This window comes from Cucurbita pepo, chromosome 9, assembly GCF_057944985.1.
Source record: "Cucurbita pepo subsp. pepo isolate OVF chromosome 9, ASM5794498v1, whole genome shotgun sequence".
In the NCBI taxonomy this organism is placed as follows: domain Eukaryota; kingdom Viridiplantae; phylum Streptophyta; class Magnoliopsida; order Cucurbitales; family Cucurbitaceae; genus Cucurbita; species Cucurbita pepo.
In genome coordinates this window covers 11,471,288-11,525,150 of record NC_141806.1, presented here as the reverse complement: position 1 = coordinate 11,525,150, position 53,863 = coordinate 11,471,288, and the positions used below count along the sequence as shown (strand labels likewise).

At 38.6% G+C, this 53,863-nt stretch overlaps 7 protein-coding genes, 1 non-coding gene and 1 pseudogene across 13 annotated transcripts; 7 read left to right on the top strand and 2 right to left on the bottom strand.

Moving 5' to 3' along the window:
• Positions 1–240: 240 nt before the first annotated feature.
• On the top strand, positions 241–3,420 carry LOC111801485 (cationic amino acid transporter 1). Its single transcript, XM_023685496.2, has 2 exons — positions 241–767; positions 1,887–3,420. Exons 1-2 carry the CDS (start codon positions 347–349, stop codon positions 3,218–3,220), a joined length of 1,755 nt encoding a protein of 584 aa, XP_023541264.2. The 5' UTR covers positions 241–346; the 3' UTR covers positions 3,221–3,420.
• A 3,194-nt stretch (positions 3,421–6,614) lies between these two features.
• On the top strand, positions 6,615–8,760 carry LOC147791316 (cationic amino acid transporter 1-like; annotated as a pseudogene).
• Positions 8,761–9,185: 425 nt separating this feature from the next.
• LOC147791315 (small nucleolar RNA R71) lies at positions 9,186–9,293 on the top strand. The gene has a single exon (XR_015422551.1). It is a non-coding gene; the product is annotated as a small nucleolar RNA R71 (small nucleolar RNA).
• A 1,880-nt stretch (positions 9,294–11,173) lies between these two features.
• On the top strand, positions 11,174–18,931 carry LOC111801957 (30-kDa cleavage and polyadenylation specificity factor 30). The gene is made up of 7 exons (XM_023686208.2): positions 11,174–11,823; positions 12,312–12,695; positions 13,505–13,667; positions 13,773–13,883; positions 14,427–14,495; positions 17,566–17,652; positions 17,821–18,931. The coding sequence occupies exons 1-7, from the start codon at positions 11,420–11,422 to the stop codon at positions 18,721–18,723; spliced, it is 2,121 nt and encodes a 706-aa protein (XP_023541976.2). The 5' UTR covers positions 11,174–11,419; the 3' UTR covers positions 18,724–18,931.
• Positions 18,932–21,216: 2,285 nt separating this feature from the next.
• Positions 21,217–27,269, top strand: LOC111802617 (U3 snoRNP-associated protein-like EMB2271). 3 transcript variants are annotated; one of them, XM_023687050.2, is made up of 8 exons: positions 21,217–21,402; positions 21,558–21,989; positions 22,701–23,043; positions 23,522–23,746; positions 23,907–24,135; positions 24,379–24,557; positions 25,329–25,394; positions 27,086–27,269. In XM_023687050.2, the coding sequence occupies exons 2-8, from the start codon at positions 21,565–21,567 to the stop codon at positions 27,161–27,163; spliced, it is 1,545 nt and encodes a 514-aa protein (XP_023542818.2). In that variant the 5' UTR covers positions 21,217–21,402; positions 21,558–21,564; the 3' UTR covers positions 27,164–27,269. The 3 variants fall into 3 exon arrangements, with proteins under 3 accessions (XP_023542818.2, XP_023542817.2, XP_023542819.2); XM_023687049.2 differs by having other exon boundaries at positions 21,217–21,426; XM_023687051.2 differs by having other exon boundaries at positions 21,217–21,452.
• Positions 27,270–28,785: 1,516 nt separating this feature from the next.
• Positions 28,786–30,066, bottom strand: LOC147791314 (uncharacterized). Its single transcript, XM_023685266.2, has 2 exons — positions 29,791–30,066; positions 28,786–29,380 (listed from the first exon to the last, which is right to left on the bottom strand). Exons 1-2 carry the CDS (start codon positions 30,037–30,039, stop codon positions 28,922–28,924), a joined length of 708 nt encoding a protein of 235 aa, XP_023541034.2. The 5' UTR covers positions 30,040–30,066; the 3' UTR covers positions 28,786–28,921.
• Positions 30,067–31,280: 1,214 nt separating this feature from the next.
• LOC111801318 (kxDL motif protein) lies at positions 31,281–34,182 on the bottom strand. Of its 2 annotated transcripts, XM_023685267.2 has the most exons (4): positions 34,030–34,182; positions 33,697–33,849; positions 31,606–31,747; positions 31,281–31,509 (listed from the first exon to the last, which is right to left on the bottom strand). In XM_023685267.2, the coding sequence occupies exons 1-3, from the start codon at positions 34,146–34,148 to the stop codon at positions 31,645–31,647; spliced, it is 375 nt and encodes a 124-aa protein (XP_023541035.1). In that variant the 5' UTR covers positions 34,149–34,182; the 3' UTR covers positions 31,281–31,509; positions 31,606–31,644. The 2 variants fall into 2 exon arrangements, with proteins under 2 accessions (XP_023541035.1, XP_086982814.1); XM_087126688.1 differs by having other exon boundaries at positions 31,281–31,747.
• Positions 34,183–34,719: 537 nt separating this feature from the next.
• LOC147791313 (uncharacterized) lies at positions 34,720–36,592 on the top strand. The gene is made up of 2 exons (XM_087126620.1): positions 34,720–35,538; positions 35,678–36,592. The coding sequence occupies exons 1-2, from the start codon at positions 34,720–34,722 to the stop codon at positions 36,590–36,592; spliced, it is 1,734 nt and encodes a 577-aa protein (XP_086982746.1).
• A 9,103-nt stretch (positions 36,593–45,695) lies between these two features.
• Positions 45,696–49,249, top strand: LOC111801404 (ADP-ribosylation factor GTPase-activating protein AGD12). 3 transcript variants are annotated; one of them, XM_087126725.1, is made up of 9 exons: positions 45,696–45,758; positions 46,132–46,219; positions 46,311–46,392; positions 46,566–46,641; positions 47,049–47,212; positions 47,531–47,642; positions 47,956–48,072; positions 48,285–48,380; positions 48,754–49,249. In XM_087126725.1, the coding sequence occupies exons 2-9, from the start codon at positions 46,180–46,182 to the stop codon at positions 49,033–49,035; spliced, it is 969 nt and encodes a 322-aa protein (XP_086982851.1). In that variant the 5' UTR covers positions 45,696–45,758; positions 46,132–46,179; the 3' UTR covers positions 49,036–49,249. The 3 variants fall into 3 exon arrangements, with proteins under 3 accessions (XP_086982851.1, XP_023541162.2, XP_023541161.2); XM_023685394.2 differs by having other exon boundaries at positions 47,950–48,072; XM_023685393.2 differs by lacking the exon at positions 45,696–45,758 and adding an exon at positions 45,777–46,014 and having other exon boundaries at positions 47,950–48,072.
• The last annotated feature ends 4,614 nt before the right edge of the window (positions 49,250–53,863 follow it).

Here is a 53,863-nt window from a genome sequence, read left to right as displayed (position 1 = left end):
GGATTCTAATTGAACGACATTAAATCTGCAAAACGATTTCAAAGGGGAAGGTGATTTGGAGTTCCGACTTGTCGTTTATGCCCTTTTAACCGTTGGGGTTAAAACCTAAATCTTAGCCCATTGTTCCTTAATGAGATTGACTAAATTTAGAAACCACAGCTTGATTCCATGAATGTGACCACCCAACTAACCTCCACATATCAGTTTCGTTTCATATTCCAGACTCTAAAACCACAATGTCTACTAGCTGTCACGGGTCGTCTCTACTTCCTTTATAAACCTCGTTTTCCTTTCTTATTCTCCCATCTTGTCTTAAGTACTCTCTCTTTCTCTCTGTGAAATCAAAATGGGTCAACCGAACAATGACGCCCGTAGTGGAGAAGGGGTCCGAAAAAGATCCTGTGGTTGTTCGAAGCAAGATTTTCTACCAGAGGAGTCGTTCAAGAGTTGGGGAAATTATGCTAAAGCGTTGAAGGCGACGCCGGCCCGGCTCTTGGATCGGCTCACGGCCAGGTCCGGGGATCACATCGAGCTCGTTGAGATGAAGGCTCGGAGCCAGCACGAGATGAAGAAGAGCCTCACGTGGTGGGACCTTATGTGGTTCGGTATCGGCGCTGTCATCGGCGCCGGAATATTCGTCCTCACCGGTCTTGAGACTAAGAAACACGCTGGTCCAGCCGTCGTCTTGTCTTATGTCGTCTCCGGTGTCTCCGCCATGCTTTCCGTCTTCTGTTACACTGAGTTCGCCGTCGAGATTCCGGCAGCCGGTAGGTGTCTTTTTCCAAATCTAATCTCCTCCATAATTTCATATTAACGTCAATTTCATTTAATTTTATTTATGGAAAAAATTACCGTTTTAAGTAATCGTCTGACTTTTTCTATTTTACGATAGCCTTCTTTTTCCGTCCATTTTTAAAATTTTTATTATATAAACTTAAATTAAAATTTTACTTTAATTTTTATTTTCCTATATTTTTAATTTTTTTTAATTTTTATTCTTGAATTTTTTTAGTTTAAATTTTATTCACTCAACCTTTCAAAATAATTATATATTTTATTATTGATTTTTTAGATTAATTTCTTTTTAAAATTTTATACATTTAATCTTGAATTTTCATTAATTTTCTGTTAATTATTTTATTCTTTTAAATTAATTAATCAAATTTTACTAATTCCTCATCATTATTAAAATTAATTAAAAAAATTCTAAATGTAAAACTTTGATAACATAGAGTAAAATATATATATATATATATATATATATATATATATATATATATATATATATATATATCATTTTGAAAATTTAAAATTTAAAATTTAGAAATCTAAATGATAATTTTATTATTATTTAAATGATTATTTAAATATTTTTGGCTGATTATTAATATTAATAATTTGATTATTATTATTTTAAGAATGAAAAATAATTCAATTAAATAATAAGTAATATTTATTTTCGTCTTTATTGTTATTTATTTTATTGTTGGAAAAGAAGATATTTCTGGCCACTTGTCGAGTCGTTGACTCGTAATTACCCTTTTATCATGTTTCTTTGACCGAACTTAGTTTCTAAGTCAACTTTTTCGGATCTTGTTCATATTTTCCTACAATTTAAAATAACAATGATGATAAGAAGAATAAGACTAAATTAATAAATAAATAAATAACCTTTGACTTTCGAATTTATTTTTAAAATATCATTAAATCTTCAAAAAAATTTATTATATTTTTCTGAAAATTAAAAGTCCCATGTGCCCTTGTGTTATTATTATTTTTTTCATTTAATGAGGTGGGTCTTGTTTTTTTTTGGTCGAAATAATGAGAGTGATATTATATTGAATTTTTTTATTATAAACGTCAACCAATTGTAATTATTTGTTCAGGTGGATCATTTGCCTACCTAAGGGTAGAACTAGGAGACTTCGTGGCATTCATCGCGGCGGGGAACATCCTCCTTGAATATGTAATTGGCGGCGCTGCTGTGGCCCGTTCATGGACATCATACTTTGCCACTTTGTGCAATCATCATCCGAACGATTTTCGCATCCATGTCTCGTCTTTCCCTGACGACTACAACCAGCTCGACCCCATTGCCATTGTCGTGATCATCGTCATTTGCACTTTAGCCATAGCCAGCACCAAAGGCTCCTCTCGCTTCAACTACATTGCTTCCATTTTCCACGTTGCCATCATTCTCTTCATTGTCATTGCTGGCCTAACCAAGGCCAACCCGAAAAACTTCACTCCCTTTGCCCCCTATGGCCCTCGTGGCATCTTTGTAGCCTCGGCCGTTTTGTTCTTTGCATATGTTGGTTTCGATGCCGTTTCGACAATGGCTGAGGAAACTAAGAACCCTGCTAAAGATATACCTATTGGTCTTGTTGGGTCTATGGTGATCACCACTTTAGCCTATTGCATTCTTGCAGTTACGTTGTGCTTGATGCAACCGTACCAACAAATTGATGAGGATGCGCCATTTTCAGTGGCTTTTGAGGCTGTTGGATGGGGTTGGGCTAAGTACATTGTCGCTGCTGGTGCTATTAAAGGCATGACCACAGTGTTGTTGGTTAGTGCTGTTGGACAGGCTCGCTATCTCACGCACATTGCCAGATCCCACATGATCTCACCATGGTTCGCCAAAGTGCATGAAAGGACTGGCACTCCAGTGAATGCAACAGCCACAATGCTCGCTGCAACAGCAATAATTGCCTTCTTTACAAGTTTGGGAATCCTCTCAAACCTCCTTTCTATCTCCACCCTCTTCATCTTCATGTTGGTAGCCCTCGGCCTAATCGTCCGACGCTACTATGTCAGTGGTGAAACAACACCATCCGACCGAAACAAGCTCATAATCTGCCTGGTTCTAATCCTGGGATCTTCAATAGCAACCGCCGTATACTGGGGCTCGAGCAACGGCTGGATCGGCTTGGTAGTGTCTAATTCCATATGGTTTCTCTCAACTCTAGCCCTATGGCTCGGCGTCCCACAAGCCAAAAAGCCTCGTGTGTGGGGTGTGCCGCTCGTCCCGTGGGTGCCTTCATTGTCAATCGCCATCAACCTTTTCCTTCTTGGGTCGATCGACAAAGCTTCATTTGAAAGGTTTGGAATCTGGACTGGGATTCTGTTGGTTTACTATTTCTTGATTGGATTACATGCTTCTTATGATTCGGTCATGGAGTCCAAGATGGTAGCAGGAGAAGTTAACAGCAGTGTGTGAACGGAGAAGAAGAAGCTCAACTTTGAGAAATGGATCTCATGTTGTTTGAATTTATAATGATTGGCTTAGTGCTTTCATCAGGGGACTTATTGTTTATGTTTGTTATTGTGTTAGCAAGGACGGTGGTTTGTTTGTATGCATTTTATTGTACTTGTAAAAATTATAGATAGCTCATGAAAAAACTATAGCATATTAGTTGAGCATGAGACGTTAGTAGCGACTCTGAGTAAAAAGAAATTAAGGGTCGTTACCGTTGTCCTATGCAACGCCCCTAATTTTCTTAACCTAATTAGTGATGTCACCCATGCATGTTTTAATCACGTATGCGAAAGTACATAATAAATACTTTTAAAATAAAGCCATATACGTACGTATTCAATTTAAAACAAGAAATTAAACAGAATATAGTTTTAAATATAAAATAATTGCATTAAAAACACTTATTGAAATTGAATGCGTCTCTATCATGCCCTATTCGAAGTTACATGGTCTTTCCAACGATCACCATCATCCGTGCATGAGAGTTTTACCTTTACCTAAAAAAATATAAGAGTAGCACGTGACTTGAGTATTTTATGATTTACTTAGTAAGTCACCCCACCATTGAGGTTAACAATGTAATCACACACATAACATGATTGGATCCTATCTTAAAACTATCACATGTCCTTGGACTTTTTCCAATTCCGAGTAAGGTTGGATGTGTAGTACTTTCCCACACACGAGACCCACGTACGCGCACATGGACTCACTAGGTGGGCTTGTATACGTACCCCTTAGGCCTGGTATGGTCAGGCTTAACGCGTTATACGTCGTCGGACGCCACACCAAATGAAAGACCAACATGATATCATGGCGAACTAACATAATATAACTAGAAAGTATCCCGATGCACATGACACACATATTGATGCCTCGTGTTCAACTTTTTCTGGGTGAAGAAATACATCAAACTCTTGTAGTCGGTAAAGATTTGAGTATTCTTTCCATACAGGTGGTGTCGCCAAATTTTTAATGTGAACACTACTGCCACCAACTCTAAATCATGTGTGTAATTGTTCTTCTCATATTCCTTTAACTGACGGGACACATATGCAACAATCTTACTGTGTTGCAACAACACTCATCCTAGTCCATTCTTGGAAGCATCACTATAAATCATATACCCTTCTGAACACTTGCTTCACACGCATCATTCCATATAAATGGTACACCCTTCCTTGTTAACGGTGTAAGTGGGGAGGTTATTCTAGTGAAGTCTTGCAAAAATATTTGGTAGTACCCCAACCCTTGAAAACTCCGTAGCTCTGAAACCGTAGTTGGATGTTCCCACTTAGTAACCGCTTCAATCTTGGTAGGGTCTACTAAGATTTCATCCTTTGACACCAAATGCCCCAAGAACGAGACTTGTTGTAGCCAACATTTGCATTTGGAGAACTTGACGTACAACTAATTTTCTATCAAGGTGGTTAATACCTTTCGGAGGTGCACTTGGTGCTCTTGGTCCATTTTCGAATATATTAGGATGTCGTCTATGAACGCGATAACAAATGTGCCTAGACACTCCTTGAACACTCGGTTCATTAACAATATGAACATAGCTAGGGCGTCGGTGAGGCCAAACGACATCACTATAAACTCGTAGTGATCTTACCTTGTCCTGAATGTTGTCTTCGGTACATCCCCTTCTTTAATCTTAATTTGATGGTATGCTAACCGAAGGTCTATCTTGGAAAATACGGTTGCTTCCTTGAGTTGGTCAAACAGATCTTCAATACGAGGGAGTGGGTACTTATTCTTCATCATCCTCTTATTCAGTTCTATGTAATCAATGCACAGATGCATCAATCCATCTTTCATCCTCACAAATAATACCGGCACACCCCAAGGAGTACGCTAGGACAGATGAAGCCTTTGTCTAGTAGATCTTGTAATTGCACATTGAGTTCTTTCAACTCTACCGACGCCATGCAGTAGGGAGCTTTGGAAATAGGCCAAGTTCCTGGCACGAGGGGGTATTCCTGGTAGGTCTTCCGAAAAGACATCTGAAAATTCATTTACTACCATGTCTAAGGTCTTCTCCTTTCCTCTTACGTCTATGACACGTGCTAATATAGCCCAACCTTCTTGTTGAACTAATCTCCTGGCTTACATCATCGAGACTTCCTTCGAGGTAGTCCTAGTGCATGTACCCTTAAACTTAAAATTGGGTCCGAACAACCGTGAGAATATTACCTTCTTTTTATGACAATCTATACGAGCATGATTTTCAGCTATCCAATCCATTCTTAGTATTACATCGAAGTTTGTCGGTCTACACTTAAGATTTGTTCAACTATTATTAAATAATGAACACTCAACCCAATCATAATTTTTTTGGTTGGCTTGGTTGGGTAATATCTATTTATATGGTTTTAAATATTAATTTAGATTTAGACTCATTTTCAATATATATTTTTGAAGAATTACCTTTCAAATATTAAAAAAAAAATATATATTTTAACTAGTTGTTAGAGAAAAATAATTATAAAGTTAAAATAAATATTTGTATATATAATTGTACTTTGATTAAAAATATATTTTTTTTAAAGTTAACAAAATACTCAAATCTATTTCATTTAACTAAATCTAGTTTTAGGAGAATAGTTTTAAGTTTCAGCTTTAGCAAAACGAGTTCAAAACCATCGAGTTCAAAACCATCGTGTCTGAAACCACCGTGAAACCACTGTGTCTACCGGTTGTCATCGGTCGTCTCTGCTTCCTTTATAAACCCATTTTTCCTTTCTTATTCTCTCGCCTTGTTTTCAGTACTCTCTTTTCCTTCCATTCTTCCATCAACAGGGTTCAATCGCCTCTCGTCACCTCCGTTCAGTTTCCGTCTCTCTCTCACTCTCTCTAAATCTGTGAAGTTACATTTGTAGTTGTTCTTGTTTCATGCTTGAAAATGTGGAGTTCTGTGAAATGGCAATCGTGGTTTTTTCACATAACAGAATTTGAAGAGTTTCTATGTCTCCCGTTAACATAGTTTCTTTGGTTTTTGTGGGCGAGGAACTGATTCATAATTTTGTGTTATTTTGTTCTTCTGTGTCATTTACAGGTTTAAATTTCATTTCGATTAAGTTTGAGTTTCACTTCGATTTCTGTAGTTTTGCTCATTTTGATTCAGTACAAGTGTGAATGAATCTCCAGATCTATTCTCTTCATTTCGATTAGGTTTGTTCATAATTTTGATCGTTTTTCAAACCTAAGTCACATAAACGAAATGAGATTTAAACTTAACAGAGTTATTTATTATAGGTTAATTCATTTTCTTTGAAATCAAGCACATGATAAGAGTCCGAACTCAATTTTGAACATTTCATTTTTTAGTTGACTGTTTCAGTGTAGAATCAGAATGGGTCCATCGAACGATGACGCCTGTGGTGGAGAAGGGATCAGAAGAAGATCTTGTAGTTGTCCAAAGGAAGATTTTCTGCCAGAGGAGTCGTTTAAGAGTTGGGGAAATTACACTAAAGCGCTGAAGGCGACACCAGCCCGATTCTTGGATCGGCTCACGTCCAGGTCTGGGGAGCACATCGAACTCGTCGAGATGAAGGCTCGGAGCCAACACGAGATGAAGAAGAGCCTCACGTGGTGGGACCTTATGTGGTTCGGTATTGGCGCCGTCATCGGCGCTGGAATATTCGTCCTCACTGGTCTCGAGACTAAGAAACATGTCGGCCCAGCTGTGGTCTTGTCTTATGTCGTCTCTAGTGTCTCTGCCATGCTTTCCGTCTTCTGTTACACTGAGTTTGCTGTCGAGATCCCAGCAGCGGGTACGTGCCTTTATCCAAATCTCATCTCCTCCATAGTTTCATATGTTCGATTAGTTTTATTTTTTATTTGGTTTCTGTTTTAAAATTTTATACATTTATTATTGAATTTTCCATATGATATATTAATTTTCTATTAATTATTTATTCTTTTAAATTAATTAATCAATGTTTACTAATTCTTTTCTCCGTCCCTTAAATAAAAATAAAAATAAAAATAAAAATAAATCTTAGATATTCATAAACTTTTTATTTTTTGAATTTAATATATAATGGGAGACCGTCTATCTATTTCTTATACTGGTACGATAATTCAAATTTAAAATTATTCTAGATTCTCTTTTGGTTTTTTCTAATTTACTAACTATACGAGTCAATTGTAATTATTTGTTCAGGTGGATCATTCGCCTACCTAAGGGTAGAACTAGGAGACTTCGTGGCATTCATCGCGGCGGGCAACATCCTCCTCGAATATGTAATTGGCGGCGCTGCTGTGGCCCGTTCATGGACTTCATACTTTGCCACTTTGTGCAATCACCATCCAAACGATTTTCGCATCCACGTCTCGTCTTTCCCCCAACGACTACAACCAGCTCGACCCCATTGCCATCGTTGTGATCATCGTCATTTGTACCTTGGCTGTAGCCAGCACCAAAGGCTCCTCCCGTTTCAACTACATTGCTTCCATTTTCCACGTTGCCATCATCCTCTTCATTGTCATTGCCAGCCTCACCAAGGCCAACCCGAAAAACTTCACTCCCTTCGCCCCCTATGGCCCTGGTGGCATCTTCGTAGCCTCGGCCGTTTTGTTCTTTGCATACGTTGGATTCGACGCCGTTTCGACAATGGCTGAGGAAACTAAGAACCCTGCTAAAGATATACCTATTGGTCTTGTTGGGTCCATGGTGATCACCCTTTAGCCTTTTGCATTCTTGCGGTTACGTTGTGCTTGATGCAGCGGTACCAACAAATTGATGAGGACGCGCTGTTTTCAATGGCTTTTGAGGCTGTTGGATGGGGTTGGGCTAAGTACATTGTTGCTGCTGGTGCTATTAAAGGCATGACCACAGTGTTGTTGGTTAGTGCTATTGGACAGACTCGTTATCTTACGCACATTGCCAGAACCCACATGATCTCACCATGGTTCGCCAAAGTGCATGAAAGGACTGGCACTCCAGTGAATGCAACAGCCACAATGCTCGCTGCAACAGCAATAATCGCCTTCTTTACAAGCTTGGGAATCCTCTCAAACCTCCTCTCTATCTCCACCCTCTTCATCTTCATGTTGGTAGCCGTCGGCCTGATCGTCCGACGCTACTATGTCAGCGGTGAAACAACACCATCCAATCGAAACAAGCTCATAATCTGCCTGGTTCTAATCCTGGGATCTTCAATAGCAACTGCCATATACTGGGGCTCGAGCGCGGCTGGATCGGCTTGGTAGTGTCCAATTCCATATGGTTTCTCTCAACTCTGGCCCTATGGCTCGGCGTCCCGCAGGCCAAAAAGACTCACGTGTGGGGCGTGCCGCTCGTCCCATGGCTGCCTTCACTATCGATCGCCATCAATCTTTTCCTTCTTGGGTCGATCGACAAAGCTTCATTTGAAAGGTTTGGAATATGGACGGGGATTCTGTTGGTTTACTATATCTTGATTGGATTACATGCTTCTTATGACTCGGTAATGGAGTCCAAGACTATTGTAGGAGAAGTTAATAGTAGTTTGTGAATGGAGGAGAAGAAGAATTTCGTATCCGCTCAGATTTGACATCTTATGTTTGTTATTGTACCATTCGTGCAAACAGAGTATATGTACATGTAAAATTATAGCACCAAAACTAATTGTAGTTTGGACTGGTGCTTTAGTCATTGAGCTTTATCCCAACGCTGAAGTTCGTAGAATATTAGTCACCAAAACTAATTGAGCGTTTGTTAGAGATCAAAGCATCAACCTCAAGTACTCCTCGGGTCTTCTATCCTAGATTGCTTCTCACATCAGCCCATTGATAATTGGTAAATGTTAATCTTTCTAAGATCTCATAAGTTTCATTGTACGTCTTTGACGAAATAGCTCTATTGGCGGAAGCATCTACCATTTTTTTAGTAGCAATATTTAGTCCATTATAGAAAATCTCGATTTGGATACAATGGGGTAGTCCATGATGCGAACACTTTCTAAGCATCTCCTTGAATCTCTCCCGAGCTTCACTTAGTGTTTTATTTTCAAACTTGTTGAAAATAAAAAATTTCATTTTTGAACTTTACATTTCCAGTGGTTAGGAAATACTTGATTAAAAATTTCTTTGCTAGACTATTCCATGAATCAATTGCTCCTGATGCTAAAGTATTCAACCATGATTTAGCACCGTCCCTCATAAAGTAAGGGAATAAGTTCAATCTAATCATGCTCTATCCACTCCAGTGAATTGGATTGAGTCACTAACTCCATAGATGTAGGTGGGGATTGAGTCCATTAAATTATCTAATGATTTGCAAGATTTGAAACATCACGGGTTTTAGCTCAAAAGTAGTTGCTTGCATTTCGGGTTTAATAATGCCCGAATTTACCTCTTCCACAACTCGGTATGCAAATGCTTTGATTGCTCTTTTTATATCATCTGCTAAATGGATAACATTTGCAGTGATTCTCTCTGGATTAACCACCACTACTGCATTTTTCAAACTTCTGATTCGGTTCGATTCCAAGGTTTTTTTATTGTATTTTCAAACTTCTGATTCGATTCGATTCCAAGGTCTAATCGTTTAGTCAATGACCCACGTAGCGTGCTGATTTGAATTATAATTTTTAAGTTATTCCCAAAAAATTTGCTTTCCAAATTGATTCACAATTTATATAGACATGTCATTGCTAGAAGGGTTGTTTCCAGATTTGCTAAAACATCGGGGGGGTTCAACATAAATGTTTTCTAATTAGAATAAATGGAGAGAGCATGAGTGCAAAATTAACTAGAAAAAGGCTGGGTATAACTCTACTTTTCGAGAGTTATTAGTAGCCTAGAGTCAGAAGTCTATGTTAAGCCACATAGCCACCTTAAGAATCCAATAGATCCCTTCATTTCTCGGATATGACTAAGGTTAGGGCGCTACAGCTAGCAACGCATGCATGCATGCGAGAACTCAGTTAAGGTTATGATGCTACAGCTAGTATGGTTTCTAAGTTGACCCAAGTCAGTACGTTTTCAGTAAACCTTGCACCTCAAGAATATGAACGATCAAAGGCTTAGACCCATGTACATCTAGAGATTTGTTTAGCTCGAAGAGCTAACCCCGAACCTCCTAAAACGAGAAATGAGAGTTAAACCGCCTAGACGCCCCTAAAACATAATAAACCTCCACGACATCTAGTAATGACAAAGGTAACCTCCTAGGCCGATAACAACCGATATAGTCTATGAGGATCTTCCACTTCCCTCTCTAAACTCATTGTATAATCTTATACAAACTTATTATATAGGATACCTCTACTCACATGTCTCTACACGAACTATTTGAATCATGTCATTTGTAACAATTACAAAGTGAGGCGTTACCATAATCAGACACCTAACTTTATCCATGTACTATGGACTTCTTAGGTTATTACTTAAATACGATACTCTTATATATCAATCATATATTGTTTACGATTACACCAATATAATCGAATTTTGTATACACTAGATAACGTTACATGACAATTAAAATAATCAAATTATTAATTAAATAATCAATTACAACACTTTAGGACATAAATCTCAATCAAGCAGAATTCTTAGCCGTAGATTTGAATCCTTTTGACTCAATAGATGCAAGAAGAGCAGTCCAGCTGAGCCAAAAATACCAAGATTTACGGGATGACGAGTCTTGAATATATCAACTTTGTCTCGTGTGATCATAGGATGAGAACCCAAAGAACAAAAGGTTAGCTTTGGCTCGTGTGCACATATTTGTAACCTAGCTCTAATACTATGAGAATATTTGTTGAAACCCCGCACCTAAATTACACATACTATGAAAGGAACAATAAAATGACATATATTTGTCTTTAATAAAAAAAGCAAATATGGACCGGAAATGAATACTATATAGGTGTATATATATATATATTTTTTTTAGTAGAGACTCGCGTTTAACATCACCAGAGGACCTCTGAAATTGATCTTAAAAAAACTCAAAAATTGATGAATTTAATTTTGATGATGAACAAGTTCAAAAGCAGTGTCAGTTTGAAAGCCCACCTCATATGGTCAGAAAATCCGACGGCGAATTTCTTCTTCACTCTCTGATGCAAAACCCATTTCTGCAACTCCCTTCATTGCTCTTCTGCTTCTTGTTTTGAGCTATGATCTGCTGCACAACCCTAACTCAGTAACGCTTTACCTTTCCTAATGGAGGATTCGGAGGGTGGTCTCAGCTTCGATTTCGAGGGCGGTCTTGATGCCGGTCCCACCAACCCCGCCGCCGCCTCCTTGCCCCTCATCCACTCTGACTCTTCTGCTCCTCCTGCCGCCTCCGCCGTCTCCAACTCTGGCGCCGGTGCCGGTGGTCCTCCTGTTACAGCTGACGCTTCTGGCGCCGCAACTGGCAACGTTGGCAGCCGGAGGAGCTTCCGGCAGACGGTTTGTCGGCATTGGCTCCGCAGCCTGTGTATGAAGGGCGACGCTTGTGGCTTCCTTCACCAGTATGATAAATCTCGGATGCCCATTTGCCGATTCTTCCGTCTCTATGGCGAGTGCCGTGAACAGGATTGCGTGTATAAACATACCAACGAAGATATCAAGGAGTGTAATATGTAAGTTTTGGAATTCGGAATTGAGTTTTAGTCTATTGTTTCTTGGCTGTTCGTTTGATTTATACTTTTTTGTTGTTTAATTTCGTTATACGCTTGTTTTTATGGAAGGCGATCATGTCTGCTCTCATCTGTTATGCCATTTTTCTTTACCCCTAGTTGTTGAATGTGCAGTTCATAGATTGCAGAGTGGATTTTCAGTTTCTTGATTATATGAGAATTCACGAACAGAATCTAATCTAATTTCTCCCATTAGGGGTTTACAAAAGAGTACTGAATTGCAAAGAGAAAACAATGAGATACATTCATGGTGATAGATCATATGGAGTCCTCATTCAAATTTTTACAAAATGATTCCCTGGTTTGACTTAGATTGTTGCATTTGCACGGATTTGTAAGATGATTTCTGCAGTTCATCTTTTTGGACCTATTTTTGTTCTTTGAACAACAATGGATGTTAAACACCTGATGTCTAAACACTGTAACTGCAGGTACAAGTTTGGTTTCTGTCCAAATGGTCCTGATTGTCGGTATAGGCATGCTAAGTTGCCGGGACCTCCACCTCCGGTGGAAGAAATCCTTCAGAAAATTCAGCATTTGGGTCCATACAATTATGGCACCTCGAACAAATTCTTTTCGCAACGTGGAGTTGGCTTATCTCAACAGAACGAAAAATCTCAGTTTCCTCCGGGTCCAGCCACCGTTACTCAAGGAGTGATAGGAAAACCTTCTGTAGCAGAATCTGCTAATGTTCAACAACAGCAAGCCCAACAGTCTGCACAACAAACCAGCCAGGCTCCAATACAAACTGCTTCTAATGGTCAGGTCAATCAATTAAACAGAAATTCAACGTCTTTGCCTCCCGGAATATCTAGGTGTGTCTAAGGAGACCTGAAGTCTTTTTACTTCAAAACCTAGTTTTTTTTTCGTATCATATGGAATCATTGTTGCAGAGATATGTTATTTAACTTTCAGTATTTTATCATATTTGTGCTGTTGAACAGTTACGTTAATCCCGAGTAGTTAGCAATGTTTTTCTTCATATCAATTTGTAGTCCTTCGACCACAAGAATCTTTAGTTAGATTGAGATTTCAACTCGGTACCTTTGTAGATTTTGAGAAAAATTGCTCCTAGAAAGACATGAATCAACATCGTAGGGTATTAGTTATTTTACATATTCTGTATCAAGCTATTAAATTCTATGCTGAAGCTTCATTATCATACTCTCATGTTCCATTTGAATTAGTATCTCATGTCAATTACCAATAGTCAAGAGAATATTTTTTTTCCCGCACGTTGATGATTCCATAACTGATTGGCTAGAATCTGTTGGCTCATAGCTCATACTCTGTTATATTAGAATCTGATTGAATCTATTTTCTGACACTTCTTGTGGACTTTTATCGATTTAGTTTGCTCCGAATACTTGAAATTGTTGTAGTCTGTCGAGCTTCTTTAGTTATACTACCTTTGTGAGTGATGCCAAGTGGACTTTTTTTCGGTAAAACACAATCAGCAAGGGGTACCCCTTTTTGGTTCTGTAACTTTCTCCATTCATCTTCTGATAAAGACATTCAGCTACCCATTTTCATATAATTTTGCAAAAAAGAAAAGATAAAAAGCTTACTTTTACATGAACCTTATAAATACTCTTTATGTCCTAATTTATTTTTGAAAGATTAGGTACTTTATTGTTAAAAGTTGCAACCGTGAGAATTTGGAATTATCTGTACAACAAGGGGTATGGGCAACTCAAAGAAGCAATGAAGCTAAACTTAATGAAGCTTTTGATTCTGCTGATAATGTTATTTTGATTTTCTCAGTCAATCGGACTCGGCATTTTCAGGTGTCAATCTTGCACTATTATATTTGTGTATGATGTTACTTCGCCGTTGATGACGGACGTATGTTTGTTTGAGATAATCATACTGATTTAGTATTGGCTGATTAGGGTTGTGCAAAGATGATGACTAGGATTGGTGGATCTGTCAGTGGTGGCAATTGGAAGTATGCACATGGAACTGCGCATTATGGGCAAAACTTTTCACTCAAATGGCTGAAGGTTTATATTTTATTTCTTAGATCTTTTCATAGTTTTATGCAGAAATTTATCACAGCGGATCTTTCCATGCTGTTGCATTTTATTAAGTTACATTACTGCTGATGCTTGTGCTCTCTCTGTCTCTCTCTCTCTCTCCCTCATTAAAGTTGAAAGGTTCAATTGTATGCATCGAAAGACTGAAAGAGGAAAAAAACTTGATCAATTTCTCCATCTAAACCCTAAAACCTTAGAGGTACATCGAATGGAAACAAAATCGATGCCTCTCATGGGTTTGAGTGCATCGAACTTCATGCCACTCATGTTATTGTTGTTATTTTCTACCATTTTTTTCCACAGTTTCATTGAGATTTTTCTGTTTTTTAAGATGAAAGTTGATGAAAAATTATAATATGCATTTTCTGTGATATCTGGAAGCTAGCTGAATTTGACAGATCCTTGATAAAGCTCAAAGTTCAAGCTAATTAATGTTGCTAAGATTGATTTCGTTGCTGTCAATTTGAATCCTGTATGATGCAATAAATAATTTGACTTTGTTACTTGCAGTTATGTGAACTATCCTTCCAGAAAACTCGTCATTTGAGAAATCCATATAATGAAAACTTACCAGTAAAGGTATTGTATCTCAAGCTTGATGAAGAAAGATTTCTATTTATATCACACTTCTCCTTTTATGTGTTGTGAACTCTTGAAACTATTTCCAGCTTCTTTTATATTTTATTTGTATGATTATTGTCTCGTTTTGCTCTATCTGGTGATGAGACATATAGCTGGTTTTGTTGAAGTCAAGTTGTCTGAAAACATACATAAGAACCTGCAAGCTTGTGAATGAAAATTTATGCTTCTTCTTTTGTGGGGTATATGGGAGCTTTTCGTAGAATTAGTTTCATGGAAGTTACTAGAAATTACACTTTGCCCCATGTGGACTGCGTGATATATATATTTATATATATAAACAGACAGATAGATAGATAGATATACTTGTCTACCGGGAATCATCTTGCAGAAAGTGCTAACATTATCGATACGTTCATGAGGGATGGAAAATCCCAATCAACTTTACTCTATGTTGTAAGAGCATGAGTTTTTTTTATCTATAATTCGAGAAAAACACAGTAGGTTTTCATATAATAGCAATAAACTAACATTTGACTATCAGAACCATTGCAAGTAATGCAGGCTTCATTTTCATGCTAAGATAACCACCATTATTTCCTTGACTGCAATTAAAATGTTGGCCCAAACATGGTAGACTTAAAAAAAGGTTTAGATCTAACAAAAGCATGAAAGACTTCTAGTGGAGTCTTGAACATGTATACTTATCCATCTAGGATGCAGAACAGAGGCCACATTTCTAAGCTGAGATATTGAATTCCAGATTTTGGGGTAACATTTGAATAACTGACTCTCATATCTCCCTTTCTTGCACAATGCTCGAATGACTTTTCAAGTAGTTGAATGTTTGAATTTGAGAAAAGCTTAATTATGATGAATTGGAAGAATGGAAAGAGCTTATTATGTTAATTTTGGATGGCTTTCGTTTTCCTTTTCAAATGGAAAGGATAAGAGATTATGTAAAGGAGATTCTCTTTAACCATTGAAATTGTGTGGAGTCAGGCTTCGTGTAAATTTAAAAACCTACGTAAGCTATAATTTATTTTCATGGTCAGTCTTCCTTGGTATCAGTAGCACTACCGAGAAGAAACTTCTTAAGGCCTTGGTCTTCAACATACTTCAGGTTTATTACTGCAAAGCCCTCTCGAGAACATTACCTCAACTCCTCTTTGGTATTGATGAAAGTTCTTTATAGCCCAAGCTCACCGCTAGCAGATATTGTCCTCTTTGGGCTTTCCCTTTCGGACTTTCCCTTAAGGTTTTTAAAACGTGTTTGCTAGGGAGAGGTTTCCACACCCTTATAAAGAATGTTTCGTTCTCCTCCCCAACCGATGTGGGATCTAACAATCTATCTCCCTTCGAGGCCCAGCGTCGTCGCTAGCACTCATTCTCTTCTCCAATCGATGTGGGACCTCCGAATCCATCCCCCTCCGGAGCCTAGCCTCCTCACTAGCACATCGACCAGTGTCTGGCTCTGATACCATTTGTAACAACCCAAGCCTACCGCTAGTAGATATTGTCCTCTTCGGGCTTTCCTTTTTGGCTTCCCCTCAAGATTTTTAAAACGCGTCTGTTAGGGAGAGGTTTCCACACCCTTACAAAGAATGTTTCGTTCTCCTCCCCAATCGATGTGGGGTCTAACAATTCATCTCCCTTCGGGGCTCAGCGTCATCGTTGACACTCATTCTCTTCTCCAATCGATGTGGGACCTCCCAGGTCACCCCCCTCCGGGGCCTAGCCTCCTTGCTAGCACATCGGCCGATGTCTGACTCTGATATTAATTATAACAGTCTAAGTCCACCGCTAGCAGATATTGTCCTCTTTGGGTTTTTCCTTTCAGGTTTCCCCTCAAGGTTTTTAAAACGCGTCTGTTAGGGAGAGGTTTCCACACCTTCATAAAGAATGTTTCGTTCTCCTCCTCAACCAATATGGGATCTAACACTAAGTTTGTCTGCTAGTCCCTTCAAAGCTAGGGCAAGTACATTTCAAGAGTTTATGGGTGGTAGTGCTCCAAGTTGTTTCCTGAATAGTCAGCCTTATCATTTTATTAATAATATTTTTAAAAAATGAACATTGTAGACTAATAAATAGAGTGGGGACAGATTAAAAATTCCCTATGGAGCTGTAAATAAGAACTGCTCACCCTAGTTTATCTTGATGCCATCCCTACTCTCATTGCAATATGTTTCTTGCTTGTTCAGGTTGGGTGGGAGTCTGCATACTAAAGTTAGATCCATGATGTAAAAAATAGAAAACAAACATATGCTATATATTGCAAATGAAAAATAGGAATCCATGGTGAGATAGAATGAAATTTATAACTGGGCATAACTAAGCTTGTAGAAAAATTACTTTGATCCTATGTACTCTCACGAGTTAATAAATGGAAATGGAAAATATTTAGTCAAAGGTATTCCAGAAGATTTCCCCTTTCCAAAACGCAACAAAAAGGCTTGCATCTTCACAGATAAGCGTCACAATGTAAATTATTTTCATGTGTTTTAGCTATTACTTGAAGAAAATTGTCCCCTCCCTTTTGTAACTACAGTTCATCTACCCTCGCTAGTCCGTGAAGAATGTTTCGGTACCTATTCAAATTGCTTGCTTGACTGATTTTCAACTAATACGAACTTCATGTGTGTTTCATTTCATCATATCAATGAATGGTTTCTGTTTCCTTGAAGAAAAAAAAAACAACAAAAAGGCTGTAATGAAAAACTTTAAAAAGGTGATCAAGGAAATCATCTGATAGTAGTTAGATTGAGATGAAACAAGATGATTTTCTGAAACATTGATGATGATGCTGGTTGTGTATCAGATGGGATTTTGCTTTGATGGCTTCACTTTGCTTCAACTTTGAAGGAGTTCAAAGCCATCCCGATTATCGTTTAATCCGTTCAATTGATGCTCATTTTGCTTTAAACTGCTCATTGTCTTGGTTTGCTTCCGTCAACCATCCACATGTCCATAGAGGATGATTGTTGAAAAAGTTAACCTTTTCCTCCATATCCTGTTCTGCAATCAGTGGAAGCATTAGATACTAATTGAGCCATCATTCTTCTTTTTGTAGATTAGTAGAGATTGCCAAGAGCTAGAACCTTCTATTGGTGAGCAGCTGGCATCTTTGCTTTATCTTGAGCCCGATGGTGACCTCATGGTATGCTTGCTTTGTTCATTTTGAACGAAGAATCTGAAAACTTTGAAATATGTTCATAATGAAGTTTGAGGGAGTGGATTATGGCAGTTTCAGGATTTATTATTGTGTAATTGTTTGGGATAGCTTTAGAGAATTTCGTAAGTGTGTTTTTCTTATTTTTATGATCAGGCTGTCTCGATAGCAGCGGAATCAAAACGTGAAGAGGAGAAAGCAAAGGGAGTTAATCCCGATATCAGAAATGAGAATCCAGATATCGTCCCGTTTGAGGATAACGAAGAAGAGGAAGAAGAAGAAAGCGAAGAGGAGGAGGAGGAGAGCTTTGGCCAGTCCGTTGGTCCACCAGCTCAGGGCAGAGGAAGGGGCCGGGGAATGATGTGGCCTCCACACATGCCGATGGGGCGTGGTGCGAGGCCTTTCCATGGAGTGCAAGGTTTTCCACCTGGGATGATGGGTCCAGATGGGATGTCATATGGACCTGTTACACCTGATGGGTTTCCCATGCCTGACATTTTCGGTATGGCTCCTCGTGGTTTCAATCCGTACGGTGCTAGATTTTCCGGTGAGTTTATGAACCCCCAATCTGCTATGATGTTTCGTGGACGACCTTCTCAACCTGGCGCCATGTTTCCTCCTGGTGGGTTTGGGATGATGATGGGTCAAGGACGTGGTCCCTTTATGGGTGGGATGGGGGTTACTGGTACTAACCCAGCTCGAGCTGGTCGGCCTGTAGGACCTCCATTGTATCCACCTCCTGCAGTACCTTCATCTCAGAACATGAACCGAGCTATGAAGAGGGATCAAAGGGGACCAGGTAGTGATAGGAATGATAGATATATTGCAGGTTCAGACCAAAACAGAGGCCAGGAGATACCGGGTAGCGGACACGACGACGAAATGCAATATAAACAAGGATCAAAAGCTTATCCTGATGAGCAATATGGTATGGGAACCGCCATTAGGAACGAAGAGAGCGAAAGTGAGGACGAGGCACCTCGACGATCAAGGCACGGAGAGGGGAAGAAGAAGCGGAGAGGCTCAGAAGGAGATGTCACTGCAATCTCTGATCAGTGATTGCTTGTAGTTTCTTCCTCTGATCACTGCAAAGTTTGGAGTATTTAAGCTTCATCTCATTTTTTTTCTTCCTCTTTTCATTTTATACCTTGCTTTTTAGGTGAATTCTTGTGACGTAAACTTATAAATTTCCTACATTATTTTACAAATTTGTAAAAGAACTTTCATTTGAAGGGAGGAATCTCATAAAAAAGTCGATATTTGATAACGTAGAGATGTTACAAACTTTTTAATGCATCATCCAAGATCCGTTATGTTTATGTTATTCGAAGTCATTTTGTTTGCATATCTATTAGACCTTTTCATTGTCATGTCAATTGTTTACTCACTTCTAGAAGGCACGAGCATGAGTACATTATAGATACTAATCGATAAAATATTGAGGTGTGAAATTCTTTTATTAGTATATCTACTAGTTGAAGTTGCAACAGACACATTGCTTTGTCTTATCATGTTAAATAGGATGATTATGCATGTATAACATTGATAGTTGTTGTAGTAAAGCTTTATCGGACATGCACCCTTAATTTGTAAGTCATTAGTAAAGCTTTATTGGACATGCACCCTTAATATGTAAGTCATTAAGGATTATTTTCAATCATAAAAGTTCATCGTACCCCGGGCGCAATAGCTCAATTTTGATCCAGTAAATGTTCTAGCCATTATATGCTGCTGTTTACCCCTCTATGTTACCAAATTACCTTTAAGAGAGATTGAAGAGAGGAGAGAATCCTTGTTTAGTACGAAAATGATCGGGAGGAACTTGATCCTTGTAACTTTTTCATAAGGAATTTCGTCACGATTCCCATAAAAATTAAGAATTTTTTTTTTTTGAGGATTGGGATTAAAATAGAGACAAAACACCGAAACTATTCTCTGTCTCTATCCCGCTCCATGGACACCCTATAGTGGAGATGTCAATATTGTAGGGAACGACACAAGGAATTTTTTTTTTCTCCCCACAATAAGTAATATTAGGGTTTAGGATTTAGGATTTATGGTATAAGTAATATTAGGGTTTAGGGTTTAGGATTTAGGATTTAGGGTACCAGTAATATTAGGGTTTAGGGTACAAGTAATATTAGGGTTTAGGGTTTAGGGTATAAGTAATATTAGGGTTTAGGATTTAGGATTTAGGGTATAAGTAATATTAGGGTTTAGGGTTTAGGGTATAAGTAATATTAGGGTTTAGGATTTAGGATTTAGGGTACAAGTAATATTAGGGTTTAGGGTTTAAAATTTAGGGTTTAGGGTATAAGTAATATTAGGGTTTAGGATTTAGGATTTAGGGTATAAGTAATATTAGGGTTTAGGGTTTCAATAAGATCTAGAAACAACAAACTTATAACATATTGCATCTACATCTATATCTACATCTATATATCTATATATATATATATATTCTTCTTCATCATCAGATCTAGAACTTAATATCAATCATCAGATCTCTCTGAGTTCTTTTACAAGATTTTTACAAGGTACCTAATATTGAACCGTATATATAATGAATCGAAATCATAGTCGTAACTTCACGAGTTTAACACGAATGATATGAACATCGATATCAATATCGTGATTTTACTTTTATAGATATATCAATATTCATATATATTTCTATAAATAAAATCATAATTATATATACATATTGAAGAAGCAGTAAAAGTGCACTACCATAGTTTATGTCCCTACACATGGGAGATTAATTCAGTAGCAAGGATCGTACATCAAGGAAAGGGAAGAATGTTGCTTGAATTTTGAAGTCACCTCCTGTACTTAGAAAAGCTTTTGATGCTTTGATCATTCTTCTCGTTCTCGTCATTCCGACCACAATGGAATTGTCCAATTATAGCCATACGTGCTACTTTAAGGGCTCAGCGATCAAGCTACCTGCACGTTCGATCATTTAGCAGCTCTTTTTAAGAAATAAGAACTACACCTACTTAGGATATCTACAAAGGAACGGGCTTGGCAGAATCAGCAAGGAAAGAAGACCCTGTTGAGCTTGACTGTAGTCCGACTTTGTGAAATGACTTGAGAGGTGTAGGATAAGTGGGAGCCGAAAGACGAAATGAAATACCACTACTTTTAACGTTAGTTTACTTATTACGTGAATCAGAAGCAAGACACTGCCCCTCGTTTTGAACAAACTCGAAATTTTAGGTTGGTTGGATTGGTGACCCGATCAACTCAAATAGAGTTCACAATCCAACTCAACCCGTTTATATTTCGAGTTGGATTGGGTTGCAAGATTTTTTTTAATTATTTAAAAAAATTATACTTAATCCAAAAAAAAATAAAAAAATAAAAAAAAGTATATAATTTGGATTAGATAGTAGAGGTTGAAAAAATGTGGACAGATACGGCCCATTTGGACGATGGAAAGCCCAAAGGCCCAAAGGCCCAAACGCCATTGCTGCCTGACCGTTGTCATCTTTTTCAAAAACCCTTTTCATAAACCCTAATTTTCATCTCTCTCTCTCTCACTGCAACAAATAAAACCTTATTCATATTTTTCATTAAAAAAAAAAAAAAAGGAAAAAAAAAACAACGAAACTCTTCGCCTTGTATCTTCTTCCTTCAAATCTCACAACTCACTCTCTCTCTCTCAACCCTGATCACGCCTCTGCAATCTGCCCACCGCCGCCCTCCGTCTCCGTTCACTCACACTGCAGCCAGCAGGTGACGGTGGTTTTTTTTCTCTCAGTACGGTTTCTTGCTGAACGATAGTGGTTTGTTTTGTTAGTGCTGATAATAGATCATAATTAGTAGGAGGAAGCTGTTTAAGGAACTTACGTTTTTCTTAAGCTGTTTGTATGTTGTCTGGTTTGTTGTAGCTCGACTATGAAAAAGAACGTGAAGAAGAATATCTCGGCTCCTCCTAGAGGGGCAAAGAAGGGGAAGAATTTTCCACTCAGTAAGGATCCTTTTTTCAGTTCTGAATCGAGGAAACGGAGGAAGATTGTTGATGATGAGATTGAGAGCGGTGAATCTGATGAGGATAATGCGTTCGTGGACGAAGGTGCTGAGAATGAGGAGTTTGAGGAAGAAACTGCTGATGAGAAAAGGAAGAGATTAGCGAACGAGTACTTGGAGAAAATTCGGGAAATTGCGAGGAGAGGTAAGGAGAGGGAAGATGAAGAGAAGGATGATGACGACGATGATGATGAGAGTGGTGATGAAGGCGGAAAGGATTCACTTGTTGCACAAATCCTTCAGCAAGAACAACTCGAAGATAGCGGAAGGGTTCGTAGAGAAATTGCATCAAGGTATTGTTTTCTCTTGGTTTAATTTTCATTGGAATGTCTTGTTTTTGTTTCTGAAGTTTACATTTTATTTATTGTCTTTGTTTTTCCGAATTCAAACGACTTCATGTTGCTTCGATATACGACTGCTAAGCTAAAAGTAATCTGCTTATTTGACGTTCATAATATGTAGATGCATTTCTTCTCCTTTTCTTATCCCAACTCCAGCCTGTTCTCTCTTAAATTCAGCAGTAAGTTTTTGTTTTTGTAAGTTCATAACGTTCTCCAAGAATTGAGCAATGTGTCTGAACTAACGGTGGGACGTCGGGCACATTCTTGTGCTATATCATCATGAAGAAAGACGGATGAATTTTATGAGATCCCACATCGGTTGGAGAGGGGAACGGAACATTTCTTATATAAGGGTGTGGAAACCTCTCCCTAGTGGACATGTTTTAAAACCTTGAGGAGAAACTTGGAAGAGAAAGCCGAAAGAGGACAATGGCTGTTACAAATTTACTTGTTAACCTTTAGATATGTGGCTAGTATTCAGTGTGTTCTCTTCACTCACTGTGATGTTGTTTATCATGTTCGTTTGATTTACTTGTTTCTTACACCACCTACGTAAAGGAAAAAAAAAAAGAGAGAAAAAGAGAGCAAATGAAATTGACTTTCAAATATTTAATAATGGGTGCATGGTGGCGTTAAATTGTTAATGATTATACACCCTTTCAGGGTTCTGAAGCCAGAAGCTAGAGATGGGTTTGAAGTCTTGATTAAGCATAGACAATCTGTTACAGCTGTGGCTCTATCCGATGATGATATGAAGGGGTTTTCATCGTCTAAGGATGGTACGATCTTACACTGGGATGTAGATTGTGGTAAAGGGGAAAAATATCAATGGCCCAGTTATGAAGTATTGAAGTCGCATGGTGTTAAGGATCCCCAAGGTCGGGCTGCAAGACATAGTAAAGTCACTTTGTCGTTAGCAGTCAGTTCTGATGGTCGATATTTGGCAAGTGGAGGCTTAGACCGCCATGTGCATATATGGGATACACGTACAAGAGAGCATATTCAGGTAATCGTTAATTATTGCCTTAGCTTCTTGTTACATTGTCGTGGTTGGAACTCTTGAGATTAAACGTTTACCAAAAATCATTTGTGTTCGATTAGTGGGATAAATGTGAGCCTTTTATAACTATTCCTCTCTTGTTGTACTATTCATTTGGGCTTTTTTTCTTTTCAATTGAAAATTGTTTTATTCAACAACCAGTTTTACTTGATATGAGAAGGTAAAAAGGCTCCATAAACCAAAGAAGCTGTAAAAAGATCCTCCAAATATCGGATATGCTTTAGTTACGAAAAAGAATATCGGGATAGTATGGACAATTTTATCCCAAATTCAGTGTCTATCCATTATTAACCACTTTGATGGGAAGGTTACCTCTTCGTTCCTTCTGAAACCTACCAGAAAAAGATGGGGAAAAAATGATAGAAAAATAAAGTATGACAGCTGTTGAATCTTTTCTCAGTCATTTTACTGTGACTTCTTTCAGGCATTTCCTGGTCATAGGGGACCTGTTTCGTGTTTGACTTTCAGGCAAGGGACCTCAGAACTTTTTTCTGGTTCATTTGATCGAACTGTCAAGATATGGAATGTAGAAGACAGAGCTTACATAAATACATTATTTGGTCACCAAAGTGAAGTATTGACTATTGATTGCTTACGGAAGGAAAGATTGCTTACTGTTGGACGTGATCGGAGTATGCAATTATGGAAGGTAGACCACTTTTTTCTATTTCTTCCAGTTTTTAACGCATCTCTTAGTGGTTATCCATTTGTTGCTAATTTAAACTGTGCAGCATGCTTGTAATTTTGTGTACTTAGTCCTATTTTCCTTTTATTATTTTGACGAGTTATTCTTTTGACCCTTGAAACAGGTCCCAGAGGAGTCCCGTTTAGTATTTCGTGCACCTGCATCATCCTTAGAATGTTGCCGTTTTATAAGCAATGATGAGTTCTTAACTGGATCAGATGACGGCAGTATTGAGCTTTGGACTGCATTAAAAAAGAAGCCTGTTTATATTGTACGAAATGCTCATCCTTCTTCATTGTCTTGCACTAATTTGGAGCCAAAGGAAAATGGTGCCATCCCCAATGGTTGTATGGGTATGTGTTTGTTCAAGGATTTTATATATGATTCTCTTCCATTATTCTGCAAATCATTCTGCAAGCTTTAATGTTCTTGTATGGGTATGGGAAGTTTTTTGCAATCGCCATGAATTTCCTATCCCTTTTGTAAATTTCATACATCAATGAATTTCTTTCTCTTTTTGTCTTTTGAAATCAATTTCGACTAATTGCCATACGTCGTACCAATTATTATTCATTTGTGAATTTTGTTCTTTGCAGGAAATGGGAATGCCAATCTTAATACTTCTCATAGTTTGTCAGCACACTCTTGGGTAAGTTCAGTCTCAGTATGTAGAAACAGTGACCTTGCTGCATCAGGTGCTGGCAACGGTTTTGTTCGTTTATGGGCTCTTGGAAGTGACAAGAAAGATGTGCGACCATTATATGACCTTCCTCTGGTATGCGAGTTTTACATGTGTTTATATTACATTTGTAGCTGTTTAATTTTGTTTCTTCTGATTCAAATGACTTGAATGTGGCTATTGTGCAACTGCATTCTATATATATTATCTCTTGAATTTGTGCACTCATATGTTCCATGAAGAGCACTTGAACACCTGCTGAGTTTGATTTGATATAACCCTGTTTCTATTTTCACCTATATTTTTCTTTGGAAGTACTCGAATAGAAAATATAATGGCTTCTTCCATATCTGCTCTCTTCTCTCTCTATGTATGTGTGTGTATTTGATGATTACTCTCTTTATATTGTTATTATAGAAATAATATACACGTGAAATATGAGTTTGATGAAGTTGAATCTTGAAGTTGTGACATCTTTTTGATTCTCTCTTAGAAATCTAAGGATTTTGACTGTAAAAGTTGTTTCCGACTGCCGAGGCATTAGTACCTGCTCCCGGCTATTTTTTCGTTATTTCCTTTTCTCTTTCTTTTCTTATGAAAACTTTACATAATTTTTTTTTTATAGGAATGAATTCTATTTCTTGTATTTTTTTTCCCGTCCAAATGAATTCTATGATGCTTTCCTATTAGGTTGTTTGACAGAGATTGATATCTGTGTTCTTCTTTTCAAGAAATAAATATAAATATTTATGGGGTTGCTTCGACATCAGTTGTGCTTAAGATGCTGTTATACACTGTAACTGCAGTCTAGTGTATTGCTTACATATGGCTATTTTATTTGTTTATCTATTTATTTTTGTATTTCAGGTTGGGTTTTTGAACTCCTTGACTTTTGCCAATTCTGGAAGGTTCGTGGTAGCTGGAGTTGGGCAGGTAATCATCACACAAATTAAACTTAAAACATGTTTAATTATTTTGTGGTAGATGTTTGGCCCAGGATTACCACCACTGGTTTGTGGTTATATATATATATAGATATAGATAATATAAACGTAGAAAATTGGGAGACGAGATATTCCTCATACCAAAGGGCTACAAAAGACTCCAGCTGGTGAAAATTTGCATACAAAAAGCTTTAGAAGAATTAGATCATTTAGAAGCAAAAATTTTATCATGCTCCCAAAACATGTTAATCTCATCTTTCTTTTTCTTTTTTTATCATCTAGATTCACTTCCACTTGCATGCACTTGGACTATTTTCATGACCTTAAGATAACTCATTGAATATTATATTCTAGGTCGGTAGCCATCATTTAAACCTATGAACCTCTCTCTTGTTCTTGAAAAACTCTTATTTCTTTCAAACCACAACTTTTAAATAAGATCCGTCACTCCATTGGACCAAGAACCTTTGCTTGGCCTCTGTTAAACGTTCCTCAAAGCTGGTACATTGCATTCAACGCTTTCCTTGAAATGCACCAATCTAAGTTAAATGTCCGGGAGAGATCTTCCCAACAAGTTGCCACGAAAGGACAGAAAAAGAAGAGAGATATTGGTGTTTCCTCATTATTCCTACAAGAATGCACCAATTCACCTCACTAATTTAGGGGAAGCGGTTCAAAGGGCATAGTTCTTTGAAGTTGCTGCGGTTGAAGTGGAGTCTGCTCCGAAAGGGTCTACTTTTCTTCTAACCGGGATAGCAGGGTTGAAGCCCTTTTTAGAACTGATATCGAAGGATCAGAAAAAATGACTCTATTTTGCTAAAAATTAGGTTAATAAATACTTCAAAATATTTTATGCAAGGTTTGGGAATTTGGTGGTTTGTGACTACCTTATACAGAACGGTCCTCCATTTGGCATCTTTAAAACTCCACTATAAGACAAACCATCCAACATCTCTGAGAGTTATTCACTCCCCTGTTTCTGCATTGCTAAGGACCTGTCTTCGAAGATAAAAATCATTCCATTGGATTCCTAGTTCCAACTTGCCTCATTCTGAAGGCCTAGCAGTTTAGATAGAAATATCCGTTGCAGTCTAGGAAACAGCGTAGGAAGGGGGATCGTCCTCATGTCCTTCCAAGAATTCAAACCCTCACCATTCCTACTTCGAATCTGGAAATGGTGGAAATATCAGTCTTTGACGAACTAAGCCTCCAGGCAATTCATAAATGCATTAGTTTCCAGAGGAAACTTCTACAGCCATTTGGATACGAAAGCCAGACACCTTCTTCCTATACCCATCTCTACCCTCCTTTTTCCTAATGCTAACAAACAGTTTTCTCCTTCACCTAATGTCCCTTCCATCTCTAGCACATCTGTCCAATGGAAAACTCCTTTGGTCTCTTTTTTGGATTTCGCTGATCCTAGCAGGAATCTCGAAAACGGATAATAAATAGTTACGTTTGGCAGAACAGAATAGATTGATTAGGTGTCAAATTGATGATTTGAATTTGTATCTAGATTGCTGGTTTTCTTCATGGACTTCTCTTATTGAAAATCTCTTCTATTTTCTCAGTTTTGTTATTGGCGAGTTATTTTGTTCTTCTGCCTTCATAAGTTTTTTAGTCATGCTGAGAGTGAAATGGTATGCCTAGTGCTGACACCATAAGTTAACGTCATGACAGGAACCTCGTCTAGGAAGATGGGGTCGAATCCCAGCTGCTCGGAACGGAGTTGCAGTTCATCCCCTTAAACTCTCATGAAAAACTGAATTGAAGAGTTCTATACCCTATCCAATTTTGACTTCTCAGAGCTAAAAGTAAAATTGAAAGAGTTCACCCCACCCCCACCCCTGTATTTATTTATTTACCTAACTTTTTCCCACCATTTAGCCATGGAAACAATAGTAAAATTAGAGCATTCATGTTTTTTACTGAGAAGGATGAGTTTGAAAGCCATTGAAGATAGATTCTGTTATGATCACATGGGCCGCTCAGTTGGGGTTTCCTGGCATTTCCCTGTTGTGATGTACCTTTTTGGGCAATTCATTATTCAACTGTTTCCAATCAAGTCGTTGTACCAAGGTTCACAGTGTTCACATTCATCACTTTGTACGTCATAAACTGCAACAAATCTTCATTGTACTTTTTATTTTTATATTGGTTTCAGATTCTCCAGGAAACAAAAATGGTTTAATTCATGGAATTCTGGTATGTTGATGATGATAAAGCCTTTGGAATACTGTTCTTGAGTTAGTCATTATTATTAGAACGGTATTTGACCTTTCTTAATGAACATTATTTGTCCAATTGCAATGGTTTATAATCTTAGGTGACTGATCTCCCCAGCTTTGACATTATGTTGTTTAAAGAGTATCATTGCCTATCCCTGTTATTGCTTGTCATAAACTTATGAAATAAATAGAAAGTTTAGTTTATGTAATACTAGTTTCTATGCCAAAGCAGCCTTTTGATCCCCTAAATGAGGTTGAAATATTGACTTTATTGCTGGAATTCTAAATGGTTTGATTGATGATAGTGGTTTTAATCGGGAGTCGTACTAGTATGTACCAATACTGAAAGTATGAGTATCGAAAAATGAAAAAAGACTTGTTGAAAATTGCCATGACTACCTTGAATCAACAATGAATGAAACTCGAGTTTGTAGAGTTTTGATTTGCAAGAAATTTATCAATATGATGCTTTGGCTGCATTGCAATAAATTTTTGTGCAAACCTTAACGTACAAACTTAACTGGTTTAGACATTCATTTGGTCTTGAGGTCAGAAGTTTGAATTCTCTTAATTTGATCGAAAGGTCAAAAGTTTGAATTCTCTCATTTGATCGAGAGATTAGAAGTTTGAATTCTCTCATTTGATTGAGAGGTCAGAAGTTTGAATTCTCTCATTTGATCATTCTCTCATTTGATCGAGAGGTGAAAAGTTTGAATTCTCTCATTTGATCGAGAGGTCAAAAATTTGAATTCTCTCATTTGATCGAGAGGTTAGAAGTTTGAATTCTCTTATTTGGTCGAAAGGTCAAAAGTTTGAATTCTCTCATTTAGTTGAGAGGTCAGAAGTTTGAATTCTCTCCTTTGATCCAAAGGTCAAAAGTTTGAATTCTCTTATTTGGTTGAGAGATCAGAAGTTTGAATCTCTTATTTGGTTGAGAGATCAGAAGTTTGAATTCTCTCATTCGATGAAAGATTAAAAGTGAATTCTCGAAAGTGAATTCTCGTAACTGAATTAATTCAAATCCTAGAATTGAGGACTTCTTCTATTTGAAAATCATGACATATTTGAAACGAAAAGTATAAATTAATATAATTTAAATGCAGTTAAAAATCAGATAATTCCATCCTTTTGGCAGTCACTACATAAACTAAAGAACCTAAATTTTAATTAACCTAATTGGTGTTTAATTAATCTTTGGTAATCTCTAACCTATTTCCCAAAATAGGCTTCCCAGAACGTCGTAACAAGAGCAGAACCAGGAGGGCAAAATGGTAAAAAAACAAAAGAACTACGAACGAAGCCGTGGAGATCCCTCCGGTGTACTCTGATTAGATGCCCTCGCTTCCCGCATCGCTTCGTATGCCGTAACCTTGGAACCACCGCCGTCGCCGTCGCCGCCACCGCCGTCGCCGCAAATTTCGACGGTGGCTGAGGCAGAGAGACAGCAGCGGACGTCTTCATTTCCGTACATGTAGACTGCTAGAGGAACGTCGCCGTTAATATTACCGTTGCCGGTCGGATTCCGAGACGAGGAGCAAGAAGAAGTGCCGCCGCCAGGGACGTAGAAGGGAGTCGCCGGTTGAATGACATTGTCGTTGAATGCCATGGCGTAATCTCTTACAGAATCAGGCAATCGGCAAGACGATGCCGGAGTGGAATTCTCTCCGCCGCCGCCAGCTACTGCGCTACTCGTCGACGTCGGAGTGGTGCTCCTCACAGTCCCACAAACTGAACATCTATTCAAAATCTAAGACGAAGAACATAACCAAAATTTAGAAAGAAATAAATCTTAAGGGACAAAAAAAGAACAATTATTCCAAGAAGTTCATAATTGATTTATATCAAAAAGGTTAAAATGTTAAAATATTTCACACGAATTTGCCTCAAAAGATTAGAACTCTTCCTTGTTTGTTCATAAGGATAATAGTTCTTATTAGATCAGTGACAACACCAGCTCGGGAGTTACCCGCGATTGGTAATGGCATACCCAGAAGAGGGGTAGCATCTATTTCGAGTACAGAGGCGACAAAGGGTGCTAACCCGGCATATCAAAGCCTCAATTTAACTAGCCACGAAAGATTATGACGTAAAATTTTGTGTTTTGTGGGTACTCAATTGAATAGAAGAAAAAGAACAAAAGGGAAAGAGGGAGGGTACAGATGCGGAGGAGCGATAGGTGGTGCCATCGGGGTCGACAATCCAGCCGGCCTCGTTGGCGAGGTGACGGAGGACTTGATTGATATCGGCTCGAGGGGAGAGGCGGTAGCCGCCGTGCTTTCGAAGGCCAAGGAAGATATTGGTAGTAATGGCTCTTCTTTGCCTTTCCCTCATCTTAGTTTTATGTTTTTCAGTCTCACTTCTAACTCCCTTTCTTTTTGCAGCACCAACTTCAGTTCCTTCCTTCATATCTCTCAGTTTTTTTTTTTTTTTTTTTTTTTTTTTTCTCTTTCAGTTTGTTCTAAAGATGAGATTTTGGTCACTTTGTTTACGGTTTTGTAGTTGGAAGGAAAGGAGTGGTGATGGGGAATGGACGGTTGTGATTGAGGAAGGAGTGGATGGAGATGGAGACGAGAAGCATGTGATCAAAATTTCCAAGTTCTGTTCTTTTTCTGCATGACACTGAAGGAGTTTGCTCACGATGAATTTGCATGTGGAATATAAAGAGAGTGGGAATCACGCGCTCAAACCATAACTAATATATAATATTATGATTTCTTCTCATGGCATCTACACCCACCATCTCTATTCCTCGTTTCTTAAGACCTCGGACTTACTCAAGGAACATTGATGTAACGATCCAGATCCATATCCTCTTTTGGGCGATCCATATCCTCTTTTGAGCTTCCCCTCAAAGCTTTAAAACGCGTATGCTAGGGGAAGGTTTCCACACCCTTATGAATGGTGTTTTGTTCTCCTCCCCAACTAACGTGAGATATCACAATCCACTCCCTTTTGGAGCCTAGCGTCCTCGCTGACACTCGTTCCTTTCTCCAATCGATGTGGGACCCCCTCCAAATTCACCCCCCTTTGGGGCCTAGCGTCCTTACTGACACACCGCCTCTTCGGGTAATAGCGAGAAGGCTGGCACATCGTTCGGTGTCTAGCTCTGATACTATTTGTAACGACCCGGATCAACCGCTAGCAAATATTATCCTCTTTGGGCTTTCCCTTTCGAGCTTCCATTCAAGGCTTTAAAACGCGTCTGCTAGGGGAAGGTTTTCACACACTTATAAATGGTGTTTTGATCTTCTCCCCAACTAATGTAGGACATCACAATCGAGGTCTCTATACCTTGAAAGTGACAATTTGAACTTGTTCTACGTTGAACCGAACTTGATATTGAACAAATATCTCTTGTCTAATTGGATGTCGTGTGAAGATGGAAGGCTACTTGGTCATAAGAAGAGTGATTATCAACCTCATTCAAGTTGATAATGTTCATTTAGATTCATAATCATCCTGTGTCGAAATGTCAGCTATTAATCTAAAAGTAATAAGCATGCATTAAAAGTTGACTAGATGTCAATCTAAGCATAAAACAAGCACTAATTATAATTCAAAAAGTTAATAGTTCGATCTCTCAACCTACCATTATTGAACTAAAAAGGACGAGAAAAAGAAAACAAAAGAATGACTCGATATCGAAAGGATTGTAAGAGTACTAACGTTTACATCAACCTTACGTAAATAGTAGCAGTCTCCATCGATAGGCATACAAGGGGCCGATACGAGCTAGATTGAGTTTAAGCTAACAAATGAAAAACCTAGCAGAAGGAGAATATACCTCGTACAAATACATATTTCATATGGATTTCTCCTCATAATGATCCTACCATGTACCTCAATAATCTTTAAACATCGCAATTGAGGTAAAATCTTGAAGGCACCAACACAATATAAACAAATTTGTCTAAGTTAAACTTATGATAAAAATGATTCTGGAAGATGATTTATCTACATTTTCTGACTCACATTGGGGTATTTGATTACTTGCAGTCATAATTTCTGTAGTTACTGAGGCCTTTCGAGGTCGGGTCTCCTATCTAGAGCTTCACTAGTTGACTCGTCAGGAAATGCATCAGGATAAGTGGCTAAGATTCTTGATTTCATGCTCCTGAAAGAAAAGGAAGTTGATGAACTATACAAACTAGAAAGATACAGCCAATATTGGATCATGAAGTATACTAAATGATGCAATTTGATCAATAAAATAAATCAGTTATGACTGGTCAAGATAAAATTTAGAAGTCTCTCGCAGTGAAATAAAGTGCAAGGAAGAGCAGAGAGGATTGAGCATACAAGAACATTCCATCACAGATGAAAATTTTGAATTAACCACAATCTGAACAAAATGGTTTCAAGAAGGATTTCTGGGCATCAAGAAATTCAGATCCTTGCTTGGTAGAAGCCAACAAAAATGTTCAATTTCTTGATTTGGTAGCGAAAATGAACAAATAAACAAGGAAATAAGTAACCTTACTTTCATATATTTTCCATTCCAAATTTTGAAAGTTTTATTCACCTTGAGTTCATGCTAACTAATTTCAAAATATTTTAGGGAAGACACGTTGAAATGTTTGGTGATTTTTAATCGTCAAGAATAACCTCAAAAAGCCCTATTTTTGGATATGCCCATAACATACCACCCTTTCAAGAATGCAAAAGCCTTATTATGGGAAAACCTTATCATGACTTTCTTTTGGAATCTATGGAAAGAAGGAAATCAGAGAATATTTGCAGAGAAGACACAGACCTACACAACTTTTCGACAATTTTGCTTATCAGGCTATATCTAGGTGTAAACTGTCTAATATTTTTACTTCCTATAGTTATAGCTCTCTCATCATTGCAAATTGGGAAGGTCTTTTGTAAACACCATGGATTATACCTCCCTTTCGTAAATTTCAATCATCAATGAAATTGCCTCTTATAATAAATAAATAATATATATATATATATATATATGACCAGAAAAAAATGATGAAAAAAGAACTATTTTATCTTATAAACTGTACATCTAGTACTAACAAAGAAACTAGCAGACCACCACCAAAACAGGCCAAGTAAGGAGAAAATAACAATAACTATAGTTCTTCCACAATCAAGAAGAATTAGTCTCCAAGAAAAATATGTACTATTTCAGTTTACTTTCTTTTGGAAAATTAAATGCATGGACGGTCCATAATGGTGAAAGAGTTTGTAGGTGTCAACTAAAGGCCATCATGGACATTGGAACACTAGGCCAGCTTTGCCTACAGTTGCACTGTGGTCTGTAAAGATCATAGAAGTGCATAAACTGGAAAGAAAGTATGTTGAATGAACTAGAACACATTTCTCCATCTGATCCCCCTTGATAATGAAATATTACTATCCATTTCCATCGTAATGATATAGAAGGGTTAGAAAAAAACTCTGCAACGAATAATTGCAGAGATCATTTGCACTGAAACAAGATTACTTTTACGGAAAATGCGTATACTTGAAGAACATTCTAACAAAAATAATTGTATGCAGCTAAAATCCAAATGTTCAACATGGTAAATGCATTAAAAAAAATGCAAAATTTTACCTGATGGTGCTACTACACTTGGTGGAAAACTTGCTTCGGAAAAAAAACGTATTAGTAGCTTGTAAGTTACATGCCACAAGAAGGTTACAATTCTAAAGATACAGAACTAATTGACGAGCATCTAGTGTATGAAGATATTTATACTTCTTCCCACACACGACTCACTCAAAGCAGAAAACCCCCATAAGCTTAAGCATTTTAATTATTGAGTATCTCTAACCCCCTTATTTCTTTTTTTCTCCTTAGAATCTATTTCAAATTTTGATTCATACATAGTTTAGTTATTGAGACCTCGTTCCAGGATTATTTATACTTGGTTTGAATCATTAAGTTTGGACATTACTTTGGTGATCGAAATGGCAGCAACATACCATTTCTTGTTAGGGGATTAAATTGAAAGATGCCATACATTTTAGGGAACAAAAGATCATAAACAATAACGAAAGTAATATTTGTACCACTGAGAGCATTTGATCATCGATTCACCACCATACCTTATTTTCAGAAATATGTAATCAAGGTCAGATTTCATGGACTTCAAAAGACGAGTATTTCTAGATAGATCTCCAGACACCTCAGCAAAGCAATTCTCCGAGAACTCGTTAAAATGAGAGAGGACAGCATTGCTATCCTGCAATCTCCCCAATCTGCAATGAGCGATTCAACGAAACAATTAACAGTAATGGTAATAAATTTTACATATTCTTCAAATCATCATTAAAAAAAACACCGAACACTTCAACAATAAAGTCAGTACAAAACTCCAATTTGATCCTAATTCATCATTTTGATTTCTAATAAACAGAACAGAGAGAAACAGGAGTTACATGAGGTGCTGCAAATGGTTGAGAGAGTTCAAATCATCCGTTTTGATCAAAGTTTTGAACTCCCGAGAGAGCTCCTCGGAGGCTACTCTTATCGACTCGCCCTCCGCCCGCTGCTCCATCGTCTTCAACCGGCCTCAACTGTAATGGGGGATCGAATGGCTTACTTGGGCAGAAAAAAGGGCCTAAGATAATGAAATCAGCTGCTGGGCTTTTATTGGGCTTTTATTACCGACCAAGTCGAATCCATATTCTGGCCCATTTCAGTATTCAAAGCCCAATAAAAGCCCATATGCCCAATTCTTTAATTAACAACTGGGCTCGGCCTACTTCTCACTCCCTTGCGGGGAATTCGACTTTATCTACTTTCTTTTTTTTTCCTTCTTTGCCCTTCAAATTACCTTCCAGAAGATTTCCTATATTATTTTCCATCTTTTAACGTTAATTTTAAAAAAATATTTTTCCTAGATTTGGTTGAAGCTAGTAATAAAAGTTTGAATTTAGTTACTAGTATAAGGAGGAGGTGAATTCAATTTCATCCACAAAAATCCCAACCAACTCCGAGAATCAATGAAATCCCGTCCTATAAAAGGACCTCCCTTCCCATCATTCAAATAACTCCTCCTCTCAATCTCACTTCAATTTTTTGTTGTCATCAACAACTGGTATCAGAGCAATCTTGTAGCAGCAAGTATGGCAGCAGAAAAACAAGTTGAGAGCTACATTCAGCCCGCCATCCCGAGGTTCGATGGTCACTATGATCATTGGGCGATGTTGATGGAAAATTTTCTCAGATCAAAGGAGTTTTTTGATATGGTGGAGACGGGATATGAAGAGCCAAATGAAGGCGAGGTACTCTCAGCTGGTCAACAGCAACTGTTGGCAGCATCGAAGTTGAAGGACCTGAAGGTCAAGAACTATTTATTTCAGTCCATTGATAGGACTATCTTGGAAACAATGCTTCAGAAGAAGACATCCAAGGAAATTTGGGATTCTATGAGGAGGAAGTATCAAGGCTCAACGAGAGTAAAGCGTGCTCAACTTCAAGCAGTTAGAAGAGACTTTGAAATTCTCCAAATGCAAAAGGGAGAAACGGTGAATGATTATATTGGCAAGGTTATAAGTCTTGCAAGTAAAATGAGGATGCATGGTGATTCAATCACGGATGTTGCGATCGTAGAAAAGATTTTGCGATCACTAACTCCAAAGTTCGATTACATCGTATGTTCTATCGAAGAAGCAAACAATGTCGAAGAGATGCAAATAGATGAACTCCAAAGCTCCCTGTTAGTACATGAGCAGAGGCTCAATCGTACAAGTACAATAGAGGAGATGACAGCCTTAAAGATATCCACACCAAGTGAAACTTCAAGCTCTAGAGGTAGAGGGCAAAGGAGAGGCAGAGGTCGTGGGAGAGGCAGTCGAGAAAGAAGTGGAGATGTTGGCAGGTCAGCAGATCTAGTCAGAAACGATTATGACAACAAAGGCAAGAGACACTTTGACAAGTCCAAGGTGGAATGCTACAGCTGTGGACGCCTTGGACATTACAAAAATGAATGCTATACCAGGCTCCAAAAGAAGAAAAGAGATCAATCCAATTTTGTGGAGAGGAGAAGAAGAAACATTGTTAATGTCATTCCATGCTATGAAGGTTGCAGATCAAGGTGTATGGGTCGTAGACTCTGGATGCAGCAACCATATGACAGGTTATAAGGAATTCTTCTCAACTCTGGATGAAAATTTTCATACTACGATTGTAGATATCAAGACTAGAAATGGCTTTATAGAGTCTATTTCTAATGTATTCTACATTACTGATCTGAAGGCCAACTTACTTAGGATCGGTCAGTTACAAGAGAAGGGGTATGTGATCACATTCCAAAATGATGAATGTGAGATTTATGACTACAAAAGAGGATCGATTGCTAAGATGAAGATGACCACCAACCGTCTATATCCGTTGACGTTAAATATCGTCGCCAAAAGTTTGATGGTGAAGAAAGAAGATACCACCTGGTTTTGGCCTTTTAGGTATGGTCATCTACACTTCAAAGGATTAAAGACGTTGTCTTCAAAGAAGATGGTAACTGGGTTGCCAGATATTACTCCTCCAACAGAAATTTGCGAGAGCTGTGTAGTAGCAAAACATGAAAGAAATTCTTTTCCATCCGGAAAATCAAGAAGAGCTCAAGCAATCTTGGAGTTGATTCATTATTCAGACATATGTGGTCCCATCTCTCCAGCATCAAATGGTGACAAGAAATATTTCATGACCCTCATCAATGATTTTAGTCGAAAAACATGGACTTACTTCTTGCATGCCAAATCAAAAGCCTTTGATTGCTTCAAAAAAATTTGTGCTACCATGAAGACGGAAACTGGAAGAAGAGTCAAGGCTTTAAGAACTGACAGAGGTGGAGTGTTCTGTTCGACTGAGTTTATCAAATTTTGTGAAGAGAAGGGCATAAGGAGGCAGTTAACAACAGCATATACACCACAACAAAAATGGTGTGGCCGAAAGGAAAAACAGAACCATTCTCAACATGGTTCGAAGTTTACTAAATAAAGGAGAAGTTCCGAAGGAATTCTGGCCAGAAGCTGTCGTGTGGTCCGTTCACATTCTCAACCGGAGCCCTACTTTTTCTGTTAGAGATATGACTCCACAAGAAGCATGGAGCGGAAGAAAACCTGCAGTAGACCACTTTAGAATCTTTGGGTGCATAGTGTCACGGTCATGCTCGTCCAGGGCATGTGCCCATGGCCGCATGCCCATGACAAGCCAACCCTTGTCATGTCTTTTCATTCTAGTGTTTTTCCTTTTGTAATTCTAGGGCGTATGACGCCTCAAAAATATCATGTCTAGGCCTGCCAGACTTAAAATGGCTCAGAATGTACTATAGGAGGATATGACTAGTTGTCAACTTCTCCCTACCCAAGGTTATATATGCTAAGCCGTTGTTATCTTTCTCTTGCTTGCTTATATAACGTCTCTTTCCAAAATCTCTCTTTCTAAAATCTCTCTCTCTCCTCGTTTTCTAAAACCTTCTTTTAAAACCGAGGCTAGAGGTTCGATCGTACGTCGCTTGGCCATAGGCGACACAAGAACAAATTGGCTTAATCTCACTTGTCGCTGGAAAGTGAGTGCCGCACAATCGCTAGTCCGCTGCCTTCGAAAGCGCGATTGTGTCAAGTGGTATCAGAGCTTTGTTAGCTCTGTAACATCATAGAGACCGAGATCATGTCGACGTCAAAGTCGACACCTAAAGCACAAGCCGACCGGCTTACGCTAATAGAGGAGGAAATGCTGTTCCTCAAAGAAGTCCCTGACACGCTCCGGTTCCTGGAAAAGCGGGTGACCGATCTGAGCGAGAAAGTCGTAGAAGTCGATGCAATGGGCAACCGCTTCGATGGGTTGCCAATCGCAGAACTGATGTTTCGAGTGACCTCGCTCGAAGAAAGAGTTGCTCCTACGAGCAGCCCAAAACCGTCTGGTAGTCCAGATAGCTCTGTCGCGCACAAAGAGGGACGTGGCGAAGAGTCGACGTACTACAAAATACAATGATGAGTTTGTTCAATGGATTAGCTGATGAATTCAGAACAACAATCGACGACCTCCAAGAAAGAATGGCCGCCATGAGCACTCGAATTGAAGTGACCATGAAAGCCGTGGAGGGCGTCACGGCTGGGCAAACTAATGCAGGATCCAACAAACTAAGGTTCCCAGACCCTAGAGCCTTCAAAGGGAATCGAGACGCCAAAGAGTTGGAAAACTTCATCTTTGATGTCGAACAGTACTTCAAAGCCACGACGGCTTGTACCAATGACAAGAAGGTGACCGTAGCCGCGATGTATCTCGTAGACGACGCCAAACTGTGGTGGCGTACGAAGGTGCAAGACATCGAGGATGGATTGTGCACCATCGACTCATGGGAGGACCTCAAGAGAGAGTTGAGGGAACAATTCCTCCCCGAAAACGCAGGACATATAGCAATGGAGAAAATAGTGCCCTGAAACACACTGGAAACATACGGGACTATGTCAGACAGTTCTCAACCCTGATGCTAGATATCAGGGGCACAGCAGAGAAGGACAAGGTGTTCTTCTTTATAAATGGGCTACAGCCATGGGCCAAAACAAAGATACATGAGAACAGGGTCCAAACCCTAGCTGCCGCAATGGCCTGCGCCGAGAGACTCGTAGACTGTGGGAACGAAGCAGGATCCCAAAGAAGAATGACACCGGCCCCAAACAATGGGGGCAAAACATACAGGCCACCAGGTCATCGAAATGGAAGCCCCAACAGACCGAACGGATGGACGGATAGACCTCCTCAGAACAACCAAGTGGGGAAATCTCGATGGCCTTACCATCAAAAGAACTACCCGACGACGCCTTTGCAATGCATACTGTGTAAAGGCCCCCACAAGGTATCCTACTGTCCTCATCGGGCCTCTCTCACTGCGCTCCAAGTGTCCATTCAAGAGAGCAATGAGGCAAGGGTCGAGACTATGCTAGACAAGAAAGAAGATCACGACAACCCCCGAATGGGCGCACTCAAATTCTTGTCAGCCCTTCAACGGAAAGTCGAACCGAAGGAGATAATAGAGAAAGGGCTCATGTTCGTAGATGCAACAATAAATTCTCGACCGAGCAAGAACACTCTGATAGACTCTGGAGCAACCCACAACTTCATTGCCGATCAAGAAGCCCGAAGATTGGGACTCACCATAGGAAAGGACCCGGGGAAGATGAAAGCTGTCAACTCCGAGGCCTTGCCTATTGTGGGAGTTTCCAAAGGAGTCCCCTTCAAAATAGGGGATTGGACTGGAGAGCTAGACCTTGTCGTGGTTCGCATGGACGACTTCGACGTGGTACTTGGGATGGAGTTCCTCCTAGAACACAAAGTCATCCCAATGCCACTGGCCAAATGCTTGGTGATCACCGACCGCAACCCCACAGTAATACCTGGAAGCATCAAGCAACCAGGTAATCTTCGAATGATCTCGGCCATACAACTGAAAAGGGAACTCGCGCGAGAGGAACCTACATTCATGGCCATACCACTGATGGAAGAAGCAATCACCAAAGAGACTGTCCCAGAGGAAATCAAGGAAGTACTAAACAGCTATACCGACATAATGCCAGAGAGTCTGCCCCAAACACTACCACCTCGTCGAGGCATTGACCATGAAATCGAACTTCTCTCCGGGGTTAAACCGCCAGCAAAGAACGCATACCGGATGGCTCTGCCCGAGCTAGCCGAATTGAGGAAACAACTGGATGAGTTGCTGAAGGCGGGATTCATTCGCCCGGCAAAGGCACCTTATGGAGCCCCCGTACTGTTCCAGAAGAAGAAAGATGGGACGTTGCGTCTGTGCATAGACTATAGAGCCTTAAACAAGGTGACTGTACGCAACAAATATCCTCTGCCAATAATATTCGACTTGTTCGACCAACTTCACGGGGCCAAGTACTTCACGAAGTTGGACTTACGATCAGGGTATTATCAAGTACGTATTGCCGAAGGGGACGAACCCAAGACGACGTGCGTGACAAGATATGGGGCCTTTGAATTCCTGGTAATGGCCTTTGGCTTGACGAACGCCCCAGCTACTTTCTACACGTTGATGAACCAGGTTTTCTACGAATACCTGGATCAGTTCGTCATAGTATACCTCGACGACATCATTGTCTACAGCACAACCCTCGAGGAACACAAAGTGTACTTGAAGCTGGTGTTTGACAAGCTACGGTAGAACCAACTGTATGTGAAGAAAGAGAAATGTGCATTCGCACAAACATGCATCAACTTCCTTGGACATGTTGTCAGATGTGGACAGATTAGTATGGATAGCGACAAGATAAAAGCTATCCAAGACTGGAAAGTTCCTACTTCCGTATCTGAGTTGCGGTCCTTCTTAGGATTAGCCAACTACTATAGGCGGTTCGTCGAAGGGTTTTCACGACGAGCCGCCCCATTGACAGAGCTGTTGAAGAAAGACCACCCTTGGTCATGGTCGAATGATTGTCAAATGGCCTTTGAAAATCTGAAATCAACCATGACGAGGGGCCCTGTCCTCGGGTTGGTAAATGTCACAAAGCCATTTGAAATAGAAACCGATGCTTCCGACTTTGCTCTAGGTGGGGTCCTTATTCAAGAGGGCCACCCCATCGCTTACGAAAGTCGAAAGCTCAACGATGCCGAACGAAGATACACTGTCTCCGAGAAAGAAATGCTGGCTGTAGTCCATTGCCTTCGAGTCTGGAGACAGTATCTCTTGGGATCACAGTTCGTAGTGAAGACGGATAACAGCGCCACTTGCCACTTTTTTGATCAACCAAAATTAACAGCAAAACAAGCTTGGTGGCAGGAGTCGTTGGCCGAATTCGACTTCAAGTTCGAACACAAAGCAGGAAAGAGTAATCAAGCAGCCGACGCGTTGAGTCGGAAGGGCGAACATGCAGCCCTGTGCATGTTAGCCCATATTCATTCAAGTAAGATCGATGGATCGATGCGCGACATCATCAAGAAACATTTACACAAAGACCCATTGGTCAAAGCCGTCGTCGAACTAGCTAAAGCTGGTAAAACACGACAGTTTTGGGTTGAGGGAGACCTCCTGTTGACCAAAGGAAACAGATTGTATGTCCCAAGAACGGGGGAACTGAGGAAGAAGCTCATTCAGGAATGTCATGATACCTTATGGGCCGGACACCCCGGGTGGCAAAAAACGTACGCCCTAATAAAGAAGGGGTACTTCTGGCCAAACATGCGAGACGACATCATGCAATACACCAAGACCTGCCTCATCTGTCAACAAGACAAAGTCGAGAAAGCCAAAGTCTCTGGACTCTTGGAACCTCTACCTGTGCCAACAAGACCTTGGGAAAGTGTATCTCTGGACTTCATAACACACCTCCCAAAAGTCGGGGAATATGACGCCATCTTGGATATTGTAGACCGATTCTCAAAATATGCGACATTCATCCCCACTCCAAAATTATGCTCGGCAGAACTCACAGCCCAACTGTTTTTCAAACACGTTGTAAAGCTATGGGGCATTCCGTCAAGCATCATCAGTGATAAAGATGGCAGATTCATTGGGACATTCTGGACTGAGTTATTCGCCTTCTTGGGAACAACCTTAAACATCTCCTCGAGTTATCACCCTCAAACCGATGGACAGACAGAACGGTTCAATTGCTTGCTCGAAGAATACTTACGTCACTTCGTCGACACTCGCCAAAAGAACTGGATACAACTGTTAGATGTCGCCCAAATTTTGCTTCAATTGCCAAACAAGCTCGTCTACAGGGAAAAGCCCCTTCGAAATTGTAAGTGGACGACAACCGGCCTTACCCCATATTATTGATCATTCTTATGCAGGAAAAAATCCTCAAGCTCACAATTTCACAAGAGAATGAAAGCAGACGACAGATATAGCCCGGGCATATTTAGAGAAGGCTTCCAAGCATATGAAAAAATGGGCGGACAAGAAGCGTCGCCCCCTTCAATTCCGAGCAGGAGATCAAGTCCTTATCAAGCTGAGACCAGAACAGATCCGATTTCGCAGCCGAAAGGACCAGAGACTAGTTCAAAAATATGAAGGCCCGGTTGAAGCCCTTAAAAAGATCGGGGCTACCTCCTACCGAGTTGCACTACCCGCATGGATGAAAATCCACCCAGTAATTCATGTGAGCAACTTGAAGCCCTATCACCCTGACCCAGACGACGACCAACGGAATGCAACCACAAGACCGAGTATCGATCTGAAGTAGAAAGAAACAAAAGAAGTAGAAGAGATCCTAGCCGACAGGGTTAGGAAGATAGGAAGACCTGTACGGACGATTCGTGAATTCCTTGTCAAATGGAAGAATCTCCCTACAGAGGAAACAAGCTGGGAACGCGCCGAAGATCTGAACTCCGCCGCCACCCACATCGCAAGGTTTGAAAGTAGTCGGTTGACGGGGTCGTCAACCAATTAGGTGGGGGAGGATGTCACGGTCATGCTCGTCCAGGGCATGTGCCCATGGCCGCATGCCCATGACAAGCCAACCCTTGTCATGTCTTTTCATTCTAGTGTTTTTCCTTTTGTAATTCTAGGGCGTATGACGCCTCAAAAATATCATGTCTAGGCCTGCCAGACTTAAAATGGCTCAGAATGTACTATAGGAGAATATGACTAGTTGTCAACTTCTCCCTACCCAAGGTTATATATGCTAAGCCGTTGTTATCTTTCTCTTGCTTGCTTATATAACGTCTCTTTCCAAAATCTCTCTTTCTAAAATCTCTCTCTCTCCTCATTTTCTAAAACCTTCTTTTAAAACCGAGGCTAGAGGTTCGATCGTACGTCGCTTGGCCGTATGCGACGCAAGAACAAATTGGCTTAAGCTCACTTGTCGCTGGAAAGTGAGTGTCGCACAATCGCTAGTCCGCTGCCTTCGAAAGCGCGATTGTGTCACATAGCATATGCACACGTTCCTGATGAGAAAAGGAAGAAACTTGAGGACAAGAGTTTGAAGTGTGTGTTCCTTGGAGTAAGCGAGACCTCTAAGGCGTACAAGCTCTATGATCCCTTGACAAAGAAGGTGGTGGTAAGTCGTGATGTAGTCTTTGACGAAAAGAAGACTTGGACATGGGAAGAAAAGATCATTGTGAATCAGCAGATACCTGTAGATCTTGAAGAAGAACAAATTGAAGCATGGAGAGAGCTCATCACAAGCTCAACAAGAAGAACCAGTAGAAGAAGATCATTAATCAAAGAAATCCAAGAACAAGAAAGAGACCAAATTGGATGATTGATTATGAGATGGACTATGAATCAAGTGATAGTGGTTATTTTGCATTCTTTATGGATAGTGATCCAATTGTCTATGAAGAAGCGGTAAAGGAGAAGAAATGGAAGGAAGCTATGGACAGTGAAATCAAATCCATAGAGAAGAACAAGACTTGGGAGCTCACTGATCTTCCTAGAAGGCAGAAAACAATCGGAGTAAAATGAGTTTTCAAAACCAAGTTGAATGAAAACGGTGAGGTGGATAAGTACAAGGCGGGACTCGTTGCAAAAGGATACAAGAAGAAGTATGTAATTGATTATAAGGAGGTATTTGCACCAGTGGCACATTAAGATACTATCAGGCTCATAATTTCTATTGCAGCACAGAAATCTTGGCCTATTTATCAACTTGATGTGAAATCGGCCTTCTTACATGGAGAGCTTCAAGAAGAGGTATATGTGGAACAACCAGAAGGTTTTGTTCAAAAAGGCAAAGAGGAAAAAGTATACAAGTTGAAGAAAGCTTTGTACGGTTTGAAGCAAGCTCCGAGGGCATGGTACAGTCGCATTGATTCTCATTTTGAAAAGATGGGATTCACTAAATGCCCGTATGAACATACATTGTATGTGAAAACTGAAAAGGGAGGTAACATTATCATTATTTGCTTATATGTCAACGATTTAATATTTACGGGCAATAATGAAGAAATATTTGAATTTTTTAAGAGGAGCATGATGAAGGAATTTGAAATGACAGATCTTGGTTTGATGAGATATTTTCTTGGAGTAGAAGTTACTCAAACTCCCGCAGGTAACTTTATCTGTCAGAAGAAATATGCTCAAGAATTACTTGAAAGATTTAAATTAGATGAGCGCACATTTGGAACTCCATCAGAATTGGATTTGAAGTTGCATAAGGATATTGAAGGGCGAGAGGTTGATAATAGGTACTTCAAACAAATTGTGGGAAGTTTGATGTACCTAACTTCAACAAGACCAGACATCATGTATGCGGTTAGTATGATAAGTCGTTACATGGAGCATCCAACGGAAATACATCTCAATGTAGTAAGAAGGATGCTTCGTTATGTGAGAGGAACCTTTGATTTGGGGGTATTCTACAAGAAAGGAGATGATCCGAAGATGGTTGGCTATACAGATAGCGACTATGCAAGTGATATAGATGATCCTAAAAGTACTTTAGGAAGTATTTTCATGATGAGTTCAGGAGCTATTTGCTGGTTTTCAAAGAAGCAACCTATTGGAACACTCTCAACTACAGAAGCAGAATTTGTGGCAGCAGCAGCATGCTCATGCCAAACAATTTGGTTAAGAAAAATGTTTGAAATTCTTAATCAGAAGCAACCAGGTACGACAGTTATATATTTTGATAATATGTCAACTATTAAGTTGTCTAAAAATCCTGTGTTGCATGGAAGGAGTAAGCACATCGATGTTCGATTTCATTTCTTGCGTGATTTGTGTAAAGAAGGCATTATTGAACTCAACTTTTGCCAAAGTGATGAACAAATCACAGACCTGTTCACAAAACCCTTAAAACAACCATTGTTCGAGAAGCTTAGAAGAAAGATGAGGATGTGCAGAATCCAAGATGTATATCAAGAAGATGAAGTGAAGTCCTAAACTGATTTCTGCAGAATTCAGTTTAAGGGAGGGTGTTGAAGGTAGTAATAGAAGTTTGAATTTAGTTATTACGTAGAAAGAGGAGGTGAATTCAATTTCATCCACAAAAATCCCAACCAACTCCAGGAATCCATGAAATCTCATCCTTTAAAAGGACCTCCCTTCCCATCATTCAAATCACTCCTCCTCTCAATCTCACTCCAATTTTTTGTTGTCACCAACAAATTTCCGATTTCTACAATTTCAATATAAATATGATTTCATGGTTTAAACCAAGAGAATGAAAGGGCAAATTGGGCTTTCGAGAAATAGGATCGAGATTTGAGAGATAGTGTCGAGATTTTGGAGACGAACTTTGTGTGTTAAGCTAAGAGAATGACGAGATAGTTTTTGAGACATAGGGTCGAGATTTAAGAATTGAGAGACTAAATTCGAGAAGAGAGAAGTAGGGTCGAGATTTAAGAAATGAGAGACCAAGTTTGAGAAGAGAGAAATAGGGTCGAGATTTAAGAGTAGGTTTAAGATAAGAGAAGTAGGGCCGAGATTTAAGAAACGGGAGACTAAGTTTGAGAAGAGTGAAGTATGGCCGAGATTTAAGAAATGAGAGACTAATTTTGAGAAGAGTGAAGTAGGGCCGAGATTTAAGAAACGAGAGAGACTAAATTTGAGAAGAGTGAAGTAGGGTCGAGATTTAAGAAACGAGAGACTAAGCTTGAGAAGAGTGAAGTAGGGCCGAGATCTAAGAAACGAGAGATTAAGTTTGAGAAGGGAGAAGTATGGTCGAGATTTAAGAAACGAGAGACTAATTTTGAAAAGAGTGAAGTAGGGCCGAGATTTAAGAAACGAGAGAGACTAAGTCAATTAAGATTTTGATCTGTCTCTATCCTCAAAGCCTCGTCGCCCAGTCATGCATTGTCACGTGTCATACAAACTCAAGTACCATCTAAAAAAGAGAAGAATAACATGAGTGAGTATAAAAATACTTAATAAGTAACTCTACTAGTAGGACTGCAATTTCTTAAAAATAATGTCGCGAGCTCGTGTTACTTAGTCTTCACTAGGTTCTGAACATCCGTGAAACATAAAATTCATATAAATATGCTTAACCCAGCTGGGACAACTTTCATTTTTTTTTTTTATTTTGGGTTATTATGCTAATTGTTTATAGACTAATAAGTAATCGATTGAATTTCTAACGATTAATTAATTAATTTAAAAATAAAAATAAAATAAATATTCATATTTAAATATGTTTTTACTTTCAAATCACTTAGGACAATGAAGGTGAAGAGAGAATCTGCGTAAGAACAGGTTATGTGGCTTCATCACCTTCGTTTTACAGTCACTTTCAACCAAAAATTCTTTGCAATGTTAGATCGAATCATCAGATTAGATGATCCGCCATTGATCGAAATTGTTTCGTTTCATGTCTCATTTCTTCGCTTGAATCTTTCAGCTCCATTCTATTTCGGAGGATTTCTTTGTTTTTCCTGTTTAGTTTTTGCGGCATACAGAAATCAAAATGCTTTGCAGAACTTGTTTGTTGGTTTTCCTTTAGTTGATTGTGGTAAAATGATCCATTGCAATGACCTGAGATCCATTTTTTAAGGAGGATTTTCTTTTTCTTTTGTTTTTGCTGTGAGAGCTTGTCTGAATTGCACTCTCTCCCCCTGTTTTTCTTTAGGTCATCTGAAGAAATCTGGTTTATGAATCACTGAGATCGAAGCGGAGAATGAGTCATTTTTCAGGGGATTTCAGGAGGCCTGAATCAGGTGTGCTTACTGAAGTGTGTGTGTGTGTGTTTAGGAATCAGATTTTGCATGCGTTTTTCAGAAACTTTATGGTTTGAATTTCTTTGTGCAGCTAAAAGTAGATTAAAAGATTTATTGCTTCAAAAAGATAATCAACTTTGTGCAGATTGTGGTGCTCCTGATCCTAAATGGGCGTAAGTTTCCTAAGTTTCGTTATTGAAGGATTATGATCTAATCGTTTTGTTTTAATAATTTTTCCTCCGAAACAAAGCACATTGTTTTTCATTGGTGATATGCTTCCATGGATTTCTTTTCAATTTATATGATCATCTCAAGAAGTATGATGTATGATTCACTGCCTTTGCAGCTCTGCAAATATTGGTGTATTTGTATGCTTAAAATGTAGTGGTGTACACAGAAACCTTGGAACACATATATCAAAGGTAATACTCACCTTTCTCAAGATACAGATTTCGGTTTGCATTCCTTTTTTCTTTCCATATGTCATTGGAATAAACACTATAACTACTTTTAAGATTTTCCGATGTTCTGTGGTATCCTTATCTATTTGTTAAGCATGCTAAACGCTTTTCATCGTAAAAGTACAATTTGAATTTGATTTACTCGAGGGGAAAGCAATCGGTGCCATGCAATCTTGCAGCCTACATTGCTGAAATAGTAGTCCCCAGTTGGTCAATGTTGCTCTTGTTGAGAATAGTTTACAAGAAATGGAAGGTTACAGGGTTTTACTTCCTTCTCTCATCAGAAAACTTTGCCTGAACTTAGAACTGCTGCCGTTTTTAAGATTAAAGAAAATTCGTTGTTCTAAACATTATTGGCTCTGGTTCAGGTTTTATCAATAACATTGGATGAATGGACTGATGATGAGATTGATGCCATGATGGAGGTTGGAGGAAATGGTTTTGCGAATTCAATATATGAGGCTTTTATTCCTGATGGATATACAAAGCCTGGACCGAGTGCTAGCCATGAGGAGCGTTCAAAGTTCATAAAGTAAGACTCTGACTTGCAATAGTTGTCACGGAGGATCTCTTACATATTTGTGCATCATAAATGACAACTAGTAATTTCTCTGTTGTTTATATGACCATTTCAGCCATAATTTATAGCCTACCGTGTAATTTTTCTCCCCTTTTACTAGTTGTGCTTGGTTAAAATGTCATGGTTTTGCACTTCAGCAATCAGTAAATGTTTAGCAAGGGAATCCGGATCATGATTTATGAATGTATATTGATAACATATTTAGTAACCATGCCCCTGTTCAGTTTTGAATCTCTTAGCAGTAATTTAAATAAGTAATCTTTCATGTAGGTCCAAATATGAACTTCAAGAATTTTTAAAACCTAGCTTGCGAATTATACCCAATAACTCCTCAAAGACTCCTGAGGCACCAAGTTGTTTTCAGAACTCTTCCAAGAAATCAGTAAGTTCAATTACATCTCATACCACATGATAAAATGTATTTTTTTTCTAACTGCTTCAAGCTTGGCATGGGGATCAGTTTTGAGTAATATGTTTGTAAATATACTTCATATTCCCCCGAACCATTCTCCTCCAAAACATCATCCGAAATCTGGCTATAATTAGTTGGAGCTATTGGATGAGATCAGCAGCTAGTTAATATGTTTAACCATCTATGGATAGTAATCTATCAGCAGCTAGTTAATATGTTTAACCATCTATGGATAGTAATCTGGTTAACTCTCTCCTCTTTCTGCTTTTGGGACTAGCCACAGGAAGGCATGGTTGAATTTATGGGACTACTGAAAGTTAAGGTGATTAAAGGCACAAACTTAGCTGTGAGAGATATGAAATCCAGTGATCCTTTCATTACCGTGACTCTTGGGCAACAGGTCAGTAACAGTTCTGATCTTTCCAAGGGTGCATGCTTTTAAATTTTTTTTAATTGGTCTATGGTGGGGTGACTAAGAACTCTGCAAATGTAGCATTCTGAATGTCCTACTCTGAACCTGTTAACATGCTCAAAGATAGAAGGTGGATTGGATAATAATTGTTAACTTCTTGTTGAGAAATTGATAATGACGACTGGTTTTGTTGCTGATAGACTGCGAAAACGACGGTGAAAAAGAAAAACTTGAATCCAGTTTGGAACGAGGAACTCATGCTGTCGGTTCCTCAACAATACGGTCCCTTAGAGTTGGTAAGGTTTTTTTTTTGCAGATTTTTACAGTTAGTTGATCCAATTTTTAGAGCTCAATTTTGTGTCCCTTGAAGTTGGTAAATATGAAACCTTGTTTTCAGATGTGTTATGCATTTGTTTCAAGCTACTGAATACTTGCTATGCATTTGAGGTTATTTTAGGAAGAAAGAAGTGGAGGTTAGGAATCACGGATCTCCACAATGATATGATATTGTTCACTTTGAGCATAAGCTCTCGTGGATTTGCTTTGAACTTCCCCAAAAGGCCTCATTCCAATGATCATTCCCTAAACTAGCCAATGTGGGACTCCCTCCCAACGATCCTCAACCGTGAATACTCATTTTTTATTCCTTCACTTAATGGTCCATTGCAGAAAGTGTTCGATCTCGACACTGTTTCATCTAATGACTCGATGGGTGAAGCAGAAATCGACCTCCAGCCAATGCTAACATCAGCAATGGCATTTGGAGATGCTGAAATATATGGGGATATGCAGATAGGAAAATGGTTGAAATCAGACGACAACGCCCTTATCGACGACAGTGCAGTCAATATCGTGGACGGGAAGGTGAAACAAGAGGTGTCGCTCAAGCTCGGAAACGTAGAATCAGGTGAAGTGTACTTGGAACTAGAGTGGATGCCTCTTGATCAGTAGTCACACATATTATTGGAACTAGAGTGTGAGTTTCATTTTGTTATTGCTTATGAAATGCCTCATTCTGTTCAACCGATCAAAACTGCAAACATATATTTGCCCATGAAATGGTATGGCCTAAGTTCTTACCTTGCTACTAAAATAGGTGTTATTCATATTGCAATGTACTAAACTTTGAACCTTGTTTGTATGTATGGCTGGTAACTTTGTATAATCTCTTCAAACAGACTCCTCGTTAAATTAAATACTATTTAGGGTCATCCTATCTAATTATAGGGACATTTTAGTCATTTTACACCTACCATTGGTTTATTCCCTTATCATAATTTAATGATCATCAAATTTCATATATAACTTTATCATGTCATATTGAGCCGTCTCCTAAAGTTTCCTAAAGTTTCATAAGTAATAGAATTCATTTAGTATGTTCATGGCTCATTGAAATCAACATTCATGTCAACGCTAATGTTAGAAAATCTTAAATACTTAACTCAACCTTAATTTCAATTTTTTCATTTTCTTCAAGATGATTTGCTTTTTTCCGTCAATGAGATCAATAGTTTAATCAGTTTCTTTTATTACATTGTCCTCCTAATCAATTTTTTTTAAAGACTAAAGGTCTAATAATGAACTTTTTTGTCCATACGTTCTCAATGTCTCATTTTAATAATTTTCGTGTCATTGTTAGAAAAAGCAAAACAACCAAAGTTTTTTTTTTTTTTTTTTTCTTTTAAAAATAATGTTGATACTCATCCCCCAAATCAATCTTATAGTATATGTTGAGACATACTTTCTCATCTCTATGATCATAACACTACGTATTTTAACTATGTTCGAGACGTCTGACTGAAACATCTAATATTCCTTAGCAAAATTATTTTCTGTTTAGTAGCTTAATAAACTATAGCTCCCTATTCACGATACAAACCTTGCTAAATCTAAATATTATCAATACATCAATTAACATTCCTATTTCATCAAAGATAAATCATATCATATTTTATATTATAATAAACATTTAACTAAGTCAACAATAATAAAGTCAACTATAATACTCTTAGTGGTGTCAAAATTCAATTATGAGTTATATTTGATAATAACCAAGTAGTAACAACATATGCAATCAACGACATTTCCTTTTCTTATCGTACACTTACATATCTGATGCTCACAGGGCATCAACGGTGGGACCATGGAACATGTCAAGCCTATATCGTAGACTAGTCTACAGAATCTATAACCTAGAGCTCTCATGCCAAATGCAATGACCCTAGATTTCTACTGACATAAAATCACTATTGTCATCATAACATACTCTTTTATGCAAAAATAAACATATAAAACTTCATCATAAAACACTGCCATAAACTTACATGCTCGAAAATAGCTTTAAAACAACGTAACCAAATATTAAATAAAACAAATAAATATTAAAAGTAAAAATACTCTATACTAACCTAGAATCTAAGAAATGAAATACCACTATCCTTACTTGTGATGTTTTCGTCAGTCGTACATGAATGCGTTTCTTTTACCTAAAAGAGTATTTTAAGACTATTAGGGTCAAAGATTGCAAACACATGCAACTCATGCTTAGAGACCTATCGTTAAAACCATCGTAGGGGTGGCCTTCAGTTTGGACAAAATTGGATGTGTAGTATTTCCTACACACAACCCACATGTGCGAGCATGAGTCCTCAGGCGATTCGCACACTCCCTAGACCCATCATAATCGGGATAGTTGTCCGTAGCCGAACGTTTGGAAGTCAGCAAACCTTCGAATATCATACGAGGGATGATGATGATGATTATCGTCATAGCATACGCGTCCGTACTCAAGAATGAGAAAAATAATAACATTACGAATGAAAAAAGTTTAAAAAGGATAGAATCGAAAGAAAAATTCAGTTGAAAAATATTGTGGAGTTGAAAATGTTCTTATAAAATTGAAATTGATGGAATCTAGTAATTAACAAAAAGAAAAAATCGATGGAGTGATCGAGAATGCTACCAATTCTTCCAACCAGACCGATATTTGAGTCACTTACTTGATTGGAAAGTAGAAAGTCACTTACTTATTGGTCTAGATTGAAGCTACTGCCAGCCCTTAATACTAGCTTAAGTACGAGTTTCACAATCATAAATTAGAATTCTCCTTGGTAATTGACTCACCTAATTTTTCATAAAATAATTTAAACTAGTACGACCTATAACTCTAAATAATTTAAACTAGTTAAACTTAATATTACGTCAAATAATTTAAACTAGCTAAGAGGCAGGTAGTCATACTAATCTTAAATACTTTTGAAAAGTTGAAGCAAGTAGGAAAGGGTCGGGGAATAGCAGACCCAAGCTGGATCAACTAAAGCTTCGACTTGGATCCGTCATAAAGTGTACTCTCCGACAGGCTTCAAACCGTTCAAGTAAGATGAAAGGAAGCAAGGGACCTCTATTTTATAGTAGAGGCAAACTCCCCACTTTCTCAACATAGTAGAGGCTTTTCCCCGTTACGTATTATCGTCGTCTCACGGTTTTAAAACATGTCTATTAGGTAGAGGTTTCCACACTCTAATAAACAATGTTTCGTTCCCCTTTCGAACTAATGTGGTTGGATCTCAAAATTCACCGCCCTTGGAGATCTAGTGTCCTCGCTGGCACACCGCCGGGTAACTGGCTCTAATAACATTTCTGACATCCAAAACCCATCACTAGTAGATATTGTCTACTTTGACCCGTTACGCATTGCTGTCAGCTTCACAGTTTTAAAATATGTCTACTAAGGAGAGATTTTCACATCCTTATAAAGAATACTTCGTTCCACTCTCCAACCAATGTGGTGTGATCTCACACTTAAACTTCATGAACTATACTTGTAATTTTTATTATCATCGATATGCATTTTAACTCAACAAGTAGAGAAGGATTTACCTCCAAGCTTAAAAAAAAAAAAAAAAAAAAAAAAAAAAAAAAAAAAAAAAAAAAAAAAACGCGGGTTTTCTTGTGTCTAGATCAAGAGTTATGCTCAAGCTGAAGCTCAATTACATCATTTCCAAGGGTATTTTAATAAATATGATTCTTTAGAACCAAGACGCAATGAAATACCATCGTCTCCCGCTGCCCAAGTACAAATACTATTATAACATTGGTTACTAGACCAATTTTCCATTTTTGGCCAAAATACTTCACCAGAAGCAACCCCGTGTTTGCTGTTAAAATTGCACCAAAATCGTGATGATTGCCAAATAATTTCTTTGAAGGTCCGGGAGTACTTCTCTCCAGGGCCGATCTCATGTTTGCCTAAATCGTCGTCTTTAGATTTGCAGTGAGCCAAGAGAGTTGAATTCTTCGTATGATTCCAAATTACCACTTCCCATATGGAGAATGGATGCAGTATCTTTGACTCCGATTGTGCAAAACATGAGTTAATAATCATGTTTGATTGAAAGGCAAATAATAGGATGAAACAAAACATGTTTGGAAGCTTCATTTTTTTTTTTTTTTTTTTTTTTTTTTTTTTTTTTTTTGGGTACACAAATCCATTTTGTTTTATTTCATATATATAGCCGAATCAAATTGGTATAGAACGAACATTACAGGTTGTACGATCTAAATCTTATCAATTTTCTAACGTTATTTATCTAAACATATACAATACATGTAATAACTAATAAGGTGTATTATATATAGGAAGTTGTTGCATACAAGTTAAAATATGTTATATTTAGACGAGAGTTTGAATCGAACTTAACCTAACCTATAATGATCGTGTTGTTCGTAATGACTAATGCAAAAGTAAACAATACAAACATATAAGAAATTCATTCTTTAATCAACCTCTTTGGCGGGTGACATAATCTAGAATCTGACCACTGTTTTACGGTTGTAGGATCAAAGATTTTGATTTAGTTCATGTTGAGGATGTAATTCAAATTATGTGATGGTTGCTTGAGTTCTTTGATCTAAATTACGTGATTGAAGTTTTTGTAGGATTTGCAACTTTTGAACGTATATTAGTATATGGGATTCAAATAAGATATTTTTAAATATATTATATTAAAAAACTCGGTCGCTAGAAAAGGCGCGAGAATTTCGCCGAGGCGCTGGAATTCTCATACCCCTCTCAAACACACTCCCTCGATCTCCATGACTCGCCACACACTCTTCTGTCATATGCTCTAGAGCTTACGTACAAGGAAAAATAGAGAGAGGGAGAAGGAATTCGAAAGCTACTCCAGCGAGACCAACCAGACAAACCCGACGTCAAAATGGCCATCTCATGCGACAAAAGATCCATCGATGATTGCATGTACATAAGAGGTAAGTTTCCACGCCTTAACAACGTCCCTTATCGTTAGAATCGAGAATGGGTTGTGAAATTGTTTGGGTTCGACCATCTCGAAGCTGAATTTAATCTTGTTTAAGGTAAATAAGGTTCGTATAAGGGAGTTAAGAATTCTTAAGTTACTAACAAAACGGGATGGATATTCCAATACGAAGCGACAATCAATGATAATGTGGAGCAATTTCGAGGAACGACATGGATGTAACATCATCACATCATCATACAACATCTTTACATCATCATATAAGATAAATCATAAATGACACGTGCAAGGGCCACTAGGCACGTGTTGTCATGCATAAGGCAAGTCTTCTGACCGAGCCGATAGTAAGACCATTTGGTTGGCCTAGGTCAAAGCTACCATGACCCCTTGATGCTAGTTTAAGGCTGCTCTCCGAAATTTAATTCTACGTAAAGAGTTCCACAATTATAAATTAACATTCTACTATGGAATTGGCTTACCTTATTTGGCATAAAAATAATTTA

Excerpts from the sequence above, each read along its gene's own strand:
- LOC111801318 (XM_087126688.1), bottom strand. The coding sequence starts at position 34,148 with ATGGAGCAGCGGGCGGAGGGCGAGTCGATAAGAGTAGCCTCCGAGGAG. Across the intron at positions 33,850-34,029 it reads AACCATTTGCAGCACCTCAT|ATTGGGGAGATTGCAGGATA; the intron begins GTAACTCCTGTT and ends CGCTCATTGCAG. Across the intron at positions 31,748-33,696 it reads TACATATTTCTGAAAATAAG|GAGCATGAAATCAAGAATCT; the intron begins GTATGGTGGTGA and ends CTTTTCTTTCAG.
- LOC111801404 (XM_023685394.2), top strand. The coding sequence starts at position 46,180 with ATGAGTCATTTTTCAGGGGATTTCAGGAGGCCTGAATCAG. Across the intron at positions 46,393-46,565 it reads GCTCCTGATCCTAAATGGGC|CTCTGCAAATATTGGTGTAT; the intron begins GTAAGTTTCCTA and ends CTGCCTTTGCAG. Across the intron at positions 46,642-47,048 it reads TTGGAACACATATATCAAAG|GTTTTATCAATAACATTGGA; the intron begins GTAATACTCACC and ends GCTCTGGTTCAG.
- LOC147791313 (XM_087126620.1), top strand. The coding sequence starts at position 34,720 with ATGGCAGCAGAAAAACAAGTTGAGAGCTACATTCAGCCCGCCATCCCG. Across the intron at positions 35,539-35,677 it reads GACACTTTGACAAGTCCAAG|GTTGCAGATCAAGGTGTATG; the intron begins GTGGAATGCTAC and ends CATGCTATGAAG.
- LOC147791314 (XM_023685266.2), bottom strand. The coding sequence starts at position 30,039 with ATGAAGGAAGGAACTGAAGTTGGTGCTGCAAAAAGAAAGGGAGTTAGA. Across the intron at positions 29,381-29,790 it reads CCTATCGCTCCTCCGCATCT|ATTTTGAATAGATGTTCAGT; the intron begins GTACCCTCCCTC and ends TCTTCGTCTTAG.
- LOC111802617 (XM_023687050.2), top strand. The coding sequence starts at position 21,565 with ATGAAAAAGAACGTGAAGAAGAATATCTCGGCTCCTCCTAGAGGGGCA. Across the intron at positions 23,044-23,521 it reads GTACAAGAGAGCATATTCAG|GCATTTCCTGGTCATAGGGG; the intron begins GTAATCGTTAAT and ends GACTTCTTTCAG. Across the intron at positions 24,136-24,378 it reads CATCCCCAATGGTTGTATGG|GAAATGGGAATGCCAATCTT; the intron begins GTATGTGTTTGT and ends TGTTCTTTGCAG.
- LOC111801957 (XM_023686208.2), top strand. The coding sequence starts at position 11,420 with ATGGAGGATTCGGAGGGTGGTCTCAGCTTCGATTTCGAGGGCGGTCTT. Across the intron at positions 13,668-13,772 it reads ATCGGACTCGGCATTTTCAG|GGTTGTGCAAAGATGATGAC; the intron begins GTGTCAATCTTG and ends TTGGCTGATTAG. Across the intron at positions 17,653-17,820 it reads AGCCCGATGGTGACCTCATG|GCTGTCTCGATAGCAGCGGA; the intron begins GTATGCTTGCTT and ends TTTTATGATCAG.
- LOC111801485 (XM_023685496.2), top strand. The coding sequence starts at position 347 with ATGGGTCAACCGAACAATGACGCCCGTAGTGGAGAAGGGGTCCGAAAA. Across the intron at positions 768-1,886 it reads CGTCGAGATTCCGGCAGCCG|GTGGATCATTTGCCTACCTA; the intron begins GTAGGTGTCTTT and ends TTATTTGTTCAG.